This window comes from Sparus aurata, chromosome 8 (genome assembly GCF_900880675.1).
Source record: "Sparus aurata chromosome 8, fSpaAur1.1, whole genome shotgun sequence".
Taxonomy (NCBI): domain Eukaryota; kingdom Metazoa; phylum Chordata; class Actinopteri; order Spariformes; family Sparidae; genus Sparus; species Sparus aurata.
In genome coordinates this window covers 13688316-13741821 of record NC_044194.1, presented here as the reverse complement: position 1 = coordinate 13741821, position 53506 = coordinate 13688316, and the positions used below count along the sequence as shown (strand labels likewise).

The window sequence follows — 53506 nt, the reverse complement described above, 5'->3', positions numbered from 1 at the left end:
GGATACTAAGTCAGGGAAATGATCCGAGTTTGTTTCGCCAACTGAATCTTAATCTGAAAAACTTGATCTGTTTTTTTGCCCAACCTGAACGCTGAATCCAACGAGACTCTGATGATTTACAGCCCACATGTGAGTGATCATCATTCATTACACCCATATGTGATTGTTCAACATCTCATTACGAAGCATTACTGTGCCGCTGTAACAGTTTTCATTCTTCTGGGAAGACGTTGCCACCAGATTTTCTCTCTGCAGACATTTGTTCACACTCAGCTACGAGATCATTAGGGAGGTCAGGCATGTCGAGTGATGAGACCTCACTGAGACCTGACTCTCAGACGTTGTTACAGTTCATCCCAAAAAAATGTTAAATGGGGTTGAGGTCAGGAGGTTGTTCAGGCCATTCAAGGTCTGTCAGATCAGTCTGAGGCATCTTTATGGACCCGGCTTTGTGCTTGAGGGCAATGTCATGTTGAAACAGGAAAAGGGGGGGTTCCCAAAACAGTGTTCACCAATGTTCAACACAAAACAAAACACTATTGTTTCATTATTTTTATCATATACTGTAGACAAAGGAAGTGCAATGCTGAAAACATTAACAACAAAATCGGTCCAAATGTATGTCTCTGTCCATTGTAATCTATCTTTATCTAGGTGGACCTGATAAAGATAGTTTGTCAGGTAAACCTCGGTAAAACTAAGTCAGCATAAACACCCCTCCAATAAACCCCGCCTTAATGAAGGTTTTAGTGTTCACTTTAACCTACATAACCACTATGTTGTAGTTTCATTCTACAATGTTTCATCCTCAGAATATCTTCCCACCAACCATGTGACATAAAAACACAGGTAAACATGAGCTGGAGGGCTAAAAACATGATCTAAAACTTGTCACAACCTCCTCACGTCAGTGCTGTGTGAGCGTCCTCGGTTGAGAAAATAAACCTGTTGGTAGGACAAACACTGCCTGTAATGGGTGTGTCTGTTGCCAAGGTTTCAGAAATACAAGTCGGTTGAGTTTTTTTTTTTATGTATTCAGCTGTGCTGCAGTGGGAAAGTTTGTGCTGATTGGACAAAAGATGAAGGCATTGATATCACACCGCCTCCCTGTGGTGGCACAAGGTAAATGTGTGTAGGTTTGGAATGAAAGACTCTTCAGTGGGAGGAGAGGAAGAGGAGCACTGAGCCCATCATCACAGAAAAACACTGAGGATTGTGGATTATTGTGGTGGATTATTTGGATTGAGATCCAAACATGAAGCTCTTCAAAATGTCTAATTTTGTATTTTGATCAACTTGGTAACCGGTGGCTTCTAACCTTGAGACCGTGCAATGTTTTAAAAAAGTACCCAAAAGTCAATATCAATTTGGTAAAAGTGAAAGTCGGCCACACGACAAATACTTGAGTAAATGTCTTAAAGTATCAGCTATTAAATGAAACCATCAAAAGTAATTTTCTGGCAATGAATGTAACTACAAATCAGAAAAAGTGCAAGAAAAGTCAAAGGAAATGTGTATTTTGGGGGGCCCAAAGATATTCGCAAAACACAAAATAAAATGCAATAATATCCCTAACTAACTTTTAGTAGTGCATACGCTGTGTACCAAGTTGATTATCAGACTCAGTTGTCTGTTTTTTATCACCAAAATCAAGAAATCCTGCATTTTTGTAAATGTGCTATTTCGGCTCTGATTCATCTGGCATTTCTCAAAGGAGCTAATAACTAAAGTTAGCAAATAAATGTAGTGGAGTAAAAGTACACAATTTGTGTACCAAATGTAGTGGAGGTGAAGTATCAAGTAGAAGTGGAAACACTAAAGGACAGTACACGTTCCTGAGTTTGAGTAAATGTACTTAGTTACATTCTCTGAACCCAGGTAGGAAAAAGACAAAACTCAAACTCACTCAAGTCAATTTATTATTCCTGACTTTTCTCTATTCATTGCTCTCTTCTCTTTTTTTTTTTAGCAAAATACTGTAGTTTTACCTCTTTAAGCCTCTAAAAAATATTCAAATGAATCAATCAGAGAAGTGAAAAACCCCTCTCTGACTGAACTACTCACAACTTCTAGACATGGAACAAGAGATTGCTTCATCTTAAGGAGTCACAAGCAACATAAAAGGTTGTGAAATGCCTACGTAATAATGACATCATGTGTTAGCACTATTAAAACAGGTTGAGTAAGAAGACGTATTCGTCTTTGTCATTATTTAAGGGGAAGTGCTTCACGAGTTAATAAAGGGAGAGAAAGACAGCATGAAGGTGGCCCACTGGGCTCAAAGAAGAGGCTAAAGTAACACACAGGCTAACTCGTCAAGACGGCAAATTAGAGCACTGAACCCCTGCTGCTTAAATTATATTATAACACTGAGACACTGCAGCAACATCATCACAAACAATCAGGGAATACGTGGACTCATCTCAGTGTTATTAACATATGACAAGTATATATATACAATTTATACATCCATAAAAACAGCTTCAATGACTTCAGAGAAATATTTCACAACATATTCAAATGTAAGTGTTGTACGATAAATAAAGATAAACATCTGACTGAGACGAGCCTTGATGGATTAGCATTATTAAAAAAAGTTTCTAATCTAACATAAAAAGAGAGAGATATCCATCTTGTTATAGTCATAAAGGAGAGAAGCAGATGCATAGAAACACATAATAAAATAACTCAATGACAGGTTGATGTGGACTGATGTGACTCCTAGTACACCCCGGGGCTGTTACGGATCCCACAGCAGAGCACCATGGTGAAGATCATCTCGAAGATCTGAACAGGGGGGGGAAAAACAGAACAGTTTAATTCAATGACGCCGCCTCTATTCAAGCACCTGGGTCCTCATCACGGCTGATAAAGAACGCAGGGAAATGTTATTCATGCTCTGAGTCTTTTCATACCACAGCTGTGTCTTACGTCTTTTTAATCCAACACTCACCATGATGACGGCAACCACCAAGGCAGCCAGTCCAATCAGGTAGAGCTTCTCGGAGAACAGCTCGATCAGTTTAGTGTGACAGCTCTGAGGGGAGACAGAGGCAGAAGAAAGACCAAATGAGAACATCTTACTCCTCTCGCTGTGCACACACTGTAATCGATTACATGTAATGGAGAGCTGGGTCTGCTGTCAAAACAAGGTGCTGAATATAAGCTGCCCCTGACCGCTAAACTCTGAATTATTAATCATATAAAATGTGATCTTTACAGCAACATAACGTAAAATGAGTAGTTTTTTTAAAAAAAAGGATGGTTTGAGTTACTTGGGTCAATACAGCGTCAATACACAACTTAACCTGAACTCAGACAGCGTGTTGTTTTGACCCAGTGTTAATGTTATTTTTTACTGTTGGATACAAAGTTGTGAACAAGTATAATCTATGAATGACATGCACATCCTGTGTGGTTTTGGGAGTCATATCCACATCTTTTTGAAAAAGTAACAACACATTTTAGACAAGTGGTTTTCAAACTTTTTGTACCAAAGGGACATGAAAGAACGAGCCGAAAACTCTTTAAAATAGCCTCTAGAACACGTGTTATCTAATCACTCTGTTCACGATTATTTTTTATCTATTAATGCCAAATAAAAAATGTCATACTGGGGTTCCAGTTCCAGGACTTTTTAAGGTACAGAATTTGCCTCTGTGTTATAAAATGAATGCAACAATAATCAACAATAGAGATATAAAACACAGACAACCCATTCCCACTAGATACAGTAAAGTTATAGCAATAGCAATACACAGTTTATTTATATTGCGCATTTCATACACGGGGGGGTTCTGTGTATTTTACATTGTTAACAACAAAAGGCAGAAACTTCCTTTTATTTTTATAATCAAAAGAAAGTACAAAGAAAAACACAAGTAAAAAAGTCAAAAGCAAAGCAGACGTAAGCCTCGACTGTGTGTGTATCAGTGTGTCAGTCTGTCTGTGCAACATTATACAGGTATATGAAGAGAGAGAGCCATATCTTGCCATATTGCAGTTTAACGATCAGCTGTGTTTGTTCAACGTTTGGTTACATGCCGTAATTCATCATTCCTGAGACTGAAGATAAGTTCAAGAAACCTGAAATTTTTGTATCTGTCCCTCTTTCCAAACATGCTAATATTCCAAATGTGGTATCGTGTTATTGTAAACTTAAGTAAGAATTTGTGTTTACCTGAGAATTTGTCACGAAATCTGCTGGAGACTTTTTGGGACACAAGGTGCCGGCAATTTGTTTGAAGAGTGCAGTGTCATCTCCTTTACCGCAGCAGTCGAGCTGTGGAGGAAACCGAGAGCGGAAACAAAGAGTTCAGCAAGAGCTGTCCACAAAACACGATCAAAACTGAGTTTCTATCACGTGAGAGGTTTTCCACCATGACGTACCGTGTTGTGAAAGACATCCAGCACCTTGATGGCAGCGTCTTTACTGGGGGATCCTGAGACGTCCACGGCCTTGATGTACGCAGAGTCGTAGAAGTTGATCAGCTCTTTTGAGATCTGTGAGAACAATCAGAGCAGGTTCATGGGAACAGAGGCGGAAAAATCAATGAGCAAACAATTCAGTGAAATGAAGGCGTGTGTGTTGCTCACTGTGTCTCTGTTCATGAAACCCCAGATCGCTGCAGCCACTTCACAGGCGAAGAGGATCACCAAGAAGAAGAAGAACTAAGGAGAGAAAAGAAATATTCAAACCTCAAGGTTAACCTCAAATTAATTGATTAAAACATATTCAAACAAAGAACTTCTGCTGGTTAAATGTGAGAAAGGAGAGATACTCACCGTCCCCAACAGGCACTGAGATTCTTGAATGGCACCGTAACATCCGAGGAAGCCCACCAGCATCATCACAGCCCCGACGGCTATCAGTATGTACACACCTGTAAACACACACACAATCATATATTAGCTCAGATGGTTCATCGTGGTAACACTGTGTCCTTGGGACCACAAGGGGGCAGCACAGCCAGGGCAGAGTGTGCCTGCTGCCCTCTCATTGATCCACACATCGTTCGGTAATGGACTTCCTGGATGTTTCTCTTGCCTTCCCTGTACGATGACATGACATTATTGACATCCTGGAGATGAACAACCCCCCGAGAGAGGCAGAGAGAGAGAGAGGCGGGGGCTGACTCTGTCCAGGACAGGAAATACCTTCCAGACACCACCAACCCCCCACAAACCCTCTCTGCACTGAACCCTGACCTGGAGCATTGTGCTTACCCAGGAAACAGAGGGAACCTTGTGAATACAAAGACATCCCACCTACATATACATGCACACATATTTATCAGATTAAACTGATACAAAGGCGATTCACTCGGAAAATGTTTAACAAATGCAATCAAAAATCAATCTGCTGACAAAAAAACACATTTTACACGACTTTGAACGGCAGACGGAAGAGTTCAACAGGCTCCGGTGCAGGTAGAGCTGCTGGCTGCAGGAAAAAGTCAAGGAATAGCAATAAAGCTCCAGTTACAGAAGAGCTCTGGCTTAAGTTTCATGCAGCTTAAAGGAAAATGTTGTGTACACACAGCGATGGTTTGAAAAATATCTATTGTACCAGCTGTATGGTGAGTTTAATTTAGAGCACAAAGACACGTGACATGAAGGCATTCATTAATATAATGGATTACAGATGGTATCATAACGTGACGTCAGTCTACTGAACACTCCTCTAACTGCATCTGTCACTGGTCTTAAAGGGTAGAAACTGCTTAAGCTGAGGGAAATGATGCACAGTTTTGTTAATTATGTTATTAGCAGCGGTGGTAGAAGAAATCAGGTCCCTTATTTCAATAAAAGAAGTAATACCAAACTACAAACACACTACATTACAAGATAAAGAGTTTTATCTGAAATTGTAGCCTCTTTCAGAATTACTCATACTATCATATTGTTGGTTTTCTTTTAAAGTACTTTACATTAGTATTTATCGCTGGCTGCTTTGAGAGAATAGCCATCAGGTTATCATTTTACTCCTGTACATAAACATGAACCAGACCTATTCAAGTGGTGGCCTGTGGGCCGATTGCTGCCCTTTAACAACCTCTTTCTGATCCTTTTGATCATTTTGTTGGTAGGATAATTACCCTCTTCATCAGATATATCTGCTGCTAAGCACAACATTACTTTTATTTCATTAAAAAAAGTGGATTTAACAAGAATGAAAACGCTAACCTTCTACGATAAAAAATAGCTGTCAGTAGCTGTTCTGCAGTTTATCATAGTGCATGATCTCGATGCCTGTATTTCTTGTCGAGCACTTTAAGAACATCGGCCCTTTCTGCACTTTGTGAATGGATCTTGATGTACTGTTTTAATATGTAGCCTATATATGGAGGTCAGAACAGTAGTTCCTGTAATGGGGCGCTGTTTGTTTTATCAGAGCGACTAAAGGAAGTGCTGGTTAGAGGTTGTTTGGCTCCACTCCAACAGAAATTGATAAGCATCATTAACATGCTCTACATAAATCGATCGCTGAAGGAGATAAAGTTCCAGAGAAGCTGTAGTTTGTCCGAGAATAATGTCATAATATCAACCCATCCTCGTAACGTCAGCAAATCCACAGCAACCCGTACCGTGACGGCACTCCCAACCCCAGAGCTAAAAGCCCAGAAAAGTTCAATCATTTTTGTCAGCGGCTGAAACACATTTACTCTAGTAAAGTTCTGGGATGCTTGTACTTTACTTGAGAGTTTCCATTTGATGCCAATGTATAATTAAACTTTAAATTCAGAGATGGAATATAACTAAATACATTTACTTAAGTACTGTATTTTGGTACAATAATGAAGTATTTGGATTTGACTTGGTTATTTCTTGTACTTTACTTGAGTATTTCCATTTTTGTTACTTTATACTTCAAGTCTGCTTCATTTTAGAGATAAATATTGTACTTTCTACTCTACTATGTTTGATTGTTTCCTTTTTATTTTCTTTTGCTAATCAGATTAGTAGTGCAGCGGAGGTATAAAGTAGTACAAAATAAAAATACTCATGTTAATCATAATAAAACACAATCACAAAATACATTGTTAAAGATTAGAACAGCAGTTCCAAACACTTCTGGCCTTCCAGCTCCAACTAAAGCCTAGCTTGGGCCTCTTGTCACATGTCTGACATTTCCCCTCTCCACTGCTCAACTTGCTTTATGTAAATAATTGTTCGAGACCCAAAGAGGTCAAATTACCCTCATTTTCACAAAGACGCGAAGATTAAAGAAAAGTCCCAACAGATCCCCTTTCATATTAACTATCTCATGACCCTTCAGATTCATCTTTGGCGTGGTTGTTAGGTCGGGAACCAGCGAAATCAAACATCTGACAGTATATGAAGCATTGGTCTCGGACTTAAGTAATGGATGTGAATACGTCTTCCGCAACTGCTTTTAGCAAGACATTCTGGGAGCAGCCTCTTTCTGGGTTTTCTATTCTTGCATGCATGCGAACAAAACACGCGCAGCCTCTAATGTACTCTGACACAGCGGTCTAAAAAGGGGCAGACGGGCCCTTTAAAAGGCTCTGACTCTGTTGAGACTCTCAGGCCTCGAACACCATCACACTGTACCTCACATATCACGCACAACCTTTCCCCACACACACATTGACGGCCTCCCTTTTCTCTATCTGCCTCAACTCAACACCCTCCTGCTCGCCTCCATCGCCCCCCTCGTCTTTCTCTTTCTCTTTCTCTTTCAGGACTTGATGTTTGCAATGTGGCAAAGCAGGCATTATTTCCACTGCCTTCCATTACTATGACAACACCCTTTGAGGTTTGAAGGCCATTGAGACTTTAAGGGAGACAGGCAATTTTATACCACCGGGGAAGTTCATTTATTTCTTGACGCCCTGTGTAATCTCCTGAGGGGGAGAAAGGAGGGTGGGGGGTGTGAAGACCAGCCAAACGCCCCAGATGGATTTCTCTCCTCTTTTTCTCATCCAGTATGGTAAAGAAAAAAAAAAAGAAGAAGCTGTGAAGCCGTGTTCACACCGTCGGGGCATGACAGGGCTCAACTGAGATGAACCCAGTGTACAGTATGTCTAAATGACAGGGGGAGGATTAATTATTAAAAAGGCTCCATATAAACATTTCCTCCTGTCGGCTTGTTAACAGGAAGAGTAAAAGGAGCAGATCAAGTACGCACTGTGTCTCCTGCTGGGAATAAATTAAAGTTATACAATATGCCCGCCAACAGTAGCATCAACATTACGCAGAGGCAATTGAGGAATGTGCAATATAAAAAGTGTGACAGCACTTTTAAAGTTAGATGAGGTGATTGATACCACTGTCATATTTGCATGCCAAACAGATGCTAAATAGGAAGCGTGATCCACCTGCGAGCGCCTCTAAAGCTCATTATTTAACATGCTATATCTTATTTTTTGAATCCATACTAAAGCCAGACTGTAGAAAATGACAATTTGAGAGCCATTAGTCACATTTTGTTATGAAACCTTCAGCCAGAACGATGCTAGCTGTTTCCCAAACTCCAATACAGAGCGCTAAGCTAGCTAACCGTACGCTTTGATGCCAACACGTCTTGTTTTAGTTAAATATGAAGCTGGAAATGAATAACAAAGTTGTTCCATCTTTCACAAGTGTTGCTGGAGTTTTGACCTCATTAAATGTGAAGCTGGAGCCAGAAGCTAGTTCGCTTAGCTTAGCATAAAGACTGGAAATAGAGAAACCTGTGTATCAGTACCTCTAAAGTCATTTTTACGCTTTCTTTTTTGTACACATTGAACAAACAACATACAGCCTGTTAATTTGCCACCTTTTGAGGTGCTGGTACTCAGATTTTGTTACCTAAGGATGGGTCCAGGCCAGCTGCTGCCCCTCGTTCGCAGTCCTTATGCTGAGCTAAGCCGACCTGCCCTGGCTGTAGCTTCTTGTTTACCACACGGACATCAGAGTGGTATTGATTTTCTCATTTACCTCTTGTAAAGAAAGGTAAGCAATACAATTCCCAGGACACAGAACTATTCCTTTGAATGTCAGTCTAAGTAGTTGAGGTGCCAGTTCCAGAGTAGAAATCAATCTAGATTGTCAGCTGTTGTGAAGAAAGTGAAAGCAGTGGGATTGTCGGCTGAAGTGTAATTAAAATACTACAATGTGCTCAAAATGTCCCCCCAACACATTGATGTAAAAATTTAAATAAATCAAATATTCTATGATAACGCAGGCAACCATTAACCACTGTACACAGTAATCTTCAGCAAATGTAATATTAACTGGAACTAAACATAAAAATGTCATATATAAAGTTTGTCCTCTAAATATAAGGATTAGAGAGAAAGTTGAGGTTATTCAAAGGCTAGACGTTAAAATTGCATTTGTTAAAGTGTTGTGTAGGAGAAGTATAACCTATGGGAAAAAAGCATTGACAAAGTAACCAAACTTTCTCAACAATTTAACAGATTTGACTCACAATTTGGTACATACAGTCTTTATGTCTTGTGACCATTGAAAGTGAAGGTCTGGCCCTCTGCCCATTCATTCAGATAGGGGCCTGTTTTTGTAAGCCCAAAATAACCGCCCGGGGGCGTCGCCAAGATGGCTGCCGAGTGGCAAGACTTGCCTAAAAAGACTTTTGGTCTAGTCCCCTCCCTTTGAATGTGGACTCCTTGGCTACAGCCTTGGAAAGAAAAGCAATTTAATTTTCAGTCGAACTCCAGTGACGAAAACAGTCGAGATTTCTGTTTACGTGGAGGCATCGACAGCAGTTACAGTGTTAGCTGTAGATAAACAGTTGAAAGCAACACTCTCTCATTCACACAAACAGACTGACAGAGAATCAGATTTTTTAAAACCAAAAAGATTTTTTGTTTATTACCATTTTCATGTTGGGAGATTTCCTGTTTAGACAAAGTGGTTTAAGGATCAACAGAGCCGGTTTCAGCAGCTGTGTAGCTTCAGACGAGTATTTTCTCTTTGTGTACACTGATACACACAATTTTATTTCAGACATCCATTTTTCCTTCATTCACAGCCTGCTAACCACAATTCAACCCTTTTTTGTGTGTCTTTTTTTGCATGAAATAAGGCAGAAAAAGCCATTCCGGGCCAAAGCTCTGCATTATGCATACAGTGTAAAACAAGTGAAACATGTCGTGTAAGAAACTCTGCCACTCTTACTGTACGTCCATCAGTATGAGAGACTGCAGCACTAACAGGACCAGACTATACCACCAATAATGATTTCAAGCACTGGTTAAGAGGTAGGACGCTGTGTATTTTCGGCCTTACATAAATACCACTTTGGTGTGCCAGCATGCTAAAAACATCCACATCCAAACGCTAATTTGAGGGGTAATGTGCAGATGTACAAGGTTATTTGAATTATGCAAGGGCGTGTGTTCAAGGGAGGAGGAGAAAAAAAAAAAAAAGAAACGCTCCCTTGATCTCGCCTGGGTGGGCCTCTCTTGCCGCCCTGCCTTTAAAATCACGAGTGTGCCTTCCTTCTATAAAAAGCCCGGGTTTGTATTCACTCTGTATATTTACTGAGGGGTAAGTATGGGAGAGCAGCAGGAGCCCGAATGTAAATTAGTGGGCGCAACTAGAGTTCACCACCACAACAAACCCAGACGATGGGCCTTTTAAAATGTTTAAATCATATCATGTATTGTAGGTTTTAGGGCCAATCTGCGGGTCACTGAAGGAGACATGATGATGATTTATGACTGCAGTTCATGCGCTGAGGGTCATAATGCTGCTCCTGAGATTTAGTTGAAACCTACAATACGCTTACATGGAGACACGGAGAGAAACAGGCTGAACTTTACAAGCACAAAACTCTTGAAAATTCCTGAGGATCAAATCCTTTGAAAGTGCGAGCGACAGAAGGCACATGGCGGCTGTATTTGTGCACCGAGCTCAACTTGTTCTCTCAGAGTTCTCTCATACATGCCTCAACATCTGCGTGAAACATCTGGCCCCTCACAGCTAGGACTTTTTGACGTCATTAACATGAATATTGATCTGATTTAGAGAATGTCACCTCCAGCCTGCAATCATCATTGTCAGAGTGACAGTGAGTAAAAACACTGAGGTGTGGACGCCGGCTGTGTCACTCTTAAGTCATGCTGCGGATTTACGCAGGTCCTGTTTCCTGTGCTTTTCTTAGAGGTCACTCCTTTCCTACTATTTCTGGACATTACTCACATGGTCCCTACGGAGTGTGAAACACAGGTATTTCTATGAATTGAACTGTCATCTCTCTGTTAACAGGGAGCTTCCCGTCATGTGGTAAACGTGGTGAGTACGAGATGAGGAAACAGGGACACAATATGATGATGTAGCAATTTAAAGGAGGTGGAACGATTATCAGGAGCGATATTTTAAGTAGCTCTGTAATAAATAGTTGACATGGTTTGTTGTATTGTAGTAGATTGTACTTAAAGGGGCACTGTGTAGGTTTGGAGAAGAAATTTAAACTATATACAAAAAAAATGGGTCAATGAAAATCTTTGTCTTCTGAATAAAACTTCTTCCCCAATTCTACATAGTGCAACTTTAAAATAATGTGTTACTAAAAATCAAGACAAAGTGATGATGATGATGATGATGATGGTGATGATGGTGTTTCTAGACCTCCAAGAAGCTACTTTTTAGTAAAATTCTTTAGTGACCAACTCCCAATATGCAGATTTATAATGGCTCTGAGGGAACATATTCACTTGTTTCATTGTGGATCTCTACAGGCGAAGGTGTATACTCACTGATATAGAAGGTGCCCGGTGCCTGGTGGCCTTCAAACTGAAGTATGAGGAGGTTGCTGGTTTGACTGTCATGGCGGAGCCACAGGGCCACTCCTAAGATCACACCCCCGGCCAGCTGCCCCCAGGAGAAAAAAAAGACCTTAATTATTTTCTTTCATGTTTTTTTTCTTTACTTTGGTGAAACCTTGGGGGGGATCAGAGTCATTAAAATGTCTGATATTCACAAGAGACGTAGCATCAATATTAAAACAAACCTGTAGTTATCCATTTTTAAGACTTTTTTCAAGAGAGAGCACCGAGACTTCAGAGACGGCACAAGATCAAATCAGTGTCCAAGTGTTTTTACTAATGTCTCTCTGTGTGCGTGTCCAGCTCTCAGTGAACTGTCACCTGCCCTTTAAGAGAAGTGACGAAAGGACATCCTGACACCTTGGTGACCTTCAGCACAGACCACCTCCTCACGACATTGTGTCATTGTATCTCGAGCACTGTGTTGTTCAGCTTCATCACCCCTGATCTCTCCTCTACAATAAATCTATGAAATCAGAAATGTCCTGATAAAAATGTTGTCATATAAAAGCTGATGGAGCAGAACTACTTAAGGATCAGATCAACTTGTTCACATGCTGACACTCCTTTTACGTTCCGCCAGTGTTTATATCAAGTTATCTGCACTTTTAGTGCCATGAGTGCCCTCCATTGTTCTCAAAGAAACAGGAAACTGAATCCTCAACATGAAAAATAGCAAAACGAGGAAGAGAGGGCCGAGAGTTTTCACAGTGACAGGCACAGCAGCAAAACCAACAGAGGAAACACTCCATCAAGTGTGGCGCGTCCAGGATATGGTGATTCTGTACTAATCTAAAAAAAGACGACTGCTCGGTACAGATGAACAACATGGAATTTCCCAAACAAGTCAGCAACCGGACTGAACATCTGCAGGAAGTCTGATGTGATGTCGAAGTGTGAAAGGCTGACAGCTGCATTAGGCTTCTGTGGAAACTGTCTCTCATTACTGGAATCACTTTTTCAGAAAATAGGTGTAGGTACTGTGAAGGTACAAATATTTTTTTTTGTTTTTTAGATGTTTTTACTGAGCTCTTAAAAAGTTCAGAGGCAGCAAATGCTACAGTCTGGTGAACAGGTAGGAACAAAGGAAATGTCAGAGGGAAACAGCTCTCCCCTCCCCCAGAAACTAACAAGAAATCATCCAAAACTGAAGAACAGTTTCTACAACCTCAGACATCCCAGCTTCCTGTCTGGATCATATAATTAACACACATATGAGTTAGTTTAATTGAATCATGTGAGACAATCCTGGAGGAAAAAACACAGTATTCTCCCAGTGAGGAGACTGAAGCCCACCCAGTCTGAAGGGCTCCTCTCTCCTCTGTCAGTCACCTTGCACTGACACTCGGTCATCCAGAAAATGAGTGCAGATGAAGGGTGAGAGTGTTTCAGCTCGTGGCTGGCCAAGATTTTGAGTGCTCTGCCTCTATTTTTTCTACTGATGCTGCTCTCCTCTCATAATTATCACAAGGAGGGTGGGAAACTGTGTGCGTCCCCTCCGAGGATTTATCAGATTGAAGCAGACAGATGTGTGGGTTAAATATGCAGATGTTTGGAGAAGAGTTAAGAGGAGTGGAAGTTTGAAGGAAAGCAAAGAGCGAAATAAATCAAAGTAAAATAATTTCAACTCACCCAGAATATAAAATTAAAGAAAAACAACATGTATTTAATGCATTTCGTGCAGCCCGCCACAGCCATGTTGCCAGGTTTGATCAGCTCGTCCTTTCTATCTAAATCAAACAGTTTTGTCAGGCCTGTTGAGTCTACTGTCCCAGATCACACACACGGTCTCTCTGCCAGAGCACTTTAAGTTTATTCAAGCCAGTCGGAGTGTAAGCGCCTCTCTGCTGCAAACTCCTCCTTTATAATCAAGACTGAAAACCGAGACGGAGAACTGCCCACCGGCTGACTGGAGCGCTGAAGGCAGGAGGAGAGAGGAAGGAGAGGGAACAACAAGATCCCCAGACGCAAGAGCGAGCAGGGAGGCAGGTTTTGTTCCTCTGTTTAGAAATGTGTTTTATTCAGAGGAAATGTAGGGAAACGTTTCCCCTGGGTCAGGAATATTCTCAAGGAACAGAGAGAGAAAAAAAGAAAGGAAGAAAGGAAGAATGAAAGAAAGAAAGAAAGAAGAGACAGACAGATAGACAGAAAGAAAGAAAGAGGAGACAGAAGAAAGAGAAGAGACAGACAGATAGACAGAAAGAAAGAAAGAAAGAAAGAAAGAAAGAAAGACAGAGGAGAGACAGAAAGAAAGAGAAGAGACAGACAGAGGAGAGACAGAAAGAAAGAAAGAAAGAAAGAAGAGAGACAGACAGACAGACAGACAGACAGACAGACAGAAAGAAAGAAAGAAAGAAAGAAGACAGACAGATAGAAAAAAGAAAAAAGAGAGAGACAGAGAGAAAGACAGAAAGAAAAAAGAAAGAAAGAGGAGAGACTGACAGAAAGAAAGAAAGAAAGAAAGAACGAAAGAAAGAAAAAAAGAAAGAGGAGAGACAGACAGACAGAAAGACAGAAAGAAAGAAAGAAAGAAAGAAAGGAGAGAGACAGACAGACAGAAAGAAAGTCAGATAGACAAAAAGATAGAGAAACAGAAAAAAGACAGACAGAAAAAAGAAAAAAGAGAGACGGACAGACAGAGAGAAAGAAGAGAGAAAGAAAGAAAGAAAGAAAGAAAGAAAGAAAGAAAGAAAGAAAGAAAGAAAAACAGGTTTAACTCTCTGTGTTCAGAATGTGTTGACAGGTTTCCTCAGTTCTCACGTTAATTAACAAAAGTCACCTTCTCTGCACCTTCAGCGCCCTCTGCCGGCACATCACACCCATGTGGGAGCTAATTATTCACGCATCAAGTGCAGCAGCAGAGTTGCACCAAAAAAAGAACCCAAAAATAAATCGAATTCTCCCGATTCATTGTTTCAGAATCACCTCCTCTGTCCTCACACGCGTTCACACACCGCCTGATAGTCGATTCAAGTCTCGAGCTGAGACATCTATAAATCAGGGAGATCTATGAGCAGACTGTTTTTTGTTTTTAACGTGATGGGCGGATTTGCGCGTTCATGGCTCCAGGTCACATCTTCTCCAGCCAGCTGTGCGAGAACACGACGAGCACCCCCACCACCCACACCCCCACCCACCAACTCCCGCAGACTGACTGACTGACTGACCGCCACCCCTCCGAGGCTACGACGTTAAAGTGAGAGGGAGGAGGAGAAGAAGAAGAAGAAGAAGTGACAGCTCGACCAGCACCTTCCACTGGAGGATGCGATGTTTTAACAAAGCTTCACTGGGCATGCTCCATCTGGTGTGAATAACAGACAGTTTGGGCGTTTGGTGTTTTTTTTATTATTGGAAGGAGGAGGTTTGTCGACTCTCTCTCTCTCTCTCTCTCTCTCTCCCTCTCACCTCTGATTATTTATTTATACGGTGTAACCACGCAGCTCAGAAGATTAAAAAAAAACAAAAAAAAAACAGCATCTCCATCCTGTCACATCCAGGCTTGTTGGATGTTTTGAGACAAAGAAGCTGCTGTTGTGCGGCGGCGGGTCGTTGGAGAGACGCAGAGGCGAGAGAGAAAAAAAAGGAGCGTCGGTGTGAAGGAGGTGAGTCTGCAGGCAGCAACAGAGGAGGGACTCGAGTCTCCGGACAGGCGCTGTCCGCTCAGCACCACCGCAGTCACCTTGCTGTGAAAGTCACAATCCCTCCAACACTTTAGTTCGATCAATTACCGCAACTCGTGCAGCCCGATGAGCCGGGTTCATTCAGCCGGCGGGGGGCAAAACCGCCAGCGTGCGCGTCCTTTTATCTCGACATCTTGGATCTACCGACGATGTGACGTCCATTCTTAATGTGATGCCATTGGCTGCGATCGCTTTTTGGACTTCGATTCCATAACCCTCCGGTGCGTCTGGCAGCTCTACGCGTTTCATGATCCTCCAGTGGCACAGCAGGTGCTCGTAGAAGACACGCTCAGGGTCCGTTTCCTGGGATGCAGCCGGGTTTCTCTCATAGTTGGTGAAGAGACGACAGGTTGTTGGGTTTTTTTTTTTTTCTGCGCGCTGCCCTCCCTTACATAATTTGCCTCCCCTCGGTCTGAATCCGCCGTGCGTGGTGCGCGCGGCTCGCCTGGACTTACCTTTGCGATGAAGGGAACTTATTTGAGAAATGCCTAGGGGACGCAATGGGCCTGAGCGACGACAAGGATCGCATTGTGATAAACGTGGGAGGGATCAGACATCAGACATACCGCAGCACCCTGCGCACCCTACCTGGCACCCGCTTATCCTGGTTGGCCGAGCCTGATGCGCCCAACCACTTTGACTATGATGCCAAGATCGAGGAGTTTTTCTTCGACCGCCACCCTGGCGTCTTTGCACACATCCTCAATTACTACAGGACAGGTAAGCTGCACTGCCCGGCTGATGTCTGCGGGCCCCTGTACGAGGAGGAGCTGGCCTTCTGGGGCATCGATGAGACAGACGTGGAGCCCTGCTGCTGGATGACCTATCGCCAGCACCGGGAGGCAGAGGAGGCCCTTGATAGTTTCGGCGGGGGGGGACTGTTAGACCTGGCGAACGAGGATCCGGAGCCGGAGCCGGAGCACGCCGACGATGAGGTGGATGAGATGACAAGGAGGCTGGCGCAGGGAGACACTCCTGACGCCAGGAGCGGAAGCCTGTGGAGCCGGTGGCAGAAGTACGTTTGGGCTCTGTTCGAGGACCCTTACTCCTCTAAATATGCAAGGGTGAGTAGCCTTTAAAGTCTAATATGCTTACTTTTCCTCCTGCTGAAGCTTCAAAAAACACGTTCAAATGCTCTCACTGCTGGTTTGAAACATGAAGGGGATTTAAGTTTGTGAAAGAGTCTGCCTTTTGTGCCCCTGATGGTGACACAAAGACTGATGGATGTGGGAGGTTCAGAGAGGCTTTAGATGACCTTGAGATTGCCCTCCCAGGGGGGTCTCTGCACAGCAGGGGTGTGACTGCGCTGAGAAAGATGGAGGACAGATCAAGCAGAGGGCTCATCTGTCACAGTCATTTCCATGCACGTCTCCACTTCCACCCTCCTCTATCTGGCAGTAAAGACACTCTCACAGGTCTCTGGGTTGATGTTTTCCAGGACACGGGCTGCTGCTGCGGTTAAATGGGTCAGCTGCACTTTAGGAAACCAGATCTTTGGCACCACCAGAAGTTTAGTGGCAGGCCTCCAGACAAAAAAAAAAAAAAATAGGCTGCCGTTAGAAGTTCCATTTTTTTTGGTCGTGGTCATGGGCACCTTTCCATCTGGGCGCGATGCCTCTCGATGGTGGCGGTGATATGACTTTTACACCTTCGGATGTTTTTGTTTTGTGCCCCCTACACAGGCCCGCTGAGCTGCACGCTGCTTTAACAGCTGTAGCAGACTGATTGGTGTAATTAGTTATTAGGCCCCATCCAGCAAGTGTCAACTGTATTGACATGTTCTCACTCTTACAGCGAGCACTGGTGAAAGTGGTTTAACCAACACACACAGACACACACAGACACACAGAGACATGTACACACACACACACACACACACACACACACACACACACACAGTTGTGCATCCCGAAGCAGAAAACTCCTCAGATGTGTCCTACTTTTAGCAGCGAGCCAGACAAAGCGGAGAGCGAAAGATTGACAGAGCTCACCCAAGACAGGCAAGAAGATTAATTAGAACTGAGCCTCAGAGTTAATTACAGCCTCTGTTCTCAGTGGATACATCAGTGGAAAAAAAAACAAAAAACATCGTCAATGCATATCACTGTAGGCCTGTGGTTTGCCAGCAACAGGGAGAATTAGCCAATAAGGAGCAAACAGTCTTCCCCTTGAGGCCGAGCCGTTCCTCACTTTCACAAAGACAAATGGTTTACAGACAGAGGCCATCCCCCTGACGAGATGCAGCGTCGGTTTAACAGTTTGAAGGGTGGGATGTTCAGAGGGCTCAGAGAGCCAGGGTGTCAGGAGGCATCAGTGGCCGACATGAAAGTGGCTCAGAGGCTTTATCACGCTGACGTGTGCTGGCAGTGATGGTGCTGTTTGTTTTTCAACTCTCTCGCTAATTGATGTGCGTGAGCTGGACAACATGACTACAAGTATCTGTTCGTTAGGACTGCAGCAAAAAAAAAAAAAAGATGTAGGCTAATTTTGCTTTTTATTGGCAACCAGAGGTTTGACAAAAGATAATTAGAGGTATTTTACTTTATGCCTGTTTTTACAATTATATATCACAGCAAAAACGAGTGCTTGTGGGAAGGAGGAGCAAATAAGGAATAAAAGGAAAGCAAGCAAAAAAAAGTATTTCACTCCGCTTGTCTGTTGTTGTCTCCAAGTCGCACTTTGATCAGCTGAGTCACAAATAAAAAGAACAAAGAAAGAAAGAAAGAATAGAAATAGAACCAATAGAAGTATGAACACTTACCCTCTCACTTGTTACACTGTAGGGGGGACTAGGGCCATATCAACCATAACATTTCATCAAGATATTTGACAATTGTTGTCAAATAACTGAAGGATGCATTTCCGCCAGAAACATGTCATGACTTTCTGAACAGTCAGAATTAAAAAGAGTTTAAGCTTACAGTCAAAGAAAACCAAGAAATTCAGAAATCGTTCTTATTTAAGAAACACGAGGCAGTTAACTTTGAGGCATTTTTGTACTTTTTTGGGCAAAAATTGTTAAATTACCAAAAATTGTAACCAATTAATTTTCAGTTAGACTCATCGATTATCCACTTGTTTCTGCTCTTTTGTCAATTAGAGCCCGACCGATACTCCATTTTTGGGGCCAATGGCTCTACAGAGAGCGAACCATCCATTTGCTTTTTTTGCAATGTTCCTTCAAATGTGGGTATTGAAGAGCCATCGCAAAGACATGTAACAGAGGCAGGATATTTTACAATTCACAGTAAACTTCATTGTGTTAAATGAGATCAGTGCACTAAAACAACAAACTTCACAGGGGAATGTAATAATCATAAATGAACCAAGCGTCTTTTTCTGCATGATGTTTCATGTGGGCAGGCAGATCTGCAGGGCATGCCTGTCAACCCTAAAATATCAAATATCTGTCCATACTGCATCAATGAGGCGTGAACAGAGCTGGATTAACTCGGTTCCCCTTCCCAAGCAAAAATGTGTCCCAGCTGTTCAGTGATATTTGTTCAAGGATATGAACCATTTAAATTTAGATACAGGTGGAGGAGACACTCTCAGACACACCTGCAATTATTCAAATTGGCACAAACCAGCTGACAGTAAATCTCTGGCTTTTAGAGGCCCCTGAAAGTCTTGGGCCCTGAAGTAGCTGCCCGCTTTTCCCAGTTTGTGATCCAGTCTTTGCTGTTGATTTCAATCTGCTGTAGTTTTCAGTGCGGTCGAATTGTATCGTATTACTGTATTTTCCAGTGTGTACTTGTTATCTTGTACAGCACATACTGTAGAGGGGGTGGACAAAACAATATTATGCAATCCAATACAACAACACCGCATACACTCCACTAACGTCTCAGAAACTGACACGAATTCTGTCGTACACCAACAAAAGCTGAACATTATTAGCCTGACAAAGGTGCATGTTGTCTCTCAGTCAGGCGCTCCTTTTGTCTACACATCAAGATCATTCACGTGCTATCTAAAAATGTCCCAACTGCAATCATTCCTCATCGTCCTCTTCCAAAAACTGGTGCGTGTCCTCTTCGTTCAGTGAGAGTCGTCTCGCAGAACGAGGACAGCCCCTCTGACAGAGCAGACGTCTGTGCTGTACGGTAGTCTCTGCTAAGACACAGTCTCCATCAGGACTACCGCGCTAACGTGGATGGGAAGCAGACGGTCATAAGCAGCAGTGATTTCCGCGGCACAATGCGATGAATTGTGATGAGATGATATGATGAGGGGCCTGTTTTCCGTCCCGCTCTGCATGCCTTTCCTTAGTGACACGCTGTGAATGGACTTGACTAAGACGCTTGCGTTTTCCTTTGCTCAGTGGAATATATGTTAAACTTCCTCGTGCCTGGACATGCCCTGATCTGACTCCTCTCCCTGGTGCTGAACAACACGGTGCATTAGTTTGAGGAGCACTACAGAGCCCTGTTAATCTCATGAAAGACAACTTTGCGCATGGCTTTGTGCTATTGATCTGACTTTTGTGATTTGTAGGATGGTTAACTAGCTATCCACTCTTTCTTTGCCCAACGACTCCGATCTGTAGACCTCAGATCCCCGTTGAAGATACAGCTGTTTTTTCCCCAAGCTACTCACTCTAAAGCTGCGATCAGGGGGATAACACGAGAACAGGGTTGCGATCGATACCCAGGAAAGAATACTGTATCTGTTACACCCATGTAGTATGCATCAGAAATACCAGAGCCTAAAATGTGATGAAATGCGATCATCTAATCAATACGTAATGAAGGCTTAAGTCCACTTTCGCCATTAAGGGAAATATGGGTTTCTCATAAAAGTGTGTCCACAGGTCAGTCATCTGGACAGTGTGACCTTGTGTAAGGGAAGACCTGCTGTAGTGATGGTGCTGAAGGGAAGAGCCCCAGCTAAATTTAGTCGGGGGGGGTGGACACTAATGTCCCGTCTGCTCCCTCCGCTGCCTCACTCTTTGTATTTCTGCATGGAGCACATCCTTGGAAATGCCATGACCTTGAGATGGAGCGGAGGGATGGGAAGCGAGAACGGCGAGCTCGCATTGATTGTCCCTTTTTTACAATGACGCGTCCGAATCAAGACACAGAGAGGGCCGAGAGAGGGAGAGAGAGAGAGAGCGTGTGTCAGTGCCACAGTTACTGTCAAAGCAGAAGCCACCGTCTCTGATAATAGATTGAATTGCATTGTGTCGTGCTAAGAATTGCTGCTGGGGCGTCAAGCTTGATTACATTGCATTAATTTCTGTGCCTGTTCTCCTCTCCCTCCTCCCTCTCCCTTCTGTTCCCTTTGTCTGCACCCTATATATGTTTCCTGCTCAGTGGGTGGCTCTGGCCTCGCTTTTCTTTATTCTGGTGTCCATCACCACCTTCTGTCTGGAGACCCACGAGGCCTTCAACCCCATTATCAACCGCACCGAGCTGGAGGTGGTGGACAACGTCACCATCGTGCACACCTACCAGGAGACTGAGACTGCGGCCTACCTCACCTACATCGAAGGCGTGTGTGTGGTGTGGTTCACGTTTGAATTTCTAATGCGAATAACTTTCTGCCCCAATAAATTTTACTTCATTCGGAACACCCTGAACATCATCGACTTTGTGGCCATCCTGCCCTTCTACCTGGAGGTGGGCCTCAGCGGGCTCTCCTCGAAGGCAGCTAAGGACGTGCTGGGTTTCCTGAGAGTGGTCCGTTTCGTTCGGATCCTTCGTATCTTCAAGCTGACGCGTCACTTCGTGGGACTGAGGGTGCTGGGCCACACGTTGAGGGCCAGCACCAACGAGTTCCTGCTCCTCATCATCTTCCTCGCTCTCGGTGTCCTCATCTTTGCTACTATGATCTACTACGCTGAACGAATCGGAGCTAACCCCAACGACCCTCGAGCCAGTGAGCACACGTACTTCAAGAACATCCCGATCGGATTCTGGTGGGCCGTGGTGACCATGACCACCCTCGGATATGGAGACATGTACCCTCAGACGACCTCCGGTATGCTGGTGGGAGCCCTCTGCGCCCTGGCGGGTGTGCTGACCATTGCCATGCCCGTCCCTGTGATTGTCAACAACTTTGGAATGTATTACTCGCTGGCCATGGCAAAACAGAAACTACCAAAGAAAAAGAACAGGCACATCCCTCGGGCACCCCAACCCGGTTCTCCAAACTTCTGTAAGTCAAGCATCAGCTCGCAACCTCAGAGCCCCATCCCCCATGACGACGTTTTCGAGATCAAGTTTCAAGGTAAGAAACAAAAAAACGAATTGTTGTCTCACCACTCCTTTTGTCCTCCCGAGGCAGACGCATCACTACTCAGCTGTTTCATTGTTTGTCTGTTCCCACACTTCAATTAGCTGAGGATTCAGGCATGAGATTAAACAAATGAGTTTCCCACTGAAAAACAATCAATAAAATATGTGATGAAAAGCATATTTTACTCTGGGTAGGAGAATAGAGGGACTGTGAGTAATCCTGCTATTGATTTTGTACTTCTTAATTCAGTGATTCACTCCTCTCTCTTAAGACTAACCAAGAGTCCGTAATCATCATGCATTTGTAATCCTAACATCATGTGAGCAGAGTCACTTGATTTCCTTCTTGAATTCCTCTGATACCGTTTGTGCCCAAAAACAAATAGAGCAACAGAGTGCAAGGTAAACATGAGACAGCAGCTATCAAGCACATACAGTGGTTATAAGTTTATCCCTACGTGAAAACCGAAGATATATTAAAAAATGTAGCGCTTCACTTCTGAAAAACGCTGGTATGTGAAACCAGATTCTCTTGTCTGTTTTTTCTTTTTGTTTTCTTTATCGTGGTGCTTTAAGATTCCAAGCTGAACGGCGAGGCAGCTAACGCAGCTCTGGCCAACGAAGATTGCCCTCATATAGACCAGGCCATATCTCCGGAGGAAATCTTCAGCCCCGGTGAGAGAGAGCGGCCCTGTTTCCTGGTCACCACTGCTGAACGCCCCAACCACACAGGGGGCAGAGTGAGGAGGGGTACGTACAGTAACAGCCAATCACAGGCCCCCTTAAGACACTGACACCCTGTAGACCGTAGACAGGACACGCTCCTTTTACCCCTCTTTGCTGAGTGTTACACCTCAGTTTTTCACAGGCACACACGCGCACACACACACACACACACACAACTACAAACCTCTTATGGCACACTTTTACAGCAGCTGCTTCTCCTCAGTCATCCCTTGGGGAATTGTATATATTCTAAGTCACATCTGTTCAGGCCAAGCACAATCACCACAAATGTCCATTCTAACTGTCCACATCTACATAATATATTTTTTGATACCATGCATAATGTAACAGCCCTATTTATTTACAAGTAAGAAAGCTATTTTCAAGATTTATATGATCTAGAACGTGTTGTCTTACATGCCTAAGAAAAAGTATTTATGTGCTATGCGTGTACCATGTATGTATATGTGTTTTAATGATTAATACCATGCAGGATCCTGACTTATGAGAACATTCCTCTTGACCATAACGGTGCATGAAGTGTCTTGCTGATGGGTGCTATCAGTATGGTGAAGGAGCACAACACAAATGGAGGAAGGCTGATGGAGAGCCAAATTCTAATTTACTGATTTTTACAATTTAATAACAAGATTAACCCCCCCCCCCCCCCCTTTTTTTTTTCTAAAAGTATTAATCTACAAAAAACATTCCTTGTTGTGTGCAGCCAGCACATCAACAGCTAATGGCGTACAGTATGAAATTCTACCTGTAGCTGAGAAAACATTCCCTACCTGAGGTGCCTACCTTTTCAAGTCTTTTATAGTGTTCTACTCCGAACCATTCCAGTACCACCCGGTGCATGCTGTTGTACTCCTGATGCACTCAATGCATGGAGAATAATAATCTGTCTCAAGTCTGTGTTGACCTGTTTCTTTGGAGACAAAAACAAGAAAGCAACAGGTGTAGTATTTACCAGTGAGGAGCTACCAAAACATTTTGTCATGGATTAAGTGCTGCAGTGTACTCAGAACGTTCTCTGTTTTTCAACTGAAGGTTATGAAAAGCCTTGGAGCCTTAACAGCATGTCTGGCATGAGCGGGGATGCCTCTGGAGTGTCCTCAGTGTCCGCCCTGCCCTGCAGCCCACCCTGTCTAATGCAGCACTCACATTCTCCCATCCCATCCATTATGTAGCATGGTTGAGTAGCAGACACAATGCCATTGGAAGGCCAGTTCACACTCCTCCTCCTTATCTTTCCTGTCAAATATTTTTGCTTTGACACTTGCCTTCGCTCCTGCTTATTTTCATTTTCTATTTTATTTTTATTTTTCTGAAAAAACTGTATCTCAACTGTGCTTATACTCAAGCTTCCCAAGTGTTCTCCTTGGGTGTGTCATCATATCCTAGACTAGAAAACATTGGCACATGCCACTCTGCATGGGTCACCTCAGTTGCAGACAAAGCCCTGTTTTACTACGACCACAGGCTAAACCCACTCTTTCCTTGTGTTTTACATCATTGCCTGTTGCTCTGTTGCTTTTGATCTCACATACTCTTCTGCCAATAACTTTTGTCTCATCTGCTTTTTACAACTTTGTGAAAGAAATTTCCATAAGATGTAACCCCTGCTAACAGTATGCTGGACATTAACACTACATGGCTTTTGAACATATCCAAAAGGGTATATTACTACCAGCTGTTAAGGGAACTCCTCTCAAGTGCTTTGTACGTTGCAAAGTAGAGACGTTACCATTCAGAAAAAGTGCACTCCAGACAAGATGAGATGTTATCTGAGTGGCCATCAAAAAAAAAAAAAAAAAAAAGAAAGGAAAATTTGATCGTGATGTTCATGATGTCCAATGCAATATGGAGATGATGACAATTCCTATGATACTAGTGATGAATACATCTAATGTCAACAGAACTAAATCTGTTTGTTCATTTGCATGAACTGCATGAGAAATTATGTTCAACAAGAAGCTAACTGTATCGCAGTACCTGTAAGAAAAAAAAAAGAATCCTTTTTCTTTCTAAAGCTTCTAAAGCTTTGTCATCCTTTATGCATTTTGAGACAGCTTTACAAGAGACTCAGTCATAGCAGAGATTTTTATGTAGCTGCCATTCTTTGCCTTTCCCCAAAAAATTCATATATTTATTTTCTTGTGTTTATTTGACTGGGGCCTCCAACTGAAAAACATTTAACTTGAACAATCTGTCAGAAAGCCAACTAATGCTGTTATGAGCATAAATAGTTTTTATACAAATATATTTACTGATAGTTTTTTCAATATCATCGGTAGTCTGCAGCAACTTCTATTACTGCCGTGAAGCCTAAATTAAGGCTCACAATTTATAGAAACAACAACGGTGCCTTCATACCTGGTGAGGCAAAGTAAAAGCGAGTAATACAATTGACATGATATTACGTAAGTGCTCCCTGTGTAGCATCAATACACTTTATACCATGCTCATAACAGTGTGACGAAAGCTTTATTTTATATAGGGTGCACCTTGTACCTTTCGCACCACCCCCGTGCATTTAATCACAGTAGAAAACACCCTCTTAGTTGTTGTCAACACACACTAGGATTTAACCTTCAGAGGGATATATAGATCCAAGAAGGAAAGATTATGACTTTATAATCCATAATCAATAAATCTTTTGTATGATAAAGCACAAATATAATTAACGGGGACCAGGCAACTTTACAGAGCCAAAAATGTATTGAGTTATGATCAACCAGAGATGTCACTCTGCTCCTGCAAGTATGTACGTCTTTTTGATTTAAAATATCAATACTGTTACTGTTACATGTATTGATCCTGTCCCGATTATTATGCACAATTCTTCAGGGCACTTTAACAAATTTTTGTGTTGACCAATCAGAAGAAGATACAAGTATAGCAACTCATCCAAGTTTTGTTTTCAATTCTGAACGAGCAGAGTTTCACATTTCGAGTCATGTCTCTTGTGGTAATTAATGGACGTTATATATTTCAAAAAAAAAAACAAAAAAAAAAAACACCATGTGAAGATTTGATGTGAAGAGATGCAGGTGAATTATATGCTAATGCAATTCAAGTGGGAGAAAAAAAAAGTACAACGCAGCACAGTATGGGAGGTGGGTCTACTTGGGGAAAGGTAAATGCATGTATTTTACATTTATGCAACAAGAAGAGTATTCAAATAAAATATGTAAATATAAGTCCTTGCATGAAATAAATTTTATACACAAAGAGCATTTAGACTCCGTTTTTATTCAACAGCACATGCATACATACATCCTTCCTTTCCCACTAGCTCACAGCTGGTGCTTTCAACTGCTGTTTGACCCTCTTTCTACCTGTGTCCGGGTCAAAGAGAGCATAACAAAAAAAAAAGGGTGACTGTAAGAGCATGACGCAAAGTATACAAACGCATGACAATGACCGAACTACTGTACATCAACCTGTAAAGCGCAGCATGATTGGGGCATGTTTATTAACCGACTAAGAGTCCAACCTCTGCACACAGACAGTACATCGTTGTCTGATGCCTTGGCTAAGCATGGGAAATACATGGTAAACCTGTGGTCTACCATGAGGAACTAACGGAGCACATTTTCTTTACTCTCCAAGCTAGTGTCATTTCTCACCTCTCCCCCGCAACCGCCAGAGGTATCCATCATCGCCATCATTTCCACCATTATACATAATTTGTGTAATAATTTATTTTTGTTATTGTTTTTTTTATATGTTTATAGAGACCCAGCGACAGCACCGGAGCAGACAACCAACAGAGTCAGTTTGTGTTATGAACCATGGTGTACCAACCACTATGTGTATAACCCATAATGGCCCATCACCCACCTGATAGTCCTTGTAGCATTGTTGTGTGTATTACTTTGTATTTTTAAATGGGTGTGACAGTGACAACCTGTACATCACAAACTCAGCATAGATGTAGCACTGAGGAAGTTTTGTTGTCAAGCCTTATGTAGCTCAGTATCTGTGACTGGTTACTGTGTTGTAATTTTGTGTGCCTATTCTTTGGTGTGTGCCAGTGCTGTAAATACGCTTTTATCTGTGCTCAAGTTGTGTGTACCAATGTTTTTGAGTGATCATCAAATATCTGTGTGCTTCTTCTGTTGAAAGAAAAAAAAATGTTGCTCCGATCTTAATCACAACGCCCCCCCCCCCCCGCCTCACCCCTCCAGCAAAAAAGCAAACTGTCACATGTCACATCAGTCAGGCCGCTGAAGACAAAACGATTACAAATGATCTTTTGCACTGTCATGGTCACATCTTTGTAGACTTTTGCACTGTTTTGCACCAGTGGAATTTTTACATTCCTTTGATATGTTTTTAGGCATCAAAGAGATAACATCCACACAAAAAAAATGAAGAAAAAGATCATCATACTGAAAAAACACAACTCTTACCTTGTATTAAAGGATAAGTTCAACCAAAAATGAAAACTAAGTCATTATCGACTCACCCTCATGCCGATGGAAAGTTCCCCAAGAGGGAAGTTTCATAATTCGAAATTTTGTAAAAGTTTCGAAGTTTTGCAATTCACAAAACTTTTCTGAAGCTTCACAGCAAAACAGTGTTGCGGCATTCTTTTAAACATCTGAAGCAGATGGGGACATGTTTTAAAAAGTGCAATATGTAAGAATTTCAGTTGAAACCTTTGAAAAAATGAACTAAAATGATCGACCAAGCATGAAGAAATAACAGCTTTGACATTATGACATTATGTACTGTGTTGTGGAGATATCTTCTGAAGTTAGCATGCTAACCGGCTAGCCCCATCCTGTTGCATTTCAAAGCTCGTGTGCCGGCAGTGTAGACACAACTCTCCTCCTGGTGCTCTGAGCTCACAAATCAGACCAGGATGTTTGGAGGACTACCTGACTCCACATACTTTTTGTATCAGCATTAGGGTGAATTCATATGGACTGAATAAACATTTTTGGGTTAACTTATTCTTTAATGAGGCATTAAAATGTTAAAGCATGCTGTTAATAACAACTGGTAATAACAATAAATAAGTACAAAATTAATTAATTAATGGAATGCTGATATATCTTCATAAGTAGCTACACTTTGATTAAAAAAGTGTATATATAAAAAGACAGATTATATATGAAAAAAAACATGAACTCATATCACAAGTCAGACATGAATTATTCTATAGAACTTTTTAATTGACAATCATGTAGAATTGGATTATTATTCTTTTTCTGCACACATGCAAATTGGTATATTAGTATGTAATACTAACCAATGCCAAAACATTATTCACATCAAACCGGACAAGTGCCTATGTTATGCAAATTGATCTTATCATTCATCATGTTGGTAAAGCTCAGCCAAGATGATGAATTAATGTACATCTTATTTTAGATTAGCCATCAGTCAACAGCCATTGAAAACAAGCGTCGATTCAGTTTTCAAAAAGCACACAAACAATAAGGACCCATGCATGGATCAGCTTGTGAAGGCAAGCAATGAGAGTGTAACTAAAAATCTGCAGGAGAGTCGCTGAGTACAAAGTACAGCTTCACTGTTTGTGTGGAAAAGTTAGTGGGAAGGGACCAACTTTTTTACCAAACAACTGCAAACACACTGCCAACAACCTTCAGAGATCCGTGTGCAGTCAGGCACAGCAGATCTCGAATCTGCCAACAGAGCTGAGCATTAATGGGGGAGGCAGTGTGCTCGTCAATGTCCAACATGGGATAAAAAATACAAATGTTAACATTAAACTGAAACAATAACAAAACTGAGAGGCAACTAATGTCTGCCGTCTAGTGAGATTTCAGAGTGTGTATTTTGAACACTGTATTTTGTGGTTAGTTATCTCAATAAGGTGTTCAGTGATCATTTTGATTGGTTTGTTGTTTAGGGATTTTTTGTGTCTTTTTTGACCAATACAGTTCAGGCTTGTACAATAAATAGTGATAAATAAAAAAAAAAACACAGAAATTATCATTTTTCAACGAGTGTTGATTTATTTTTTTCAAATTAAACAAGGTAAAAGTATATTAACTTTCATTAATGCATAGTTTCAGTGGCACAGATGTTTTTTTTAAATACTTAATTTGCATAAAGCCTAATTGGGAATAAACTCTTTAAACAAAATACATAAATGATTGCAAAGACATGATCCATGAGCCATCCTGAGTCCTGCCATTGCCCTTGACTACAGTCCCGGCTTCAGTCCTGCAGTTGGTCCCATGTTGCTGCACTGCCCACAGCTTATAAATATGCAAGTCGGGTCAAACGCAGCGGACAAATTTCCCCCAAGAGACAGTGTTCAGTGTGAAAATGGTGCAATGAGACAGACAGAACCTCAAAGAACACGATACAGAGTGACAAAAATAGAAATAAGCGTTGGACACTTGCCAAAGAAAAAAAATACTGTACTTTATGTGTAAGTGGTAAATTATAGTGATCTTTTTTTAGTATGAAGTGCGGAGATTGACTGCCTCCTGACACTCAGGATCACAGCAATAAAACCGCTGACATGGGAAGATGGAGGTATAGCACCAGTGTAGCCAATCCTTCACATGATCCATAACAGAAGACGATCATGGCAGATGGACCAGGCGCCATAGGCCCGGCCATTTCCTGCAAAGCTACTGGCCCCGATCATGTCCATCAAAGTGATGGGCTGGTCAGAGAAATGATGGCCTCTGTCCACATGTAACATAACTCAGCCTGTATGCAACCACACAACAGTATTTATGACAACTGCAGTTTGAAGTCTGACCTTTTGAAGGAGCTTATCTGGCCTATTGGAAGGTGAAAGTTACTGTATGTTCAAAGGCACTTCAAATAATCACAGATATGTGGCCTTGCACCAATAAGCCACTAAATCAGTCAGAAATATGTGAATTAATTCTGTCCTTCTAGTCTCTGATTGCCTTATGCTGAATAAATAAAATGTTTTTGCTCAGCTGCTACTCAAGTGGAGTCATTGCAGAATTTTGTCTTGAGTCCGTCGTCGCAGCGCACACTGCCATAGAGTGTCCGGCTCCACAGCCAATCAGAAGAGGTCTGAGACCAGAAACCAGCTGTGGCTGAAAGATGTCAGTCTGTGAACCGTCTCCGCACATTCCGTGTTCGTTCCAGCCCCAGGAGAGGAGACACCCCCCTGAAAAGGAGAGGGGTCATGGGTCAGTGGAGCTGACAGGAGAGAGACAGGGCTGCAGCACTGTGCCGTGTAGGATAAAATTAGGAGCTTGGAGAGAAAAAATAAAGTCTGGGTGCAGAAGACAGGAAACACGCAATCTCTCTCTCTCACACACACACACACACACAAACACACACACACACACACACACACACACACACACACACACACACAAACACACGCACAGCCTCTGTTCCCAAGACTGACACTCAGCCAGTAATAAAGCCTCCCTGCTCCTCACAGCTGGTGAGGTGTTGGTGGGTGTGGTCAGGTCCGCATCACCGAGGAGACACGTGCCATGGCAACACAGTTACCTAATAGGCTGCGTCGCCATGGCAACAGAAGCGAGCTTGCTTTCTCAAGGGTAACACATCTTCAAGCTTTCCCCATCCTGCAGCTGTGTGTCTCTCATGCCGTCTTTTCATTTATTTCATCGGGGGGTTTCTTTGTCTCTGTGTTTCCGGCTCGGCATCAAAAGATTTCGATTCGCCCATGTGACACATGTGTTTATGCCAGTTAACAGACCGAGATATCACACCAAGCAGCTTATGTCAGTGACGTTCTGCCAGATATGGCTTTTTGTAATACAGACGTACTGATCTAGATACTGCAAGTGTTTTTAAGTTGACTGCATTTGTCTGCATCTTTGATTATTAAATAAACATGTCATTTACACGGGAGCTTAATGTGTTAAAATGTTTAGTTCTTTAGGGCAAAAGCCTTATTTTGGTACTGTGCTTAATTCATGGACTCGCTGACTGGAGTACAGCACATCAGTGTTTCCATGGCAACTAAGTGCCCGCGCAATATTCAGCACAACAAAAGGATCAAAATCAAGACCCTCAACCAAAAGCCATTTCCTCGTAAACAAACCCCTGGCATTTGGTTTTACATTCAACAGTTACAAATCTCACACCTAATTAACAACACTACAGCGACACGATTGCAGAAATCTATTTTTTTTTAGCTTGCCTTACATCATTATACTACAGGTACAAGTTAAAACAGGATCTGATCTAAGGTGTCTGTCCTCATACGTACCTGTTCAGTTCAAAATGTTCACATTAACAACAATCTTTCCCCAGATTGGATGAGCTGTGCCCACAGCGTCTTTGGCCTATCGCCCACCTCTGACCATCGATGATGAATTTCATACATGACGAGGAGCACCTCCTCAGGTGCAAATGGGCAAGTGTTGAGCAGGCAACAGATATCATGAGCAGCATGCAGTGCTCTCCGTTCCTTTCCGCCTGACCTACTTCAGCACCAGAAATAGCAGCACTCAGGCCTCTGCTTCCAATCCTGTTTTGCTATTTCATTGCTCCTGCCACCTCGCTCGAGACAGGAGGAAAAGAGGAGAGTCATGGTGCAGGAACGAGGTACATGAGGTTCGTGAGCTCTCCCTCGGCTGCTCCTGCTTTCTCATCACATAACTGAACTTCTGAAAGCACAGAGCGGTGCTTTGTGGGACCTGTCATTATGACGGACAGCCTGCGTTACCAATGGCTTTATCAAAAAGGCATCCTAGTAAAACAAATTGGTCAGAACTTTAAAAGTGGATAGACACAATGTCCAGCGTTTCCTCTACAATGGAGCCCTGTGCTTGTGCTTCAATGTTCATCTGGCATATTTATATTCAAGCTGATGTTGAAAAAAAAACAAAACTGGGTCACTGTTTAAAATTTAATGTGAAAGATTTTACTTCCAAAATGTTTTATGGAGGAAGTATGTCACTATAGGAGGTCTGGAGACTTTGGCAAGCGTGGAAAGAATAAAAGCACTTTTGATATCTTGCTAAGCCTGATGACATTTCACGATTGAAAGATTGCAACGTCTATGTCCTGTTCTTACGTCGATAAAGGGAGACTGCTCTCCAAACTGGAAAAACATGCCTGTAAATGTGTGTGTGGTTAATTCAGCCCTTTTACAGGCCTGTTCTGGTAATTGCTTCTGTCAGTGATACCCATCTATCCGTGCTGTAATTACTTCCTGATGCAAAGGCCACAAAGCAATGAGCTGACCTCAGAAATCCTCTACAGCATTACCAGAAGGATTAATATTTCACACTGATGTTTAACTGCAACGTATTAGACAGTTCTCTTACTAATGCTCTGCTACAAAGGGGAGGATGACTTGAAATAGTTCACCCACATGTATTCTCTTTTACTTTATGCAGTTAAGAGGCGTGTCAGGCCAAAATTGGAGCCTCTCGAGTCTCCCCAATAAGTTTGAACTATTTCTGCTTAATTTCTCTCTTCTTATATGTAACTTTTCAGTGCAGCTGTGTGCTACGTTGTCAGATGCTTATGCTTATCTATTTTCTTGTAACAGGGCAGTTTTTGAAAATAACATGCAAAAGAGAATGTACAGAAACTTTTTTAGAGAATACACTCACCTACAATGGCGAGGTTATGTTCAGATCCACATGCAACCTGTGGAGGAAAAGATTTGAAAGGTGATTAAAATGCATGTCGAAGGCAAACAGCCAATGTCAAGACTGTAAAATCCAAGAATTGTTCTGCTAGCATGGATACTGAGATGCTTTGTAACCAAGCCTGCTCTGAAACTGAAATAAAATGCCATGTGTCAACATGAAGTCATCCAACTTTTATTCACAACTGCACGCAACATGAGTGCACGCAGCGCAAATAACATTAGTGACGATCACTTCTGTAAATACATTAGACGCTCCCTCGCTTCACAGTGTTTCATCGGAAAGTAGAGCAGGAAAAACTGTAGCAGTTCATTCATAAAAGCTAGAGCGCACTGCTGAGCTGTCCGGGGCAGTTAATGCAAATGTGTCAGGATGGCTACGTGTGCCTGCATTTGCAGAAAAAAGGCCATCAAATTATACAAGGTTTAGGTCAGCAGTTTTTCCTCTTCAGAGCCGCGACAGAAATGTACCACATTTAAATTCTGATCCTGAAAGAGTGAAAACATAAGACAGAGCTTTCTAAATGCCAGTGTCGACCGCTAAAGCTTTACTAGCAATAATAGTCATTTAATTGTGTATATATATCCTTGCTAATACTGTTTGAACTGCTCTGATAAAGCAATGCCTTTAATAAAGCATACAGCAGCCACAAAACCATCCAATAATGCCTGAACCACTGACAGGTTGTAATTTGTTACTCCAGTAATGTTCATAGGCCTCATAAAAGTGTGACAGTTTACTAAATATTGACTCTGGGAGTGTGTATGTACAGTGCGAGGAGGATCAACATGGTAGGCTGGGCTGAGAGATTCATAGTCCAATCGGCTAATCCTTCTTGCCTTTAGCTTTACACACACAAGGTGACTGCACCTTGACATATGCCAGCGCTGCTGCAACAATCTGGGCCCCGTGATCCAGAGCTTGCCCTTGCACGTCCCTGACATCCACTTTAACAGCGACGATCACTGGCCATACATCTGCCATTTACACTATAGGTTAACTGCTGCAATCCCGTGATGCTCAAACATAACTGGCCTTGTGGGAGAAGAGAGCTCTGCTTTCACTAGGTGTAAGTGGTCCTTTGGGAACATGTGTGCACTTTACAGAGAGATGAAGAGATGCAAATCATTAAGAACCTGAGCTTAGCAGGCCTGGCTCTCATTCAGAGGCTGTGTTTCATCTCAAACAAAACAACCCTCAGCTACAGATTCCCTTTATTTGTGGCTGTTTGCTGCCTCCTGCTGGACTCACACAGACAGTATCTGCTTAAGTATGAATCTGACAATCACAAAAATAAGAATCAATAAGGTAATACTACTAACAGTGAATCAAAAACACTTGTATACCTGTTTTGAATTGCCTTCTAGGCATTCAAGTCAAACAATGTCAAACAATGACAAGTCTTACGTGTGTCGCCCCATGGAGCACCTCAACCTCTGCAGGGAGGCAAGCCTCCTGGTTTCCACCTCCAGCTGAAGGACCTGCTGACTGCCGCTCTGGGTGCTGCTTCATCAGGATTTGTCGGCCAAGCTGGCCATAATCTCCTCTGCCCCATGTGAACACTCTCCCAGTCTCTGATATGGATGATTACTTTATTTAGATATTACAACTGTATTCTTAAATCCTTTGACAAATATTATATGTGTCATTATAGCTCACCTGTCTGAGCTACAATGTGTGTCCAGCCGCTCCACACACGGATGACTTTCTCTCCACCAAGCAGTGAGTTCTTCACAGGAGTGGGAGAGGACAGGAAGGGCTCTTTGGCTGTCAGCTGGCCGTGCTTGTTGCTTCCCCACAGAAACAAATTGCCATCTCCTGCACACACGACAGGAGCGACATTACTCTTCATCCAGCAGAGGCAGCAACCGTAAGAGCAGAGCAGCAATTGAGTGGCGCTGGTCAACTAATTACAGGATAGAAGAAAGGCCGGAGTGATGTACGAACATGAAGTGGAAAACAACTTGCTGGTTCATCCTGAAAGTAAATACTCTCGGAGAGAGATCTGTACAAACTACATTACAAATCTGCTTCTAAATTATTTTTATCTTTGCCTGCTGCACTTCAAGCCACTCAGTGAAATTGTGCACATCGATGAAAATGCTGAATGGAGAACAGTAGCTGCAAAATGTTCTGTTTTTACAGGCTGCTCCAGTCCCTTTAGCTCCCTTAGAGGTTTGCTGTCCTCGATTTGAGAAAAAAATTTGATTCAGCTGCATGCTGCTGGAAGATGTGCAGAGAATCCCTTTTCAACTAAACTTGAACTCTTGGTTAAAAAGAAGATTCCAGTACATTTTGAAGGGCACTGTGGCCAGTTTGAAAACCATATCCTATTGTTTGTGGTGCAAATATCTTGCTGGAATGCTTTCATCCAAAATCAAGCCACTTTTTGCCATGGGCTGCCTATTTAAGTTGATTTGCTGCCTTGTTTGTTTCCTGTGTTGACAAGCTTCTACAAATAGGACAATTCAGAGCCCTCATAATGCAGAGTAATGGTTGTCATATATATGCTGAGGTCTTACCTGTGAGGCACATGCAGTGCACTGCTCCTGCGGATACCAACTGTGGGGTTTTCTGCTCCAGACCTGCAACATAGACATGAAATATCTGGTCACATTTATCAGTACTCAAAGACATAGTAAGCCATTCAAGGCCTAAAAATGTTGTTTTCTTTAAAGCAGCTAAAAGGAAAATTACTCTTTAGTTGAGCAGCACTGCCTCCAATCATAAAGATCTTGATTAGACTAAAATGTGCATTTGGTTTTAGAAGCAGATGAAAGAAATAAGCAGGGTGCATGGTGATGAGTTAATGTATCTTCTTGTGGCTATACGAGATTGATAACTGTAATGTGACGATGGTGAAACGAAGTGAAGTTTTGCAGATTTTGTCTTTGGGCTGTAAGACTCCTCAATTCATCCCCACAAATCGCCATGAAAACTAGTTTTAATTTTATTTCTTATCCTACCGCAATAAGTTCGTATCAAACCCAGTGACCAGCATTGAGAATAACTACATAAAAATAGCCTCGCTCTAGCGGACATTTCCTTTGCTATGCAGATCATATAGAGGCATCGGTATTAAATTGGTTCTGTTTCATAACAAGATAAAAGATTCAGTACATTCAGCTACTTCTATTCAGTACACAGTTTCACTCACCTGGTACAAGAGTGGGCACCGTAGAGCTGAGGTGTGCTGGAACAGGCTGCGGACTCAGTGCTCTCTTAGCATGACTGAAAAGACCTCTTCCCCATTGATACACACATCCTGAGTCTAAAGGTGGACCAGAAAATTAGGGTTTGTAGACTGACTGTAAAAGAAACCGCACTGAGAAAGTTTTTGACGCAAACTTACGTGTTACAGCTAGTGAATGTCTGAGTCCTGCTGCTACACTCACAACTGGCTCCCTCAGTCTCTGAGAATAAACGTCACAATGACATCGGCTTCAAAGAAACTGATCAAAGTGATTAGGAGGTGAAGTTGGTTATTTATAAAAAAAAAAAAATTTACGTTTATTGTAGTGTGATTATACATGGTGCATGTGTTTTTGTTTAGATATAAAACAAGCATTGATTGGTGCCACCTATCTCAGTCTACAATGAGACTCAACCGAAGTGGACCATTCTGGTGTTTAATTGTGTTCTGACTTCACATCCACTGTTTATGACTGTACCTTTGAAATCAGCATACCATCTTGCACAGTCCTTTAGCAGGTATTTTGCCAATATTGTCTGGACTTAATTAAGTAAAATACCAGCGCTCATGTGCTCACCTCAACAACCTGTAGATCAGCAGAGTGTGTGACTGTCTGACCAACACCAAGTTGTCCGAACGCATTGGAGCCACATGCCAGCACTCGACCATAATCTGTGTGACATAAAAAGCCAGGAAATATCTATATGAATAAATGCACTGAAATGTTCAACATTCGGATAGTTGGAAGGTAGTGCCAGGCTTCATTAGTCATTGCCAATTTTAACATTACTGCACTATGAATTCTGGGAAACTTCCTCAAGAAAACTCTACAAGATTACAGACTTGTGGAACATGTGGCTTCGGGGAAAAACCTTTTTTTTCTTTTACCCTTTCTTGTATGATTGTACAGCTGGTTGCATGAGGGTTAAAAACACTATGCAGGGAAAATGTTGCCCTGTATTCATAAACTGTATGTTCTAGTACCTTAAATAGCACGACTGCTTGATGGAAGTTTCTGTACGTCTTTGCTTTTCAGACATTTCTGTACCAAGAAGGAACGAAAATATTCCTGCTTTTAAAAAAGCACAGTCTCCAAGTCGTAATTACAAACTGGATGTTGGCATGAATGATGTTTACAAGTTGGAAACTAGTAATTACTGGTAATGTACGCTAATGTAGTTGGATTCTTGTAGATAGTGAGTCATATTACCCACTGATCATACTCTTCGGCACTTATACTCCATTACATACTGATTAATCTGTATATTCATCCATATCAATAATTTGTTGTTGTGACTTCTGTCCTGTCTAATTCGTGGCTGCTGTGACAGACCGATTTTTCATGAAGGATAAGTCAAATGTAATCTTGTCCTATTTATCATCCCTGCCTGAAAGGAACACCTCTGGGTAAATACTTAATCTTCTATCCTTCTGAACCTGTTGGACATGTCACGCAAAGCATCACATCCTGGTGAGAAATGGTGCTTACCAGCGAGGAGAAGAGTAAAATCCCAACCACAGGCTACTTGTGTGACCCTCTGACTCAGGCTGGGGCAGAGCTGAAGAGTTGAGATGTCTGCATTGTGGCCAAGTCCCAGCTGGCCTCTGTCATTCTGTCCGCACACAAATACCTCTCCATTCTCTGTCCAACACAAAACACACCACAAACATGGGAATCATGTACTTTATTGTTGGCAAGTCAAAAATAACCAAAAGATGGACAATGCACAAAGCAAGAGGTGGCTATTCAGATACAAACATTTCCATTTAACAGTTACATGGCGACCGAGGGAAGATTAGGAAAAATAAAACATTATTAACAGCTACATTCTAACTCCAAATTGTAAATGTGTTTTAACAGACAAAAGATTTGTTTTTTAGTTGCCTTGTACCCACATGTGATGTGTGAATTATTTAAGGACTCAGGATATTTTTACTGGTACTGGTTTCCTGACTTATTTTGGATTGTCTAACCGTGTCACCATGGCTGAAGGCATTGCTTGCAAATTGCATCCCACACAAAAACAAGTAAAATGAGTAAATATGAATTGAAATCCTGATTTCCAAACTAAAAAACAACAGCTAGATGAGGGTTACAAACTTTTGTTTGCGCAGGAGGAATTCACGATTACTTAACTTTCTTTGTTTGTTTTTCACACAAAAAAAGAAGCATGTCCTATCTGTGATGCAATAAAAATGACAGTGATTGTTGTTTTTATGACTGAATGAACAAACTGACCTTAAAGGACAACGCAGTTTCAAATTGTTTTACTTTGTTTATAGTTGGCGGACCCTGCCACCTTTCTAGCCTCAAACTGTGTTCTGGGATATTATTTTCCTCTGAGAGCAGCTAGTTTGTTCGGTTATGGAAAAAAAAAATGAGTTCGAAATATTGTCTCAATAATATTGTGAACATAAAAAAATCTGATTTTGTATTTCTTCTCTAAATCTACATAGTGCCTCTTTAACTAAATGGGTTAAAGTTATGGTCGACTCGACACTTAAGTTATTTGTCCAGTAGGGAGCGCCACATGACATCTGTTTAGTTCAGACTTATGTCACATTGCATCACATCTGATCAGTGGGACGGACAGAGGCTTGAATTTAAAAGAAAAACTACAGTTTAGGAGCAAATTGGTGAAACTTTAACTTACCGGTGACAACCACCGAGTGACCCCCGCCGCCGCTGACAGCCCGCACTGCCTTGTTCTGCAGAGGAGCGGTGTCAGAGAGCCGGGGATCTGACTGGTCCTCCACATGTCCCTGCCCCAGCTGCCCGTAGCTGTTAGCTCCCTGGCAGACATGGACATTAGTTTTACTCACACTGAACAGAACCAACCGACATACATGCTGAGTTCCACGTTAACTTCAACTTGACGGCTGCTTGTTTCCTGTCACTTTTCCGTTTGAGCTAACGCTACTTCGTTGACTGTTGAGCTAACGTTAGCCAAAGTGCTACATTATCGTCCCCAGTCTGCATTCACTCTGCCGACGAGTTGAATGCATTTGAGACCATTAATGCTTCCTAGCCAGAAATTAACAACTTTCAACACTTTAATGGCGAAGACAACAACTTACCCAAGAATGTAAACAAAACTCCGGCCGCGAGCTCGTTTCCATGGAGCACCTAGTTAGTGAGTACAGCCGTGTTTACGACACTGTCGTGAAGCACACAGCCAACAGCTCTGTAGACACATTTCTCAGCTTAAGATTGGGATATTTTGAGCACATAACGAGGAAAAAATCACATTTATTTTTTTGAACTTGCGTCTGCCTTTCCGCCAAGTTGAGCAGAGCAATTTCAACGGCTTGGATGGTCAGCTCGCCTCTCAGAACCAGTAAAATCCAATAAAATAAGATGTGTCTTATATATCCCATTTAGTAATACAATTCGGCATTGTTCGGCAAGATTTAAAAAAAAAAAACCAACAAAAAAAAAACAATAATTCTGCTCCCCTCTTACAGCCAATAATTACCAGGCGACCTTGGGTAAAGATGGCAGTGGTGGTTCTGTAAAGACCTTAAAACGTCAAATTATCAAAAACTGAAGAGAAGGCCTACTTGTCATGTCACACTTAATGTCATGTGAGTTACTGCGGGGTTTTTTTGTTTGTTTTTTCATCTGTAGCAAAATTAAGCTTTATCAGCAGGTGGCAGTAGAAGACTGGCGTCGTCTCAGTGCCGAGGAGAATCTGGAGCTCTATCCAGTATAAATAAATGAAATCCAATTTCCATTTCTTTTTTCTTTCTCTGAAACAAGCCCAGTCGCCAACGATATAGCACTTACAATATAGCTGATGGTTAGCTTAGCATAAATGTTGAAAACAGGGAGAATGTCAGCCCAAATGTCCAAAAGAAAAAAACACCAGCATTTCAAATTATCACTTATATATGATTTGTTTAATCTGTGCAACAAATAAAGTGTAACAGCATTTTATTTATGACTCCTCATCACAATAAAATACAGGACCGCATCTCTGAGCATCTCAGTTAGACTCTAAATATCTATATCTGGTTTGTGTTCATGTGAAAAAGTAATGAATCAACAGGTTACACACCATTTGACACACTGTGCAGACACAATAAACATTTTATTTTATTTTCAATAGTTTGATACAGAGCCTACTCATCATCTATATTTCTTTACAGTAGAAAAATAATGTTTTGATTTAAGGAGTACTACAATTATATTCACTTCAAGAGGAGGTATTCAAAATCATCATGGTAAAATAAAATGGGTCAGGGTACATGAGTCCATCGTAACCAGCCATGAAAACATCCTTAAAATACCAGTTTTCACTTTCATAATTTCCCTTAACAGCACATTAAAAGAAACATGATACATACACCAAAAGAGTACAAACAAGGTACATTTTATACATATCACTGAAGTGAGGAAGATTTAATGTGAAGAAAGATAATTAAATGAAATACAAAAGAAAAGAAAAATTCACATGAGAAAACACAACAGCAGAGTTAACAAGAGGATCAGGAAACCACATCTGTGTTTTTTAACAGCTGGGGATGTTTATGCGGTACAGAAGACAATATCTGAGGTTAAGCAGCTTTCCGGTTTGTGCAATATACTGATATCAGTGGTTAAACACACCTAATGCGCCTCTGTGAATTGTATAAACCATACACCATGCAGTGGGGACGACAGGACATTTTGCCAGAAGCAGGGCACATTCATTGTACTGATGAGGGGGGGGATACACAAGCAGTCTCTCTACAGCGGTGCTCGGGGGGGTGACACAGCAAGCGCTGACGGACTGCAGTCGGGCAACTTTGACAGTAATGTGGGCAGTCAGACGCCCAGCTGCTTGTTCAGCCGGATGAGGGCGTCGCCGACGATGTCAAGCTCGTGTCGAAGCTCCTCCACCACGCTGTTGATGCTGGGAGTGTCTTTTAGCACGTCCACGCTCTGGGTGTAAGGGTTGTATCGCACCGTGAAGGGACGCTTGATGGTCTTGGCAAATTCCCTGAAATTAACATAATAATATTTAATTTACGTAGAAAAGACAAGTGTTGCTTTGTAGATCATTTTCATCCATATTTGCAAAAGATATCTCTGTGATGGTGAATGACTGTGACCACGCTCACCTCATCTTGACTTTGGCCTCCTCGAAGCTCTCCGACACAAAGTAGACATCCTGAAATGTCGTGATGATGCATTCTTGTTTGGATGTAACTTTGGGGTCGAAAGGCATTATCCTTGCATTGCCAGAGAGCGCATGCTGTGAGAGAGAAACCAAACAGATGCTGCAGTCATTTTACAGAAACACCTTCACACAGTCCTGTCTCTTTAAACCTCTTCTATTTTAGCCTACTTTCCTGTTTCTGAACTTGTTTTAATATTTTGTTTCTCGATGTCTTCCTACTTGTTCTTCCTATCTTTTAATGTAATTTTTATGCCTCTGTAAAGCACTTTGAGCTGCCTTGTGTCTGAATTGGGCTAAACAAATAAACTTGCCCTGCCTTTAAGATTTCTGTTTGCTCAATTTAAACATTTCAATGGGTCTGGTGGGTTAGAACGATAAATAGGTTATATCAAGCTCTTTTCAAATGTTTTTTTTTACCTTAAGCTCACTGATGGATGACAGCAGTCCTGCTCCATATGCCCGCAGCTGCCCTTCTTGTTTGCATAGGCCAAACTCCACGGTGAAGAAGTAGCACTGTAACACAAGTCAGATACGATCATTCCAATTCTTCTAGATTTTACATATAAGAATATCAAACTGCGTACATGTAGGTGTCACTCACTGTGGCCAGTTTCTGAACGGAGTCATCTGAGGCTCCGAGGGAAGCAAGACCGATCTCCTGAGAAAACTGGGCGAAGCTGGGCTCGGCCAGCAGAGGGACGTGACCCAGCAGCTCATGGCACGTGTCCCTTAATGGTGACAGATAGCAGAAAGTTAGGACCAATATCTGTATGAGTGCTGACGTCACTTTTCTGATTATAGTCCTATATTACTTACGGCTCTGGGGTGTACAAGGGGTCGGAGCTGTGCCTCACATACTGGGTACAGTGGAAAACACGGAAGGCCAAACCGGCAAGGAAGTCACGAGGGGACAGATAACCAGCCACAGGCCTGATGGTAAATCCGGTGCGTTCTGAGAAGAAGAAGAGCGAATATTTTTACAAGGCTGAAAACATGCACTTTCAAAAAGAAGCAAGTTTTTATCAAGAGATGAAAACCTACCCCTGAGGAAGCGTGAGACATCTTCCAGCTGAGGGATGTTGTCCTCCCGAAATTCACAGTATTTGGAGAGCAGTGGCAGGTTCTTCAAGTATTCCCGGCAAGCGTGGGTTGGGTACAACTTGTTGAGCTCCCTGTACACGACTCCCCAAGTCTTCACTTCCTCCTCTGTGAACTCGATACGAGGGATCGGGTCCCCACTGCAACAAGAGACAATAATTCTCTAAGTATCAAGAAGCAACTTGCCAGATTTCCAAAATAACCTTCAAGATATAGAAGAAAAACTCACTGTTTGAAGGCCATGGCAAGATCAGCAAAGTACTTTCGCCTTTTCCGGTATACGTTGTCCTTGAAACCCTGATAAAGAGAAACACAGAGAGATATGAGAATGATTCAATTCAAGGGATTTGGCTTTTTTTTTAAGCCTGGAGGCTGGTTTTGAGCCTTCATACCGGATGATCCGCATCCAACTCAGAGCCGTACATCAGGACACGGTTAGCACACTTGTCCAAGTCTGAAATCTTCTTTGGGAACCAAGGAACGTCATACATATCTGAGAGGAGAGAAGCAAACATGGGTTTTTAATTTACAGTTAATATTTACTGTAATTGTAACACAGTTTTTGCAGGACTACACTTACCATCCTCGTGTAGACAGGAGTTATCTGGAGGGTCCATGTCCACCACGTTCACATGCTTTCGGAGCAGGTGGATTATTTCATTCAGTTGTTCGTGGTTGCTGTCGCAGTCCACGAAGATTTCAAACTCAGAGTTGCGTCGTTTGGATTTTCTCGACTCTATGTGGACAAGGTTGACGTGGTTTTCCTGCAAGAGACATTGCAAGAGACCATGTTTTTATTACATTTTCAGAAATGAGTAAATTACTTGAAGAAATTAATTAAGATATATACATGAACAGATAAGGAACCAAGGGTGCGACTTACTTGAAAGAGTCTGAGCGCCTTTACTAGTCCTCCCACTTCATTCTTGAGGGAGAAGATGATTGTTGCTCTGCCTTTCTCCGACGTGTTCTTCTTTTCAGAGTTTTCTTCAATTTTTGTGAAGGTCGATTTGTTTATCTGAAAAAAAAAGAAAAAAAAAAAGGTGGGACAGAGTTTAGAGATTTTAATTTGTGCAACAGCAAGAAATCATCACCATTCAACAACCAGTAGTGTCACCTTCTTTGACAGACATACGAGGAGATATTCAGCTTTTAGGAACATGTTTTAAAATGCACATATGTGAAGTAAACCTTTTTAAAATTATAACAAGAGAATTAAACTAATAATAAAGCTGTCAGATGTGTGAAAAAAGCACCTCCTAGTCCTTTGCTAACCCTTCAACACACAAGTAGTGTTTAATTTAAAACATGTTTTGATTTATGCTTAACTTGATTTACCAATCATCATAAATGAACATCTTCTCAAATGAGCATGCGGCGCTAGCAGTGACCAGCGAGAGTCACAGAGAAATGCCGCATGAATATTTATGTCACCCTGAAAAAAAAACCACGGGCTGTTTCTCCACAATCACGGAATATAAATGCAGATGCGTTGGGTTCATGTAGAGACAGAAGATGAGATTATGGTCCACAGGAGGCAGAACCAACCCGTCCTGTCCCGCTTCAGCACCCTGGCCAGCGCCCTCACGTTGACGCATGGCTGTTCGCGCTGCACACGCCAGGGGAAAATGGATGTAATCCTGCATCAGATTTTAGAAGTAGGACTCCCAACATGCCTCTAGCACAGAGCAACTAATCTGTTTTGATCGACTGCAAATGTTTTTCTCTCGTCCACTTCAGTTGCAGCATTCACCTGATTTAGAAGCTACACTTAGTCATCGCCACGCGTAAAGGCTTTAGGCTCAAATTTGATGTCATAAATGCTAAAGTAGCTCCACAGTTTAGTGGTTAAAACTAATGTGTGGAAGGAGTGGGTCGGTCACAAGAGTCATTTAAATTCAGTTACCATATTGCGCCCTTCGAGCATTGTGTAGACAGCGCGGCAGAGCAGTTTTCGATGGCCCCTTCTCGGTAGTATCCCTGAAAGCATTCGTGTACGGAGATTGGATCAGGAAGTTCTCCGGGGTCAACTCTTTGCGTCTCGGTTTAACGAAGATGAACTTGTCTCTGACTCAAAGAATCGCCTTACTGCAATCCCATTGAGACATTGGGGAAGCCTATTATTAGCTACCTGCATGTTGGGATCTTAGCAGACATTAGGCAACGTTTAATCGCTGCTGCGCGCAGATTTTAAGTCTAGTTTTACGCACACATCCTCCTCATGGAAGAGTTGCTTTCCCTTTCGTAATGTCAGCTAAATGTATGTAGCTTTACATTTACTTTCATTATACTCATTCAAAAGTGATTACAATGTGATTTATCTCAAATGCACTGTACCATCAGGCCTTATAACAACTGCGCAATTGAACCAATATTCATATTTTGTCCTTGTTGCGAGGGACAGAATATTGTTGTTCTATTTATTCATATCTACATAAACTTTTGCAGTACAATCATCTGTCAGAGAAGGCCTGAAAAGTACCAAGAACGTATAAAGAATGTGTTAAAGATACATAAAAGTCACAGTATAGAGATCATTTTGTCTCAGTATTTTGGTTGTTCACCCCATTTGGTCGAGCATTTCTGCGGTCCTGAAAATGACTGACGCAGGTAAAACGCTGGAGTATACATTATATCTATAGATGCAATAAATAATAAATAATATACATTTATACATTGGACACAACTTTAAAGTTTGGTGTATCCCTGTGTCCTGTCTATCTTTGCCGCATAGACACTGCAGGCGGATCAGTTTATCTGTTCTCTCTTCTGTCTTTTATGGAAATCAATGACGGATGTAGCTACACGGTCGAGGGGGAAAAAAAGACTCTTTCATGACATGAATTTCGGAGGTATCCAACTTTAACCCTCTTAACCCTTTGACGCAATTTACAGTATAACAAAACGGCTTAAATTAATCTGCGCTGAGGACGAAGTGAAGGCTTATTCACTTTGACCCCGAACGATCTTCACCACCACTGTCCAAAAAAGAAAGAAAGATAAAAACAATCCTAAATTATCACGCACATGAAAACGTTTTGGTTTTAAAGCCTCTCCGACGCTCTTAATGCGCGATGAAATAAACAAAAAAAAAAAAAATAGGATCAAACATCATGTCTTCTTTACTTTGTTTAAAAATATTACTTTAGTTTCGTTAAAAAAATATTAAAAGAAAAGTTATTACCTCATTGTTCAGCAGTTTCTCTTCGAAGCCAATGTTCATGGAGTCAAAAGATCTTCCTCTACGCGGTCCTTCGTTTTTGTTTGAGTACATGTTCAAGTGCAGCCCTGTTGTTTGCCTGTTTTATCTAGTTGTTATCTCAATTACCTTCGCTATGTAAAGTGGGCCGACTACCCCGAGAGGCAGCGCGCTTTGCTATTTAACCACAGGGAGACAGAGGAGGGGGCAATAATCTCCCCCACAGCAGCAAATGAAAAACAGAGCAGCACCGCTGACGTCATCGGAGGAGAAAAAGGGGGTACCTTTTGTTTCACCTAAAGGCCTGAAATAGCTTCAATGAGATCAATCACACATTCAGATTCTACAGAGAGTAAAAATACCTTGCTTACACTGATTTTATCAGATATTTTAATCATTGGCATCATCACTGCTCGCAGGTCTGTCCACGACTCTGCTGCATCACTGAAGAGAGGAGTCCTGGATTATCACTCTGATCGCATTCGAGGCATTTGGCAAGAATAAAGAAGTGAATTTCTCTTTCCTCACACTTTGTCCCACTCACTTGAGTGTTTGTACTTGTGCTTCTCGTATGTTCACTGTGATAACCTGAAGAGAGTTCTTTGTTCTTTTGTTTCTGACATGAGGCGCGTTCAAGTTTAACGCTGACCTCCTACAAAAGCGAGATCTGCTGGCGACTGCAGGGGCGTCGACACAAACGCTGCTATGAAGTTGGACACTCTCTACGTGACGGGAACAAAAGGGGCTAATAAGAGTGGATAGTACAGATAACATGGGAGTTGAACCTGTGTTGTCTGCATGCAAGACACAGCATTTAACCTCTTCTCTATCATCACCACAAGTAAGGTGACAGAACTGAGCAATTTATTGATTACATCATCACATAATTGTAACACTGTTCATATTATCTATTTATTTGTACTTTTTTTTATATATATACTTACATTGCACTAATGCCTTGTACTTTGTATTTGTTTTTCTTACTCTATTTATGTTGTGTGAATAACCGGATGCTGCTAAAATTTCGTTGTACACTGTGCAACAGTGGCATGCACAGACTTTTTGAAGGGCAGGGGAAAAAAGAAGGGTGTGGTTTGGCTCCCAAGATGGCACTTTAGCGCGTGTTTTTGCCACCCAAGAGGGCAGTTTATCATGTTTAAACCAGCCAAGGGGGCAGTTTAGTGTGTTTTGCCAACCAAGAGGGCACTTTAGCACGCGTTTTGGCTTTCAAGAGGGCACTTGAGCACGTTTTTTTCAACAATTGGGCCATGTGGGGGGGGGGGACCACTGCTGTGCGATGACAATAAAAAGGATTTTGATTCTGATCTTTCCGGGTTGTTGCGTTACATGAAGGATTTTGTAGGTTTATTCATGTCCCATAGTTGCGGCCATACGGCTGCTAGTTATCTGAAAGTATGTGATATTTCAGTAGAGAAGAGGCGCTTATGGATATGGAAATTCATCGAAACACACGTCATATACGTCAGCATAGACAAAAGCCAATTAGGGCAAAGTCCTGATGTCACAAAGATGGGGTCTAGACTCGCGGGCAACTGCTCAACCGCTCTGCAGCCACCTTGCTCCCACGATAACTTAAGGTCATGTGACATCGAATGCGGAGCAGAAACCACTCCCATCCAGGTCATCATGGACACATTTTAACCAGCATGCATCACGATTTAGACAGCCCTGCGCAGCGCTGCGTGCTCATGAACTCGTTTTGTTGCCCAGTTCTAACAGCTGTTAGATGTCAGAGCCAGCTAACAGCTGTTAGCATTAGATAGCGTTACACAAACAATGAAAATCATCGGCCTATGCCTGCTGATAGGCCCTCCAGAGTCCCAAATGTACATAATCAAATGACTAAAAAGTTGGTTTTGCATAATATGTCACCTTTAATGATGGGCTTTTGAGGAGATTTCAAATCATCAAGATATATATTGTGTATGGTGATAAAGGCTTACAAATGAGGGCCATATCTCCCAGCCCTATTCCAATCTCTTTTGTCCTATGGATATATCAGTGTGCTTGAAAAAAATCCAAAGTGCAGCAGTAGTTGGTTGGTTGGTTGTTTTTTTGGCAGGATTACACAAAAACTAGTAAACTGATTTCCATGAAACTTGGATGGAGAATGGGTCTCTGCCCAAAGTAGAACCTTTGTTTTGACATTTTTGTTAATTTCTCTGGGAAGAATGCATTGATATTGATGAAATGCGTATTCAGATCCCAGATCTGGTGATCTTGAATTACCGTTTTCGGTGGATTAAAGTGACACATGGCAGTCGAGTTTGAAATTGCATTAGGCTCAATTGAATTAAAGGGGACTGTTGGGCCTTGGTGGAAGTATGCACTCTACTGAGTTCCATTCTAGTTGTATTTTGTTATGCGTGAGGTTCATCTGCAAGCATTTAACAGTTAAAACCAAACATTACAAAATGTGCCATTATATTAAGATCAAGTACACTTATCTTGTATGCACGCCTGATAATTTACTATAGACTTAGACCTCATGTTGGCCCAAGCAGTTAATTCTTCTTGTTTGTTGACACCTTGAGACTAAGAGGGGGTCAATGTTTAAGAGGATTCAAGCAGAGCCCACCTGCCTGCATTCTTTAGTGATCCAAACATGCCCCCCTTTTTTAAATCCATTTGCCTGCACTGTAAGCACCTCTGGGTTTTCGTGCACATAGCATAAATAATCTGCATGTTTCCCGTCTTTAGCACTGTGAGCCCTTTAATAAGATCAAGACAATCAGTGGGAAAGGCTTCTGGGGGGCCTGTGCAAGCTGAATCAAGACAGGGGAGCACTGAGGGTAAGAGCTCATTACTTTAAATAGATAACACCACTATTCTCTAAGCTTTAGTCACCTCGCAGATAGGACAGGGGAGATGTCTTTGTCTGTGAGTCTACATACTCAGCTCCACACAGCTCTAATGCAGTGATACATGTGGCTGGTGCACATGCTGTTTGTCTCAGGTGGTCCTGGCCTGTGTCACTCGTGACATGAACAGATGCTTTACACAACAGAGGCAGTGAAGGGGACTTCCTCTTCCCTGCAACTGATTTCAGATCTGCTCTCTCTCTCGCCGCTTATTACGTGGGCTCCAGTGTAGTCGGTTTATACACATGTGGCACCATTCATATCGACAGACAAACCAGTCTTCATCAGTCCATCAGTAACTACGTGTACCAGTATGCATTGCTCATGAAGTTTTGCAGCAACAGAAACCCCCCCCCCCCCACTTTAAGATCAGCAAAGCATGAGTGAACATGTTTACCTGACCGTTAGCTTAAGCTCCTTATCGTCTCCACCCATAGAAGGCAATATGCAAACACAATATACACCACCTCAGCTGCAAAAAACAACAATGAAAAGTTAGTACTCTGTGCAGTTAAAGTAATCTTAAACGTCGTACATCTCCATTTTACCCTTAAGGACTTCACCAATGTTACACTTTTATGTAAACAATTAAACTCTGGTTTTAGCTTCTCAAACGTAAATACTTTCCACTTTTCTATTTGCTATGAATATAATTCTTAAAGGGTTAAGAGTGTGTAAAGTTTGTACTATTGCATACCAGAGGAAGCTGGTATCTGAATATTTGCCTCTTACGATGTCACTCAGTGGCTAAATTGCATTGTGTGGAAAAGGATGAGGAATGTTCAGATTGAAAAAGATGATATCTTTTGTTCCTTGCTTTATCGATTTTGATCTTTTGTCTTGAAACTGTCTATAATAAGTCAGAACTTTTCAAAGCCTGGCACCTGTATTACCCACAATGCAACTTAAAGCCACTGAGTGACATCACTTGAGGCAATTTATCAGCTTGAATGCTGTAGTCACAAAATGCTGTAAACAAACTTTAATGTGTAAAATTGATGGCGTTACCCTTTAATTGCAGCCTGAAATGGCACGTATCATCGCAGAGCTAAGGGTTTACAAAGAAAAAGAAAAAACAAGAGAGGCAAAAACATGATGATATCGTTATCAACGTTAATATATATGGAAAGAAAGTTAAAATGGCACAGTGCTGTAGAATTACTGATGTAAAATTACTGAAAATTAATAGCCATTTATGAAAAAACAGGTCTGAACAAGGTTACTGAGAAACAGACTACGGTAGCAGTGAAAGTCACTGGAGAACAATGAATTTGAATGGAAACAGAAATGGGGCGTCTTTAACAAACTCTCCCTTTAGTTCCGCTGCCGTCCATTCACACCAGCATACGTCTGTGAACATCACATGTAGTTAACTAGGCTGCTGCTGCCTGAAGCAGTACAAAGAGCACTGACGAGCATTGTGGACCGTATACGCATGTTAACGCTATGACTAATACATGGGAAAAGGCTGAATTTGTTTTTCCTAGAATGGGTATTGTGGCTTACTCATTTACTAGGAAGAGAGAAAAGGCAGGGGAAAGGACAAAGCCCAGGGAATGGTATCGCCATGGTATTGTTTATGATTCAGTAATAAGCTGGGTTTTTTCATGAACACTGAGGTGGGCTTCTACACCGCATGATCAAGCACATCCAAATCTACTTATCACAGACCACACTTTAATGCTGCAGATGCCCTCGCTGTTACTTTGATGTCCTCACGTCTTGACAGCTCCTGGATCAGATCTCCGTTATTCAATGTCAGAGTCATTCAATGTCAGATTTCAAGCTGAATCCAGCTTTCAAAAGTTGCATTTCTGGACAAAATGTGACCACACTGGAAATGACTCGTATTGATTACGTTGTGCGGCTCATGGCGCCTCTTCCTTGCCATTCAGGCAGTAATCGACATCTGTGCTTTGATATGCTGTAAGCCATCGAGTGCTTTGAGAGGGTATGGTCAGGGAGTGCAGCATGAATACGATGGCTCATTGTCTCTCCTGGTGACCCTCTTACCTTATGTGGATAGGGGTCTCTTGGTAATTAGCTTCAAGGACTAGGTAACATGATGTGATACTTCAGCCACTCAAGGTTGCAAGGTTACAAGGTTCATTCAGGGTTGTATAAATGGAGTGAGTTTGAGGCCTTTTTAACTACATCACAGAAAAAGAGACAAAAAAACAAAAAGTCGATTTGATAAAATGGGGAGAAGAGGATGAATTGAGGGAAGAAGCTGCTCTGTAGTCGGGTCGTACAGCAGCGGATACTTCTGGAGCAAGGTGACCAGACTGTGGCCAAGGTGGGTGTTGTCCTTTAGTATCCTTTGAGCTCTGTCCTCTGTGCAGATGCCTCACTTCACCAGTGTCACTGATGCTCGGTAGATGGAGGCCAGTGATGTTCTGGGCAATTTCAAGTGGACCTGAATCAACAGTCAGCTCCTTGGTTTTGCTGACATTGAGCAGTAGATTGCTCTCTTTGCAACACTCTGCAAGATTGTTTATTTCCTCCTGATATGAACTCTTGTCACTGTAATGTGGCCAATGGCGGTGATGTTGTCCGCAAACTTCACAATAGTTCTCTTGATGTCTGGGTGTGCAGTCATGGGTGTAGAGTGTGAACAGGAGGGAGGTTGAGCACACAGCCCTGGGGTGCTCCGGTGTTAACTTAAAGGAGGCATGACTGCCAATCTGAACTGTCTTGGGGTCTGTGAGAAAGTCCAATATCCAGTTCTAGAGTATTGTACTCAGAGAGTGTTCAGTTTCCATTAAGAATTAATTTTCATCTAGAATTATTTTTTTTCTGGACTACAAGACTTCAACCGACTTTAAGAGTGATAAGATAATGACTGAATTTAAATTTTTGGGTAAACTTATCCTTAAGTTTCTCTCACCAGCAGGAGTCCATCTAAACTGTATCTACTCGGACACAGCTGTACGCAGTTTTGCTTTCTTGTGCATGTGGCTCCTTATGAATCACTTCATGGTCTGCTGTTGTCAGATAGTAATAATACACAATGCATTCACACATTTCTTTCATGACACTCATGTCCACCTTTGAGGTCACAAGGTACGAAATGGCTGCTGAAGGACTGTAAGAAATAAATTACATTTGGTCTTGATTACAAATTTCCTGATGACTCTCTGGAGATTTGGTGAAGGTGATGCTGGGTTCCAGACATGTCTGAGCGCGTGAGCTGCACCATGACCAGTCTGTCCCAGTTCTGTTCACTTCAATCAGAGGGATTTACTCACAGTGTCTGAGCATCAAGCTGCACGACACCGCTCTTGCTAATCTCAGCAATGGTGCCACTTTGAAACATGTCCAACATGAGCAGTAGCCTACTTTAACCTGCTCTACATCACACCGGGCTTTTGGTGGATTAATTATACTAAAATACAACGGTAATGATACGTGTTCTTATTGTATTTTCCACAGGGAGGTCAGAGGTTTCAGTGTTTTTGGTTCAGGGATTCAGTGCCTTGTTCAAAGATGGATGCCAACCTGTCACACAGGTTTCAAATTTCAAGGGCAGTAATGACATTTAGAGTCGCTACAGTAATCACACACTTAGGGTAACATTGTTCATTATGTTTCTGCACTCTGTAACTTCAGTGAGAGGGTAGGATCACAGCATTACACACATGTGTACTTGTACGCTTTCATGTTTTGTTTGTAGTTAGCACCATCATTCCATCTGGCAAATTGTGACAGACCTGGAATTTGTATTTAAGACAGTGGTGTTGCACTCAGAAACTCTGGGGGGCATCAAATCACACAAAATGCCAATTTCCACATAATATTGCTTTAAATATTTTTTACTTTTATTTAACAGAGGTAACAGTTACACTTCCTAACACATGGATAAAAGGTGTTAAAGCTGCAGCGGAAACACACCAGAGATTTAAGGTTAAAGACACATTCAAAAACAGAAAAAAAAGCTTGACATGTAATTTTTTTTTTTTTTTAACTAAAAGTTGAAAAGCTCTTAATGGGGAATAATTCATATTAAAAGCATACAATTGATTTTTTACAATAAGGATGATTGTTGTCTGGCTGTACGTGTGTGAAACTTTTAAATTGGCTTAACTAATGTAACATGGCATAATATAAATATACAAACACTGACTTTTATATATCACTTCTTATCTCATCAACTGGTGATGACAGATTTTGTAGAAGTGAATAACAAAATCAAAAACAGAGCAATTAAAAATAATACATCCATTTTTAGCATCAAACCTATGAAGGTATTACAGTAAACATACTTAAAATGAATGCACACATTATCTTTAATAGATGTGTCCATCTACATTGATAAATAGCAAAAAAACAAACAAACAAACAAACATCAACATTGTGAGATCTGTTTTCTAATATAATCTATTTCTACTTGAGTGACTTGTTCAGTCGCACTTTTCCACTCCTGATTGTAACACCCTGCTGTATTTGAATTTCCAGAGAATTCAAGGTCTTCTAAAAGCACTTCATCAATAGAATTCCAGTCTTTCACCTGATCCCGAGCCTTGTTTGAACAACTAACTAATCAGAACAGTGAATGGTCTGCTTACGCACACTTCCTGCGGCAGGACCACATCCCTTTAATTAGCTCCAATTCTTTCATTGCTGAACAAACAGCAGCATATGCCACTTGGTGACAGGCGTCAATGTGCACAAGGACAGGACAGGATAGAGCCGGGCCCATAAACACCTGCAGCATTCAAAATAGTAACGCAACATGTAAAAAAAAAAAAAAGAAAGGATGGAGATTTAAAAAGGGTCACTGAAAGTATCAATCTGGAAAGATTTATCTCTGTGTTGTGATGATAAATTATGTTAAGTTATCAGTTCGGAGAGCTTTTTTTTCTATGATGCACAAGGTTTTATAATCAAAAACATTGTGTTTCCCAATACTACATGATTTCTCCAATACAGCCAATTAAAAATATCCGAAAAATAGTAAAGGCACACCCATTAAATACAGCAGTTCAGAAAAACAAATACTCTGTCACCGCAGAGTTTTGTTTAGTCTCTTAGAAACAAAAGGGAGCCACTGAGGACCTTCATTAATTTATAAGAGCTGACTTAAATCACACACAATACCATTTTTAGTTGAGCAGCTACCATCACACTTATTAATTATTAACTTGATGCAGTCACAATTATCAAAGTAGAGCATTATTGGAAATTAAATCAAAATTTTATTTTATCATCTTTATTTTCGAACAAACTGCCCCAGCACAGCAGATCTGTACCCTCTACTGAGACAACTCAAGACTCACACCTTTTCTTTGGATGAAAGTAAATTGGCTCTTATAATGGTTGTTTCATAATGTTTTACATTTCACGTTATCTTATATTGTCTGCTCTGTTGACCTTATTTTAACCTTTGTTTGTGGAGCCCTTTAGACAACTCATGTTGTTTTTCATGTGCTATAAAAATACATTTAACTTGACCTGATTGTTGTTGACATAAAACATTTCTATCCCTGCATAAGAGGATAATTTAAAAAAAAAAGAGTCACCCTTGCTGTCTAGTTTATCATTACACTATCCGAACAGATAAGGTGGTTGAAGAAGAAGAACGCGCAGTTATGGCAAACATGAACGTCATCGCTTCACTTTTTGCGAGCAGGAAACGTCAATGTCTTTGATATTCAGGGATCACGGTGGGGAAAGTTTCATTGTGATTCTGTTGACAAGAGATAGAAAGCCAGGGAACTCAGGAAATGAGCTGAAGGGGGCTTTGATTGCGTCCAATAGCATCGTGTGTCTTTATGAACACGCCTTGACCAGGTGGTTGTGAATAGGCCAGGCCTTGGAATCAAAGGAGAGAGAACGTGACGCTGCACACACATTTTTTCATCCCTTCATTATCCCCCGCTCACCCAGCAACATGTCCTACACCAGTGTCAAAGCCAGTT

General features: G+C 41.7%; 4 protein-coding genes across 10 annotated transcripts; 1 reads left to right on the top strand and 3 right to left on the bottom strand.

Moving 5' to 3' along the window:
* Positions 1–1901: 1901 nt before the first annotated feature.
* LOC115586469 (CD81 antigen-like) lies at positions 1902–13771 on the bottom strand. Of its 2 annotated transcripts, XM_030425564.1 has the most exons (8): positions 13428–13771; positions 11727–11841; positions 4786–4883; positions 4597–4671; positions 4390–4503; positions 4181–4282; positions 2954–3037; positions 1902–2787 (listed from the first exon to the last, which is right to left on the bottom strand). In XM_030425564.1, exons 1-8 carry the CDS (start codon positions 13491–13493, stop codon positions 2722–2724), a joined length of 720 nt encoding a protein of 239 aa, XP_030281424.1. In that variant the 5' UTR covers positions 13494–13771; the 3' UTR covers positions 1902–2721. The 2 variants fall into 2 exon arrangements, with proteins under 2 accessions (XP_030281424.1, XP_030281425.1); XM_030425565.1 differs by lacking the exons at positions 11727–11841; positions 13428–13771 and adding an exon at positions 9451–9550.
* A 945-nt stretch (positions 13772–14716) lies between these two features.
* On the top strand, positions 14717–32216 carry kcnc1b (potassium voltage-gated channel, Shaw-related subfamily, member 1b). Of its 4 annotated transcripts, XM_030425538.1 has the most exons (5): positions 14717–16539; positions 20791–21706; positions 22291–22464; positions 26184–26220; positions 30706–32216. In XM_030425538.1, exons 1-5 carry the CDS (start codon positions 15976–15978, stop codon positions 30752–30754), a joined length of 1740 nt encoding a protein of 579 aa, XP_030281398.1. In that variant the 5' UTR covers positions 14717–15975; the 3' UTR covers positions 30755–32216. The 4 variants fall into 4 exon arrangements, with proteins under 4 accessions (XP_030281398.1, XP_030281399.1, XP_030281395.1 ...); XM_030425539.1 differs by lacking the exon at positions 26184–26220; XM_030425535.1 differs by lacking the exons at positions 26184–26220; positions 30706–32216 and adding an exon at positions 23494–25682 and having other exon boundaries at positions 14718–16539.
* sergef (secretion regulating guanine nucleotide exchange factor) lies at positions 28414–38480 on the bottom strand. Of its 2 annotated transcripts, none has more exons than XM_030425556.1 (11): positions 38326–38480; positions 37902–38040; positions 36737–36889; positions 35825–35919; positions 35407–35467; positions 35212–35325; positions 34577–34639; positions 33714–33872; positions 33462–33628; positions 32016–32052; positions 28414–31061 (listed from the first exon to the last, which is right to left on the bottom strand). In XM_030425556.1, exons 1-11 carry the CDS (start codon positions 38365–38367, stop codon positions 30982–30984), a joined length of 1110 nt encoding a protein of 369 aa, XP_030281416.1. In that variant the 5' UTR covers positions 38368–38480; the 3' UTR covers positions 28414–30981. The 2 variants fall into 2 exon arrangements, with proteins under 2 accessions (XP_030281416.1, XP_030281415.1); XM_030425555.1 differs by having other exon boundaries at positions 28414–29581.
* Positions 38481–39159: 679 nt separating this feature from the next.
* Positions 39160–44884, bottom strand: tph1a (tryptophan hydroxylase 1 (tryptophan 5-monooxygenase) a). 2 transcript variants are annotated; one of them, XM_030425544.1, is made up of 11 exons: positions 44692–44884; positions 42391–42525; positions 42088–42271; positions 41900–42000; positions 41737–41804; positions 41451–41650; positions 41226–41361; positions 41011–41137; positions 40827–40922; positions 40351–40484; positions 39160–40229 (listed from the first exon to the last, which is right to left on the bottom strand). In XM_030425544.1, exons 1-11 carry the CDS (start codon positions 44779–44781, stop codon positions 40055–40057), a joined length of 1446 nt encoding a protein of 481 aa, XP_030281404.1. In that variant the 5' UTR covers positions 44782–44884; the 3' UTR covers positions 39160–40054. The 2 variants fall into 2 exon arrangements, with proteins under 2 accessions (XP_030281404.1, XP_030281406.1); XM_030425546.1 differs by having other exon boundaries at positions 41451–41647.
* Between the last annotated feature and the right edge of the window lie 8622 nt (positions 44885–53506).

Excerpts from the sequence above, each read along its gene's own strand:
- LOC115586469 (XM_030425564.1), bottom strand. The coding sequence starts at position 13,493 with ATGGCTGTGGCGGGCTGCACGAAATGCATTAAATACATGTTGTTTTTC. Across the intron at positions 4,504-4,596 it reads GTTTCATGAACAGAGACACA|ATCTCAAAAGAGCTGATCAA; the intron begins GTGAGCAACACA and ends TTGTTCTCACAG. Across the intron at positions 2,788-2,953 it reads TGGTGGTTGCCGTCATCATG|ATCTTCGAGATGATCTTCAC; the intron begins GTGAGTGTTGGA and ends CCCCCTGTTCAG.
- kcnc1b (XM_030425535.1), top strand. The coding sequence starts at position 15,976 with ATGGGCCTGAGCGACGACAAGGATCGCATTGTGATAAACGTGGGAGGG. Across the intron at positions 16,540-20,790 it reads ACTCCTCTAAATATGCAAGG|TGGGTGGCTCTGGCCTCGCT; the intron begins GTGAGTAGCCTT and ends TTTCCTGCTCAG. Across the intron at positions 21,707-22,290 it reads TTTCGAGATCAAGTTTCAAG|ATTCCAAGCTGAACGGCGAG; the intron begins GTAAGAAACAAA and ends TGGTGCTTTAAG.
- sergef (XM_030425555.1), bottom strand. The coding sequence starts at position 38,367 with ATGGAAACGAGCTCGCGGCCGGAGTTTTGTTTACATTCTTGG. Across the intron at positions 35,920-36,736 it reads TTTTACTCTTCTCCTCGCTG|ATTATGGTCGAGTGCTGGCA; the intron begins GTAAGCACCATT and ends TATGTCACACAG. Across the intron at positions 32,053-33,461 it reads TGCTCCATGGGGCGACACAC|GTTGCATGTGGATCTGAACA; the intron begins GTAAGACTTGTC and ends TTTCCTCCACAG.
- tph1a (XM_030425544.1), bottom strand. The coding sequence starts at position 44,781 with ATGTACTCAAACAAAAACGAAGGACCGCGTAGAGGAAGATCTTTTGAC. Across the intron at positions 42,526-44,691 it reads AGAAACTGCTGAACAATGAG|ATAAACAAATCGACCTTCAC; the intron begins GTAATAACTTTT and ends TTTTTTTTTCAG. Across the intron at positions 42,272-42,390 it reads AGGCGCTCAGACTCTTTCAA|GAAAACCACGTCAACCTTGT; the intron begins GTAAGTCGCACC and ends TGTCTCTTGCAG.